Source organism: Lucilia cuprina, chromosome 2 (assembly GCF_022045245.1).
Source record: "Lucilia cuprina isolate Lc7/37 chromosome 2, ASM2204524v1, whole genome shotgun sequence".
NCBI lineage: Eukaryota > Metazoa > Arthropoda > Insecta > Diptera > Calliphoridae > Lucilia > Lucilia cuprina.
In genome coordinates this window covers 53118451-53178670 of record NC_060950.1, presented here as the reverse complement: position 1 = coordinate 53178670, position 60220 = coordinate 53118451, and the positions used below count along the sequence as shown (strand labels likewise).

Sequence of the window (60220 nt, the reverse complement as noted above, 5' to 3'; positions counted from 1 at the left end):
TCTGTTAATAACAAAAACAACGTACAAAAGTAAATAATTAATTAATGGCTTCCTGCATTAACGGCGAAATAACAAATTTACAAGATTGAAAAAAAATATATATATTTGGAAAACTTCATCTTCAAGACAAAACAAGTGAAATTTCTTTTATTGATTTTTTACAAACATTTCTTCAGATGTGTGAAAATTCGATTTCTCTGACTCTCGAGTGAAAAAAAAGAAATAACGAAAGAGAGAAATATACAAATAAAGAAGAATAGCCGAAAGTAAAAAACAAAAGAAAACAATAACAAAACAAATTGACGTTTACCATAGAAAAAATTGCAACACAACAAAAAAATATGTGGTTTATTTAGGAGTGATGAAAAATATAAATTAAATAATAGTGATTTTTGTTTTGTTAACTATAGAAGAAGTAAACAATAAAAGGAAAAAATGAAGTGCTTAAAATAGTAAAACATAATTCGAAAAATTTTAATAATAAAAATATTCCCAATTTATTTTATTTATTTAATTATTAAACATCATCATACGTCACTACAGGCTTTTGTCTGGTTTTTCTTCATTTGTTTTGCACTGAACTCTCTTTGATTTACAATATTATTCTCTTTGCGCGCCGTTAAATTAAAAGATTTACCTAGCTACGCTCTCTTTGTTGCATTTGATTTATTAAACATTTTGTTTTAAATCTAATTTTGCGTGTATTTTGGTCTACACATTTTTCTTGAAATACGTCGCAAATTTTTTACATAAAGAAAAAACTCTCCAGCAGAATATATCTCTCGACCAGCTCCAACATCAAACCAATTAACATTTGACACCACCCAAAAACGTATTTTTACTCTCATTGGGGATTGTTAAGGCAAAAAGGAGAAAGTATAACAAAGAACTTTAACAGTAATTCACATTGGGGTGGGTCTTACATTATCCACCGTTTTCTAATATCCTTTTAACGTGAGAGTGAACAAAAGAGAAAGTAAATTAAATTTTTGTTTTGTGACATTTAAAGTGCAACGGAATTAAAAAGAAAATAAAAAATCATCATTATAAACATCTGTGTGTAACGGTAATTCTCCGCAATAACCTTACGAACTGTTGCTGTCTACAACAAATTTATTATTCTCCTTTATTATCACCGTAACAACATTTTGTCATCATTGTAATACCAACAAACCGATATACATACATATACCTAACTACCAGCTGTTTGGCGGATATACTAAAACACCCTTAAAGGAAGAAAGCAAAAAGTGGAAAAAAGCAAATATAAAATAGTTGGCCTTCTCAAGGGCACATACTACCAATATACTAGATAGAAAATAGTAGTAGTTGTAAATAACTATAGCACTATTCCATCATTCCATAGCAATTTCCTCTCTGACCCCCCAAAAACTTAAATACTACTGCAACCAGTCAGGGTTTTATATATTATAGTTAATATTATACTTATTACGATGACAATGGCGGCGGAACTAGTTTCAAGGCCGTTACAAAAAACTCGTCGCAACTTCTACACAATGTCCGCCTCATCTTCTGCCTCATCCTTGTATGCTTCATCATCATCAGCAGCACACACATCATCATCATCGCCTTCAGCAACAAAGTCGCTGTTACATCTATTATGCTTTACTGTGATATTTTTTAATTTTATTGCTCCCAGTATTCAGGTAAGTGTTTGATAATGTTTTTAATAGATTTTTTATTGGTTTTTTGTTTGTTTTGTTTGTTTTTATACAACAATTACCAACACTGTTTTTAATTCTAATATAACGATAATTTTGTTTATTTGAAACAAATTCTTAAAATTTATGATTCATACAAATTTTTTAGTTTTTTTTTGTGACTTTTATATATCTTTAAACTATTTGTGATTTAAATTTATGCGGGTACAAATAATATAACATACATATGTATACATTTTGATTTATTATGTGGGCAATTTGTAGTCATTATTCTGTTCTTTTGCAAGAAAAGCGGTTCCTTGCTCTAATAAGGAGTGAGATCGAAAAATTCTTAACATACATATATGTTTATAAAAAAGAAACCACTAAACTTACAGCTTTATTTTTTTTTTATTTGATTCAAATTATTATTACAATTTACAAAAAAAAATATTTTTATAGTTTTAATCTCTAGTGATGAAATTTTGAACCCTTTTCGGAAACCCTTCCATTAACGTTTTTATAGTGCTTTCTGTCACTTTGCTCGAACATGGAGTCCATCTCCGTTTAAAATCTACCACACTTTTGGACACCTTTTTTGTACTCTTCAATTCTCTTTTAACAAGAGCCCAATATCTCTCCACTGGCCTTAGCTCCGGGCAGTTTGGAGGATTTGCCTCTCTTGGTACAAATACCACATTATTGTTCTTGTACCACTCAAGGGCTTGTTTACAATAGTGACAGGATGCCAAGTCAGGCCAAAAATAAGAGGACACATTATGAAGTCTTATGAATGGAAGCAGCCTTTTTTGTAAACATTCCTTGATGTTAATTTCGGTATTTATAGAGCCCGTTGTAACAAATGATTGGCTTCTTTTGCCGCAACTGCATATTGCTTGGCATACCAAGAACTTTCTGGGAAATTTTGTCTGCTTTTGGGTCCTAAACTTTTCTTCAACATTCCCTCGAGCATCAGCAACATAAAACTTTTGACCTGGAAGTTGCGAAAAATCTGCCAGAACATACGTTTCGTCATCCATTATGCAGCAAGAATATTTTTTTATAAAACTTGACTTCAATTTCCGTGCTCTGTTTTTGGCCTCTAAATTTTTAGCAGCGTTCCTGTCAGGAACTTTTTGAGCCTTGTATGTTTTTAAACCTGCATTAGCTTTAACTTTTCGTACCAAATAGTCCGAGCACTGAGCTAACCGAGCTGCTTTCCTACCGGATGTGTTGGGAGCTCTTTTGAAAATGCGTTCTATTTTTTGGCTTTAGAAACATCATGTGGACCATTCCTTCTACCTGAACCAGGTTTTCTATCAACTGACAAGTTCTCCCGGTACTGTTTAATAACATTGGAAACAGTTTGACGGCAGACCTTTGTATGCTTGGCCAACTTTTTGTAAGACCAAGTTGCGTTTAGTTGAAAATATTTAATAATTTCAGTACGCACTTTTTTCTGGTCTCTCATTTTAATCAGATTAACAAAAAAATTAATATAATTGACATTACACATAATAACTGACATGTTTTTCAAAGGTAACTTGATCAAAAAAAAAATCAAATAATACTTTGGTTGAAAAATGTAATGAAAAACGTGTGTTAAGAATTTTTCGATCTCACTCCTTACTCACCCTACCGGCTTAAATCAACTGCCTTAAAACAGAGGCTAATAGTTTCAACTTTTCGTTGACCCAAATTTTTTTATTGGAATTCAAAGTTGTATGAGATTTTTATGGAAGAATGGGAATGTATCGAGTTCTCATTCGGAGTCACAGTCCTTTGTTTGTAAACAATTACCAGCAATGACTGTTCTTAGTAAAGTGAACTATAATTTGAATTTTTTATTAAAATTTGTTATTATTTTATAAAGATTATTATATGATTCATAGCTATAAATTTATAGGTTTTTGGAGAGGAATATTGATTTGAATACCAATTAATAGGGACAATTTATAGACGTTTTTCTTTAAATTTATACAAGTAAACGTTTTGCTTGAATTGATGTGATTTTTAATATTTTTGAAGTCCCAATTTCTGTTGGAGATACTTAAGTCGTTGGGGTTGTAATGGTTTTGTCATCATATCTGCAAGTTGTTCTTGAGTAGCAATTCTTTTGACTTCTAGTTTTCTTTCGATTACTTTTTCACGTACGAAGAAATGTTTGAGAGCAATGTGTTTTGTTCTTCGATGTTATTCGGAATTTTGTGCTTATCTAACAGCGGCTGAATTGTCAACTTGCAAAATAGGAATTTTTATATCCAATAGTTCCAGCAAACAAACGACTTAACCAAATTATTTATTTTATTGCTTCAGTTGCTGCAACTACCTCAACTTCTGTTGTAGATGTAGCAACAATTGTTTGTCTTTGACTTAGCCATGATACTGCTCTTTCAGAAAATTTAATAACAACTCCGGATGTTGATCTTCCAATCTGCATCTTTTTTGGGATTTTCATTAATATATCTGAAAACTCTTTTAACACGTACTAAAAATGCATGTGATGAATTTTCTAAGATTCTGGATAAAAATCCAATGCAGTATGCTAAATCAGGTCTAGTTCCATGTTAAAAGAGAATTTACTTTCACCAGTTTCTTCTTTTTCTTCCCCTGATCCTGAACTTTCTGAACTTCTGAAGTTTGGTGTTGAAACATCAAAATTGTCGTTCCAGGTAAATTGGAAAAAATCTATACATATTTTAAAAACTTGATCTTTTAATGTTGTCTCAAATTGTACCTTCAATACATCCCATGTGTCAGCAGCATATTCTTGATCCATAATCTTCTCATAGATTTCATCACTTACTCCGCTTACTATCATAGATTTTGCATAGCTATATGCTTTTCTATACAATTCACTATTTAAACTATGTACTCTTCTGTCTTCAAAAGTTGCAGTTTCTCCCAATGGTAGTGGCTTCAATAAAACTCGATCTATCACTCCTATGGCTCTAAATTTTCAGTCTCGCAATATCGTCTAGTTCGTTATGGAACCTTTATTCCCAACTCTTTCATTCTCCGTTTTTGTATTCTAGAAAGTACTTTCTCTGTATCTTTGCATACTGAAACATAGTGCAATACAATGATCGTGCTATTCAGTTGCTATTTCTATTAATTCAACTATATTTTTTATCTGTTGGCAATTTTATTAGTAAATCTATGAAGTTGAGCCTTCAATCTTTTTATGTCCTTGTTTTGGTATTTTGTTTTTCTGATAATTCTTTTGTTTATTTTAAATTTTATAACAATAATAATTTGTATTATTTAATAAACTGATGTAATACTAGATACAAAAGTTTAGTTTTTAAAACAGTAAACAAATAAACAATATAATAGAGTGTTAAGTTTCTTTATTTGTGTTTATTTTTATTTTTTATTCATATGTTATCAATATAAAAGGCGAACTACTTACTAATGTTACAATATATTCAATATCAAAGTTTTATTTTCTTAATAATAAATATTTGCTTTGTTGCTTTATTAGATTAATTTCTTATTATTATTAATCAGAATTTGCAGAAATGCATTATCGTTTTCTCATATTATTCAGACAATAATTATTCAGCTTAAAATCGCCAATAGAAGTGAAAATTTTGTTCCTTTTAAATTTTCAATAGCCACGAAGGGAAAATTGCTAACGTGAACTTGTTGTGAACAATTCATTCACAATAGTTGATTTTGTATGGAACAGCTATTCAAGGTTTACAAAATTCCATCAATAAATTTCACAACAGGGGAATTTTTTTTTTCACGACAAAATAGTTAATGAACGAAAAAAGTGAAAAGGGAACATATTTCACGTGAAATGATGATTGGCGATAGGGGTAATTGTTATGAAACATTTGATATTTTTATAAATTATGATTTAAAGTTATCGTTACTTCCGTTAATGTATTCCCAAAACTGTGATAACAATAATATTAATTAGAATTTTTGACATTTATTTCTAAATCATACACAGCTGTGACCAATTCAATAATTTTTTTTTGGCTTTGAACACCTGTTACTCTAGCATTGAGTAATATTCTTTGGCATTTTAATTGTTATTAAAAAAAAATATGTTTCTTTTCGATATTAGCAATGGTGATTCTTCATTTTTTCTTATCTTTGTTAAATAGTTATTTCCCTCCAACAATTTGTTGTAGCTAAATTGTTTAGATAAAAAGTAATAATATAAATATTTTTAGTTGTTTTTTTTTCTATTTAATTTTGTTTAATCATTTTGTTTAAGTGACTCGATTTGCTTTTTATTATTTTTAAAACAAATCTAATAAATTATTTATCTTTATATTTATATTTTTGAATGAAAAATTTATTTCCTACTAAATTCAAAACTTAAACTTTCTAATTACATGTATAAACATTTTAACATTTAAATAAATAAAATTTTTATTGTATAACCATAACGATGTAATATTTTGATAGCAATTGCCGGTTTATTTTCTCTCTTAAAAACTATTCTCCATTAAAATAAAAACTAAATAACTATTAACTAGTTTTTGTAAAAGTACATTAAGAAAAAAACAACTTGTGAATCATTTAAATTTTCAATGTTCTTCAATTACACAGCATTTTACTTACCTATCGTCAGCTTAATTAAGAAAATGTTTAACTTATAATTTAAGAAATGTTCAAAAAGTGAAAAAAGTTTATTACAAACTGAAAACTTAAATTTAACGAAATTTTTATTTTCCTCAAACTTTATACAAATCGTAGATACACCCTTTCTAATTTAAGTTGACGATATGTTTTTAGTTGTTATATATAGACAGGTAAAGCTAAATATTATTAATAGTAACTATTAAATTGTTGTAAATTGATACAATCATGCGAGACACTATATCATAGAATATTGTGAATAATTCTTATTAGAATTACAAAAAAACTTTTTTATATATTTTACTTCAACATTACGTTACATTGATAATGCGACATTCCATTTCAATTGAAATAAATGAAAAGAATTCAAATTGCTATTTGAGTATAAAAAATAAGTATGTATAAGATTTTTGCGTTTTCTTTTAGTTAAAAAAAAATCTTGTTCTTAGTTAGATATTATATGAATAAGTTCAATTTAATTATTAGAATAATGTCAACCAACTATTTATAATATATAAGCAGAGGTTAAAAATGAAATATAAATCTTTTTATTGCTATTATTAGTTGTGACTTTTTACTTTCTATGCTCTTATTAGTCTATTAAAGATATACAGTAAGTACTGCATCGGTTATAGAATGGGTTATATCAAAGACCAATTGAAAACTCTTAACGGTACAATTCTACAATTTACTTGTATATTGAGCTGTTAAATGGTCTTGTATAATTGACTAGATAATGAACTTCTCTAATAGACTTTTCCAATAGAATCGTTCATTTAGTGTACTATATAGTTTATGAATTAGCAATTGGATTAGTCAACTGTCTCAGTATTAGTCTATGGACAAGCCTATGCAGTAATCTATTATCTATATTCAACCCTATCGCCAATAGAAAGGAAATTTTTGTTCCCTTCATTTTTTCATTTTCCTCAAAGGGAAAATTCTCTCTTCGATCAGGTCTGTGTACAAAGCAGCATATGCTTCAATGGTTTCCTGTGATCCCGTAGATCGATCTTTTGATCATGGGAATGGAACTGTCATCCCGTAGATCGATCTTTAGATCATGGGAATGAATCTGATTCTAAAATTGGTGAAAGATTGGGAAAGTCTCCATATATTGGATATTGGTACTGATTTAGTATGTCTTTTTACGCTTCGGAAAAGTTCTTCGGTGCTGTTGCCATCTCAACAGGATATATTGATACAAGCTGCGCGACTATTTGTCGGGGCAATTATTGGAATTAATCTCCATCATTAGATGATGGAGATTGCATTTTGAATAATGCAATGTTTCATGACATCATAAGGGTGGTAACCTTCCGCTTTGTCGGAAGATTGATTTCACCTGATGTTGGGACTTGTCACCCCCTTCTGTTGACATTAGATCAGTGATTGCTTTTTCCTTGTCGGGGTTCGCATTGGGGATTTGATCCTATGCATCCTGTCATTCCGTAACGGGGCTGCTATGGCAATAGATTAGATAGCTCGAGTACTTCAACAAAGTGCTTGTACATGGACCGGACCATCCATGTACAAAAATTGCTACCTGGAATTGAGGGACGCATGGTAGACCGCCTCTAGTCTACCTAGAGGATGAAAAAGACCACCGTGAGATAAGGCCGTCAAGACAGGTGCTCACGTTAAATCTTTTAATATTCATTGACCAGTGTATTGACTAGTCTTTAGGCTAGCCTAGTTTAAGGACTAGTCTTCTGAATGTTCCAGTATCGGGTTTAGTGATTAATCACTGGTCTAGTATATCAGGTAGATTGGTCTATTGGCTAAACAATGGACTAGTCGAACGATTATTAAGGTGACTAGTCTATAACAACTATTGTAACAAATTGCCTAGTTTTGTAATTAGTTTCCAAACTCTTGATCTATTGGCTAGCTTTAGTCAGGTCTTGAAAATAGTCAATGGACATGTTCATTAGGTAGTATGTGGATTGGTCTGTTGAACAAACTTTTGTCTAGTAGTCTAGGTACAAGTCTATTGACAAGTGACTGGAGGAGTCTAATGGAAATTCCATGGTCTAGTCTATGCACTATACTTTAGATTATTCTACTTTATATCAAGAAGTGAGTTTTTTATTCTAATAAAAGTATATGGACCGACCTATCCGATTGACTATTCTATGAATCAGTGTATTTACCAGTCTATGGACTAGCCTTATTTTTTGCCTATGTTCCAATGCCAGATGTAGTGACTAGTCAAAGGACTTTTCCTTTCCTTGTCTATTAGGTAGTATGTGGATTAGTCTTATGACTAAACTTTGGACTATTCGATGAATGGTATAATGTCTAGTCTATGCACTAAGCCATTGACTAGTGGATGAAATACTCTAATGAAAATTCCAAGGTCTAGTTTACTTACTAACTTAAGTAGTAGTCTATTGATTAGTTTATAGATTACTCTATCGAGCATTTTAATATATAGTATATAGACTGATCTAGTCTATTTACTATTCTATTGCTATTTCACCACCCCTTCCAAAGTTCTTAAATTTCATTTATCCAATTTAATTGGTGGTATTTATTTGCCTTGAACTCAAGCTTAGGCCAAATGAGGCTTTAAATTTAGTGTAATAAATTTAATTTGAAAAAGTTAGCAACTTGAATAATTGCGGTTTAGCAGATTAAAACAAATTTTGTTGCAGTAACAAGTTTTTATTTTACAAAATTTGCAACACAAATACTTGTGGTTTAGCTAAGGAGAAAAATAATGTTTAAATGTTTTATATTTTTTTCTATTTCTTAAATAAATACGTATTATATTTTGAACAACTGATAAGAATATCAAATAACTTATTAATTTTGAATTCGTCATTAATATTAAAAATACAATATTCTTAAGGTCTATTTTTTTAAACAAATAAAATTAACTAACGATGACGACAATAACGACAACAACAACCTTATTTACTTTTTTTTAACTTGTTTATAAAATCGAGTCAATTTTCATGTGACTCATCCCCTCTGCTATAGTAATCAGTAAAAAAACAAATTCAAACGAACAACCTACCAACTTAATCTACTTATGCTTTTGTTTAACAAGTACTAGTAATTCATAATTAAAATTAAATATAGATATTTAAATTATAAGAAAATACAAACAGAGAATATAAATTTTAAAAGATAATTTTCAACAAGATGGTTATGACTTGAAAATAAGAAATAATTTCTAGAAATTTTACAATTATTTTAAATTTAAGAAATTAAAAATATTTTGAACATAAGTTGAAAATTTCGAAAGTTAGAAACATCTAAATATAAATAAAATATCTACAGATAAATATTCATGTATTAAATATAAATAAAATAAAAACTAAATATAATCACAATATCCATACATATTCATAAGTCTAAATGTATGTTTGTTTGTAAATTGTATGATTTCTCACACTATAACAATATGAATTTGTTTAGACGAAAGAGTTGGTGGGAGAATACTTCGTTCATAGTACTTAAGTGAGAATTAGAGAAAAAATAAACTGCAATTAACACTTTTATCATTAGTATTATAAATGTATTATTTATCTGATTGGTTTAAAAATATTTTAAATACATTTTAAAATGTTCCATTTGTTTCCATTTTATTCTAAAAGTACATTTATTAGTAATACGTTAGTTCATGTGCAAAATAAATTATTAATATTAAATTTATTTCTACTATCAAAGTTCCACTTAACGTCCCCTTATTGACACGAACGTACTAGTGTAAAGACTATTCCATGATTTAGTCTGGTTGGTTTACGTCGAAGAAACTCCGTTTTGACCGGACTACTTCGCCTGTAGTTATTAGAAATCTAAGAATATCATTAAGCTTAGACCCAGATATTTCACTAAGGTTAGTAACTACAAAGGAAACGGCTTCTCTTTAAGGCCAGAGCTGGGCATTCTCTGTCTTTGCAACTGCGACAGTGATTGTTGAAGGGGAGCCCAAGTCGACTTACACGTCCTATTATTACTGATATCTGCCTTGATATATCTCGTCTACTTCGGTTCATAATGAGTCTCATCTATGTTATTCCACCTATTTCCAGCCTTTTATATAATCTGAGAATACTGCTCTTGATAAAACCTAACGGAGTTGCTACTAAAACGGCGTCGGAAATATCAAAAGCCGATCCCGCTCTGGCAAGTTCATCTGCCTGTTCATTACCAAAGTCGTCTCTAGGCGCAGGGACCCAAACAAGGGTAATGTCAGACAAGCGACCCAGCCTTGACAGCAAATTTTTGCGCTGTATAAGATGTTAGTGAGAGAAGTACCGCTTGACTATCGGCAAAGATTCCTATAATGCCGCGAATAACGGCATTATAGGAATCACATTATTGCAAATATTTTATCATGAAAGAAACTACAGTTGTTGGGAAGACGGTCAGATATACTTATATCAGCTTCTTCGCTGAGAAACCATAACCAACACCGCACTTCATTTTTGAACCAACTGTAAAGATTCTGGATGTACATTCGCTCAGTAGGTTGCCACTATACAACTTGTTCCTGGAAGGAACACCGACTTTGAAAACTCTATCAAAGTCCGTGTGTGGCTAATATATTCGGATGGTTAGTTCAAGTTTGGAGGTAATAGGCTTAAAATCTTAGCGTGTCCATACGTTCTTGATCTCCAACTTCGGGATGAGTTAAGCCTTGCTGCAGTCAGCAAGATTTAATATTTATTTTATATCTTCTAATGATGGATAATTGTGATATATATGATGATAGATAAATGTGACATCATTTGGATGCATACAAAGGCTTTCTTCTAGGTCTTTACAGTTATATGATCTTCTATCTGTTCTAAAAGATCACTGCATATTTAGAAACTATGCAACGCTCGAGGGACTTATAAAGACTAAATTCTCAACTTTTGCCTCTCAAATTTTTCATATCATTTCTTTACTATCACTGTTTTTCTCTTCATTGTAATCATCTTAGAAGCTTTTACAAAAGGTTATCTAGAACCCAAGTAAAGATGTACTCAAACGCAGTACAGCGTTACCTAAACTAGAACATTGTTGAATCGATTTTATTGCATGTTAAGAATCGTAATGGACTTAAGGGTCTCAGAATATTAGAAAACAGAAACATATAAACTTTATTAACTAAAATAGATCATAAATACCATCCGTACGGCTAGAAAATAAAAAATGTGTTTTTTTACTTAATCAAAGAGAGTCAAAATTTAAAATTCCTCTTTAAAGTTAAAATAAACTTTAAAACTATGTTTTATTTATTAACTTTTACTTTTATTTAAACATTTTACCGCTTATAATTTATTCCTATATTTTAGTCTAACATTATGCATAATAAAAACTCATCATTTCAATTTTACTTTTATATGAAATCAAATGATAACCTATTTAATATACATATGAATCGCATGTTTGCGGATTTGCGGTGTTTTTGTTAAATATTTGTTTATTTAATATGTTTTCGTTAACAAATCAATGACCGATAAGTGTTATTTTAAATTCATTATAAAAATGAATACAAAATTTAGAAAGATTTTTTTGTGTAATAAATTGTACGTATGATTAGATTGGTTAGTATATATGTATAAGGTATTCAGGCTGCAGGCCGCACACTTGGATCCTGTCGATTCCTTTGTAATACCAGTTAAGATAACGAAAAACATCAAGGGGAAAAAGAAGAAGGAATGTGTGAAAAAAGGCAAAAGCGAAGATGTATATTAAGTGTTAAAAGATATCATAAGAATAAGTACTGAGTGAAGAGAAGTAGTAATTAATATCACTGATCAAAACCAATCGCAGTGCCTGTTAGAGGCGTTAATATTTTCAATTTTAAACTGGATAATGGAAGTTTCGTCAAAGATTCGTCTTCTAAGAGTTTCGAAGAAAGTCTACCTTCATCCTCTTTATACTGGCAGCTTCAGCAAAAGTCGTATATGCAAAATCTTCTTGCATTGTTCCCAAATAAGCAGTGTGCCGTATAAAGATGTTAAAGTTTTTCAATCTTAAACTGGATAATTGGTCGTTGACGATTCGCTTTTCAAGAGTTTGAAGCGAGCAGGACAATGACAGAAAATTTTCCATGGATTCTTCTTCATTCTGCCAAGTCTTCTTACATGGTTCCTTAAGAAGCAGTGTCATGTGGTGACAGCAACTAGGTTGCTGAGATATGACGTGCGTTTACTATCTAAATTTGGGCACATCCTAAATTCAGGGATTCAAAATGCCACTTTTAAAACCGTCAGTGTACACTGAAAGAGTACTCGGGAAGTTATCTTCCTTTAGTATAGAGTTTTCGGAAATAGTATAGCTTCCTTGGAAGTAGTGTTTGGGAGGCATATTAATTGGGAGAGCAGAAATTTCCTCTGCTTTGATAATCTTTGACCGATTGAGAATCGGGTCATTCCGGAGCAGAGATCCAATTCTCTAGGGGAAGAGTTTGGGAATGCAGTACTTAATATTAATTGGGAGAGCAGAAATTTTCTTTGTAATACTTGCGTGGCAGTATGTTTGTGTGTCCAAACACCTATTGCATTGAGTCTCAAATCAGTGCCAAGTGCTAGACTACTGACCAGTAAATCGCTTGAACTTTAGTTTATCAGTGGTAATAAGGATTTGGTTGATGTTGATCTCAAAAATTCCTTTATGGTGATTGATATCCTCCTTAGAACTTTGCCAAAGAGTATACAATTAAAGCTTTTGTCCATTGCTTTCCATCGGACAATCAGTCCGTAGAATATAATTGGTGTAATAACCTCTTCCAGTTTTCATTTTAAGGATTTAACCCACATCTTGTGCCTATTGCCTTCCTGCAAATATACATTACTGTCATAGTCTTAGTTGGAACCGTTCCAGTTTCCCAGTTAGGTATTTTACCAACATCTTGTGCCTATAGCCTTCCTTCAAATATACATTACAGTCATAGCCTTATTTGGAACCGTCAGTTTATCGGTGTAAATATAGATTTGATTGTTGTTGTTTTTAATGATTCCGATATAAGGAATGCTAAGGATTTGGTTGATGTTGATCTCAAAGATTCCTTTATGGTGATTGATATCCTCCTTAAAACTTTACTAGGGAGTATACATACAGTTGAAGCTTTTGTCCAGTGCTTTCCATCATCCCTTAAAAAATTATTGGTTTAATAACCGCTTCCAGTTTATAATTTAAGGCCCATCATGCGTCTGTGGCCTATCTGCTGTGATGATATTGTGTTTTCATGATTACATTGGTTATATGATCAGTCTTGATATCAATTAAACATATGTTCAAAATAGTCATTAAACTCATTTAATTAAATATTTCATCAAAATAATTCATCTTAAAGTTAGACATTTTAATTTATTCTCAAATTTTTCTAATAAATAAAAAACTTTATACTTCATCAAATAATGAATTGCGGGTTTATTTTGATTGATGTCTTTTAAAGTGGTTCTATAAGTAGCAAGTTCATCTCTTCCAAATAAGCAAAAAAGCATCTTTTTTGAGATTAAATGTTTATGATAAAATTTTATTATGTTTTGAAACCAGTTGCTAAACTAATTTTATTTTAACCTATTTATTTCTTGGGTTAGAGAATAAAAATTTGAAATAATACTTATGAAGAGCATGTGAAAAATGTATAAGACCTTTAAAATTGTACATTTATTTGTTTGTAACGTGATTAGTATACATGTGTTATTAACTATGATGAGTCAAAAATGTTGTTTAGATAAGAGTGTGAAAATATGATACATTTACCTAAAATTTAAATATATTTATTTAAAACAATTGTCTTTGTTTAATACTTAAAGTTTAATGACTGTTAACATTTCTGTGTAAAATCCCATTTAAACGTATGTCACCTTTATGCTTTTAAAAGTGTATTGTTACTTTAGGTTCAACAATATATTCGCTTTTAATTATGTGAATTTAATTTTACTTTTACTTAAACTTACATAGAGTTTGTATATTAATTTTCAAATTTTATGTTACTGTTGCAATAATAAGAGTAAATTATTGCAAATGGAATACTGGACTTGCATGAAACTCGTATTAAAAAAATAAACAATAAAAAAAGCAAAATTGTTTATTAAATATACAAGATCCATTGTGTAATTTAGCTTTACTTACTAAAAAAATCAAAGTGCAGTAATGATGATCATTGAATAAAAAACCCCAGTTTTTTTTTCTAAATAATTTAAATATCGTTAAGAAAATGTCATAAACAGTAAATATTATAAAAATACCTTTTATAAGTATAATTTTTATAACAACATTTTGTATTTTATCTCTCTGAACCTGTAATTAAATCGAATGAGAAAGCAAAATTGTTTAAAATTTTAGTTCAATCTCTTTCATAAAATCTTCATTAAATGTGTTTTCTTTTCTAAATTGCTTCATTTTAAAACATTGAACTGTCTGAAATTGAAATAAGTATATACGTGTTTATTGTTTTTTTTAAGAATAAATTAATAAAGTGATATTAATTAAACTGGTTTTCTATAATATTTATTTAATAACTGCAGCTAACATACCTAGTATATAAAGATTTACAATTGATCCATATTATCCGCAATAGAACTGGTATCAAAAATAAGAGATAAAGTTAAATATTTCATTTAACAATATTTATGAATCAATTTTAGCTATAGATAGTAAGCCACTTTCATAAGATGTCTTAAATTTTATCAGGATTTTGAATCAATAACAAATATCTAAAACGTTCCTAATCGATGTAGCCAAATTTCCATTGATACTTTTGGGAGATCTGTTTTGAGTTAGTTAGAAAGGAGGATATACAAATCAAATCCGAAGAACTTAACCAGTGCCTCAAGTGGGAATCGAATCGATCACCTCCGGTCTACCAGACCAGAACACTAACCTACCGGAGGCCATTGGAGATCTTTTAAGTTACATCTAAACTTAGCATTAACCTGCAGTACTTGTCAAATATGAAGTTATATTTGTTTCATTTGTAATTTCTGGAAGAAGAGAATGGGACATTTAGATGAAATAAAAAGCTGCTAAGTAACGCCATAAGCAGCATCCCAAAAGGATCGTTTATCGATCAGAGAGCTCGTTTCGTATGCCAGGTCTCAGTTTACTGTACGTTTATGAAATATCGTTTACAGCAGTAAAAGATAACAGAAATTACCGGAAAATATGTTTAAGAATCCGATTCTATCAATACCGCCTTCGCTAATTTATCGGCAGTATAGTTAGCGAAAGAGTTTACGTGCCCTTTCAACCCTATGAGTGTAATTATAAAATTTCTTCCTATTTCACTGAGAAACGTCCAGTATTTCTGAACTAGTTTAGATATGATATAAACACCAATTTAACGCCTTTTACAGCCAATTTAATCGCTGATATTATTAGCTTGAAATGAAGAACTTATTGTTGCAAACTGTTAAACAATTGTCCCGACTTTTATTAAGATTACTTTTGCCAACCAACCGAGAACAGTTAAGAGTTATTTTAAGATGCCAAATGTTTCCTTAAGGACGAAAATTCTACTAAACTATAAATACACGTCATATTATAAACCACACTGCAATTATGCACAGTTTGCGCAAAGTAGAAACAAGTCCCTTAAAGCTGTAGACGGCAGTACCTGTCTAGTGCTTTAGGGAACTCGTTGGTTCCTGTGTTGTTTCGGTTGATATAGCTGTCCCCGAGTTGACAATCTTTGGCCGTGGGAACGAGAGTCTCCAGTGTTGTTTCCTTGGCTTTATTCCTAGAGACTTCATAAATAACGTTGTTTATGATTATTTTTAGGTTGTAAACAGCATGAAGCAGAAAACAAAATTTGCTCTTGCGGAACTGAGATCGGAACGGATCAGCAGGCTCAACTGCTGCTGGACTTGTATAGATTATGCCTTATAATCTCTCAGATTTCAATGACTTCATTTTGAATACCACATTAATAATATTTAATTTGATTTCGGTTGCGCAGCAAACAAAGAATAGTAGTCCAAAAAAAGCGCAGGAGCGTCGACTCGAAATGCTCAAAATAACCCATAGGTTATTTAAACATTCCATTCCTTTTATATATATTTTGTAATACAAGAACTATTTACACTTTACAATATTTGCAAGAATTCTTCTTTATTATTTTGTACATCTTAGAGAAATCACAAGATGTTAAAGAAAATCAAAAAAAATATATTAAAACACAAGCAAATTTGTATTTGCTTGATTTGACTTCTTAATTAAATAAAATTGAATTAAATGAAAGTTCAATTGTGCAAATACAAGCAGTAATAAAAAATAAACCATAAATGTTTATTTTTTTTTGCTCAGTGAAATGTGGTCGGTCGGTTGATGCTGATATTTTGCAGGGCCTATAGAGTAAAAACATCACAAACGCAAAAATGATGAATGTAATTCTCTCAGAATTTCTCTTGAAAAATAATTGTAATTGTAAGAAATTTTATGGGTTGTTGTTTCTTTTTTTTCCAATATAAAACTCTTACAGCAGAATATTTTCAAATTATGATTTCTCTTTTCATATGACCCGCCGCACAACACATCAGTTAGTAATTCAGAGTATATAAATCGTTTTAATGCGTGTTGAACTTTTTAAAAATGTAATCAAATTGATCAGTTTTTTTTAACAAACTTAATTTTATGTAAAAAATTTTCTATAAAAATAAAATATGAGGGCATGAAAATATATACTCTTACTCACTGACACAGGTCAATGTATCTTTGTCGATAAAAATGTTTTGAATGAATAGCAATTTTTTATAGACAAGAAATTATTCAAAATTTTCAATTAATACTTGTTTGCGCAAGGGTCAAGGAAAAAGTTAACAACTTATATGGTTGTTTTTATTTTTATTGATTTTTTATTTAAATAAAATTATTTGGAAAAATAGAATAATATTTAGTCTTTAAAAAAATTTCAATTACTGCAATAATAAATAAAAAATTTCATATATAAATTATCGCATGATTGCTTTAGAGTTCTACATTAAGATCAGTCACGTGGTAAATGATCCATTTTGTGATTATTTTTGAATTGCCGTTCTGAAATCTCCAATGGTAAAGTGATTACTTAAAGAGAGGCCACTTATCTGAGTGTCAGGCGAGCTCCTGTGACAATGTACAACTAAAAATTTAACCAGGGGGGTTTGATATGTAGTTAAATCCGGAGTTGGTAGACTGAGTCAGTCGACAAAGAGTGCGCTATCACCAGCTTAAAGTTACTCAAAGCACTCTTTTTCACGAACAGGTTGACCTAAAAATGACTCACCACCGTCCCTATGTGATTAGCTAAGAAGAGGCGATTGGCAATGTTCTTATAAGCGTTTACTCAAATATCCTAAAGCCTTCCTCGGCAACATGTACACAACCACACAGCTGGGATGGCCCCTGTTGATTCGATAACAGCACCTACACACGTACTTGTTACAATATGGCGAGGAAAAATTGCTTTCTTACACAAAGTATATTCTCTGTGGGAGGTCAGTTATGTACAGACTAAACACCGAAATATAGTCATATAAAGAAGGTAACTTCACGTATATCAATCGTCCGAATCATTCTCCTTTTGCGGAATTCTTGAGGCACATCAGTCTTTAAACAAACATTATTTTGCTGTTATTTAGATTTCAATCACAACTATTACCGATACCCGGAAGGGACATCTTCAATAATAAGACACTTAAGGCATTGTAAAGGAAATTTCTTCCTGGTAATCTACAATCCATTGAATATGGAAATCACCAGACCGGTTTTGGAGCCTTAAGACTTCTGTAAAGAAAGACTTATGGCGGACAGTAGAGAAAAATAATGAAGAAGATTTTCAAGCTACAAGCGGCATGTAAGGTTGTTGAACACGTGAGATCATTTCAAAAAATCAATGGTTATAGGTGCCGTATGGTACGTAGAGCCATGATACATATAATTTCAAACATTGATCAAACGATAACAATTGATATTCTTAATTGAGCAACTTATTTTTAGATAATCGCCCATATGGGCAATGGAAGTGAAAATTTTGTGCAATTGATATTTTCATTCCCATCGAAGGGATAATTGCTATTGTGAATTGCTTTTTTGTGAACAATTTATTCACAATAGTAAGCATCAAATATTTATTGTTTACACAATTCTCTTAAAAAAATTCACAACAGCGAAATTTTTTTTACGTCAAAAATATTAGTCAACAAAACGTGAAAGATTTATTGGCGAAATTGGTGAATGCAACGTTTGTGTAAACCTCAACAAGTGCACTTATAACGTTATAACGCGAATGATCGATTTTGCAAGAAAATTTGTATAATTTGGTAGCGCTAAACACATCAAGGCGTTAACTTGTTTTACTCTTTTCAAACGTATTGCCCTTTATAAGCTGCAAGTTACACTCTACGCGTCATTTAAATCTTTCTTCTAATGTTTATTAACACTATTACTGTTTAAAAAAACCAAAATTGCATATCTTGTTTAAATTTTTAATATTTTTTCTTTCATTGTTGGTGAAATTTATTTCATATTAGTATATTTTTATTCAACACAAAACAAAATACAACTCTAATCAGCTGACGACGCGTCAAAAGTTGAAAGTTGCTGAACTTTTCGAGGCGCGTTACAACTTGTTAAATAAAAATATACTATTTCAATATTTTTTGACAGAAGCCTATAATGCGATGCCGTGTACAACACGTGTTCGTTGGAAACGGTGTATTTTAAAAAAATAATATTTTGACTTCGTGATGTAATTCAAATCTTTGCAAAGATGCAAAGGAATATAAAAATTTTTTACATTTGTTTTTGGTCTTCCTTATTTTTAATAATTTAGACGTTTTATATTTAGCATTTTTTTTCAAAATGAATTCCGATAAAACAATATAAACATATTTAAGTTCGTATCATCGCAGCATGTACAGAAAATTTAAATTATGAAACTGATCTCAATTTGCATTACTATATAAATATAAATAAATCTTATTAAAAACCAACCAATACCCACTTAATGCGAAGAGCAAAATTTTGCCTCGAAAATTCCATTAAAAATATTTTCTTTTTTTATACAATTTCAATATTTACTTAAATATGTTTATATTAAAATGTATACATCTTCAATTTAATGATTATTTATTTAAAACCAAATATGCATTTTTCAAGTAATTAAACAATCTGTTTTTCTCAACAATTTGCCGGTGTATGTACTATATACAAAAATAAAATCTTTTTTGTAAAATAAAAAAAACTGATTTTTTATATACAATTTTTCATGGTCAATTCAACGATTTTTGTTTTCATTTGTACGTATCCGCATTTAATTAGTCATATATTTGTGTATTTATTGTAGACCGAACAGATTTATTGTACATACATACAAATATACATTACATACATACATATGGGTATATAATATAAAAAGTTGTAACTTTTACTTGTAATAAAAAAAAAGGAAAATTTTTATTGTTTTATTTTTTTTATTAAAAACTTGTTTAGTATTTCTGATTAATGATTAAATCTTATATACAATTTGTTTATTTATTTAAGATTCTTGTCTCGTATATTTTAACTAATTTTGATTTTAATTTATATTTTTGTTTTGTTTTTATTTTTTCGGTATAATGCGTTTATTGCAAGACCAGCAAACAATTTGTTTCACCTCTTTAAGTAATATACAAAATAATGCTAAATTATAATATTTCATATTTTCTAATTAAAGAATTATGCAAATTTTTTAAATTCAAATTTAAACAATTTGACACTTTTATACATATATCATGTTTGCTGGGTTATAACCATGTACATTCATATGGAGCAATGCAATGCGTTTGTTTTTTTTTTCTTTTTCATTGCTACCAACTTTAGGAAATTGCGATATTTGCAATAAAATGAAATAAACTGATTTTGTAAACATACAGTGCGATCTGAAATTTATCGTACAAATCCTAACCTTTTTTGTTTTGTTTAAATTATATTTCCAAAATATTATTAGCTTTATATTTTGTTATTTATAAATTTATTTATATTTTTGCTCATGTTGTGATTTAATGATTGGCTTATTTTAGGTCTAAAGGTTGCATAAATTAAAAACACATTTTGAATACGTATTTTTTTATTTGAAATCAATTAGAAATCTCTTTACCAAATTTTCTTTATTATTAATTTTGAAATCACATGATGTATATGATGCAGCCTATAATATATATTATTATATATTGATAAACCATTTTAAAATGTTTAGTTGAAATACTTTTTATAAATAAAAAAAAAAAAAAATATAATTACGACTATACAAGTAAATAGGAAATTTCCTAGAGTTTTCTCCTAAATCTGAAATTGTGTTTTCGTGGGAACCATTTAAATGTTTTTGAAGGCGTAGATTGATAGATAGAATAGATAAATAGATGATAGATAGATAGATAGATAGATAGATAGATAGATAGATAGATAGATAGATAGATAGATAGATAGATAAATAGATAGATAGATAGATAGATAGATAGATAGATAGATAAATAGATAAATAGATAAATAGATAAATAGATAAATAGATAAATAGATAAATAGATAAATAGATAAATAGATAAATAGATAAATAGATAGATAGATAGATAGATAGATAGATAGATAGATAGATAGATAGATAGATAGATGCAGATGCCTTAGTGCAATGATCTGTACAGCCATATTATAGGGACTGTACAGCATAAGTTGGTTATTCAAAGCTGAGACACTCATTCCAGTCGATAAACTACTCTCCCCCTGTCTGATAGTGTCTGTTTTCTTTGGGACGGCTATCACATGCTTGACCAGACTATTTTCCTCCCAAAGAGAGGGAAGCACACACTAAAATGCATTTCGTTCGTCTGAATCAACCCTGATAGTGGTTTGCATCTAATTTCCCCTTTGGGCATGACAGTTTAACTTATCTGGCAGTAGTTTAAAAATTCAAATGCCCACCCAGGATGGCTCTACAAGCGGTTATGTATCTCTGGACTTCTTTTCAATTATCTTCAAAGTAGCTACGGCCCAAACGTCAAGGCGGTTAACATCCCTGCTTCGGGTGGTGATGGCAAGGGCTCGGCTAAGTCATCTTCTCAAGGCTCATATTGCTTGTGATGACAATTCATATTCTCAAGTTATAGCGGTGAATAAACGGCAGCTTTCAGATGCAGCATTTTCGATCCAGCCTAACGAAACGTCCCAAACTGACACAAAATCCAATGACGTAGCGATGCTGACGGATCCATATCCCAGCCCAACTGGGATGTGGTGAAGCTGAAATTCATGGGAATGTTCTGGCAGATTCTCAAAGAGAAGCCAAGCAGGGTCTATCGTTTAAGCGCGATACCTTTCCGATGTGGATGTTGATAATGAGTAGACCGCGCTGTCGTTAGAAGACACGGTTAGCAATGTATTTATTCTCCTCCTGAGTAAGACGATGCTAAATCAGTCGAAGTTTGAGCACTTGGAGATGTTTAAGGCAAATCAGTCTTCACCACTCTAAAGCAGCATTTGCTGCATTGCTCCTCCGTATGATAAATAAAGGAGAGGAACTAATTATGGTCTAAGAACTATGGATCCATCAGGATCGGGTTTGCGGACTTCAACTCAAGGGCTGTAATTTGGCTAAAAGCTTTTTGTATATTTTGACCCTGATTTCAGTTATGAAGATAGGGTCGCAGCCAAATTATAGTATGAGGGTAGCACTACATGATCTAGCGATCCACTTTTTCAATACTATTCCAAAACTCTGCTTTAACTAGGTCTTTACGAAAATTATCTCTTTAATTGCGGTATTATATATAGAGGACTCCAAAACGGTATATAATTGAATCGGATGTTCTTCATTGAAGTGAAGGGAATCAACATTAGATTCTAATTCTATACGTTTGTTGGTTTTCTATACATTTAGTTGAATTTATATTAAGTTACTATTACTTAAGATGAAGTCCCTGCTATATGTTCCCTTTTTCTTTATTTACTTTGGACTACATATATCTTGTGTGAACCTAACCTAACGTTATGTTATGAATAATATTTTTATATATAATACTTCAAAAACGCCGACTCCTCGTTTAAAGGTTATTATAATTAATTGGTTATTCCTACCAGTATTATTGTGATTAAATTTTTATCTGATTTAAGTATTATGTGAATCCCGAATTAAATATGTATTAACTACTCAGTACGTGACTTTAAATCAATTTAAGTACACTTGAACGGAAATACAAAATCCACTCTATATATTAACTATTGCCATTTAAATTAACATAAACATTTGAATATATATATTTTTATATTGTTAATTCTAAATCACATTAATGATTTTGCAAAATCTCATATTTCATATAATGTACGGTTTAATGTTTTAAAGAGTTTAAATGTTTTATAATTAAGATATTTATACAAATTATGGTCACTAAATTGTTTTAATTCAACATTTTATTTTTAATATAATTTATTATTTATTAGTCTAACCAGCTGCTTTTTATAACATTCATTTCTTTTTTTTTTTTTTTGCATTAAACAATTTGTAATTTTTTTGGTTTTAATACGTAATAAATTTTGTTTATTTCTTTTGGGGGGAATTAAAAGTGTTATATGCCATACATGAATAATTCCAATTAAAATAATATTTTATACTTCATTTAACATAATAGAGTTAACAATATTGAAATTTAATAATTATATACTAATTATCGGAGTAATTACAGTTGTAATATTTAAATATATTGCAATTATAATTTATGTTTAAATATGGATTAATGATGATTATATTTATATTAAAATGACAATCTATAATTATGTTTTCGTCATTAGTAAATATCTTTAATTAGGTGTGATTTCTAAAATATAGGAAATTTTATTAGAATTTGTTTTGTATAAATTTAAGATTATTGCCATCGATAATAATGGTTCTAATTATTTTGGATATAAACATTAAGATACTACTAACCAAAAGGTAATTGCCTCAGAAATGGGAGCAGCAAATGTCAGGAAAGTGGTAAATCTCGTAATTAACACAAGGAACAGTTCTATCTACAATACTATAGAAACTTGCATTGATCTCAGTTCTATGGGTTTTAAGGACGATACCGACGTATTTTAAAGAATGCAACTTACTCACTTTGACTTTTCCTCACCTAAATGAGTTTAAGTTAGAATTAGCATTTAAGATTCAAAGCTATCATGTCATTCGAACACTCAATCTAGAGTTTGCAATAGTACCTGTTTCCATTTACTCATGCAGAAGAATACCAAATGACTTTTCGACATGACTGTAAAGTCCATAATGTTGTAGGGTGCTCTTGTCTGGTAGAAATCCTGAAGACAAGACATAGGCCGAAAGATTTTTGAAGGTATCCTTAGCTTATCAACGCTAATGATAACAGGGACCCTTGGTACCACTCCACCAAAGGCCCTTTTTGTCGTAATAAATTTGGTTACCTTTTGATATAATGGCTCAAGAAGTTATTCCCAACTCTATGATTGGACTCAGGACAATCGCAATGTGGCATATGACTCAGTCAAGTCATTACACCATTATAAAATGTTTATTCACTATCTCCCTTCCTCGTCCAAATGGTATTAAGTTAAGATGCAAATATCTAGGAGCCATCCTAGCTTCAAAGCTATGATGGGATTTGAACAACCAAACCTGAGTGAACAAAGTGGCTATATTCCTATTCCATGCAGAAGAGCAATGAAAATGGGTCCTCGACATGAAGTAAGCATATGCTGTTGTATGGAAGTCCTTAAGAATAGTACTTCTATTCCAGAAGAGATTTAAAGGAATACCCTTTTATTCAGGATGATTTGGTAACCTATCGATCGAATGGCTCAAGATATTGTTCCCAACTTTGCGATTGGACTCAGGACAATAGCCATGTGGCATATGACTCAGTTAGGCTAGTGAACCATAATCAAATGTTTGAGAGATATTCCATTCACTATACCTCCCCCTAACCATCTTTTAAAATAAGCTTTTTATTGTCGATATAACACGATTTAAATGTAATTGAATCAATTTTTGGCTATGAATCGCATAAGGTCTTCATCGATGGCTCCAAATTGAAAGATGACATAGATGGTGGTCTTTACGTAGCACATACTGGAACAGAAGTTTTCTTCAAACTTCCCTACCAATGTAATAAAACATAAAACGGAATGCAAACTGGCTTAGGTTTTATCGATAGTCAGGCCGCCCTAATATTTCGTTCCAGAATTTTGGACATCCCTAAATGAGATGGCAAAACATTCCACAGTGGTACTGTACTGGATTCTATGTCATCAACAGTTGTAATACCATTGCGGGCTGTTTTCCTAAAGTGAGCTTCTCCTTGTCCATACACACCCATAAACTCCACTTGCTTGCTAAACAATCCATCCACTAAACTCCTCTTGATTGCGCAACACATATGGTCAATTTAGGTTGCCTGTTGTCCTGCGAAGATCATGTGGCCTTCATACGACTAACGAAGATCACAAGCCCTACTTTAACTTCTGAGAGCAACTCGAAAGTTAACTGCAGTGGTAACTGGTCATGGCTTATGAAACTATCAAACTAGTTGTAAATAGATTAATTTAGATAGAAGCCAATTTTCTTTCTAACGGATTCATCTTAGGTTGACATATGAAAAATATATTTTTATATTTGTGCGTTTAATTGGTTTGGATATCAATCCAATCAATTGTTGTAATAACTTATAGCTAATAATTGACTATAAAACGTTTATCATAGTTGATTAAAGGTCAGAAAATAACTTGAAAAATATATATAAGAAATGCTGTATATTTTGATGTAAAAGTATTAGTAAGAAAGTAATACTAAACAAAGTTTTACTCAAACGATCGTTAAAGCCCTGAAAGAGAGCCGATTTGTAATGAAGCACCATAGATAAGCAATATGTTTACTTTTTATATTTTTTAAACAATTGCATTAAAAATAACAAACGATACTCTCTGGACTTTAAAGTGACTACTTGAACAACTAACACACATTTAAATCCCTTGACATTTTAATAATCAATTAATTATTATTTTTTTTAATAGTGCTAAACTTTTAATTATATATTATTCAACAAAAAAGAAATAAAATAGACTAATGTTGTTGTTTACATTTCATTTTTTTTCATGTAGGACTGCATCTGGTATGGAGTCTGTAATACAGATGATTTTCAACGTAACCAGTATTGTGCATACAATGGTACGGCGAAACCCATTTCGCCAGAGGGTAGAAAACTCTTACAAGAACGTTGTGGTTATCTTTTAGAGAATGATGCAACGGATTTTTGCTGTGATAGCCAACAGGTATAAAACTAATAAATAATTAAAGATTGTGTAAATTTATATAACTTATTATTTGTAATTCAAATTCTTATGTTAATTTGGTTATTTCTTTATCTTTTTTGAAAATTTCTTTTCAATGTTCTCGAAAAATAAAACAAGGTGGATATTCTGAATAAGAATATTAAATTAGCTGGTAATTTCCTAGATCGTTGTCCCTCATGTATGGCTAATTTAGTGCGACATTTATGCGAATTTACATGTTCACCCAGGCAATCGGAATTTATTCACGTTGTTTCAACCGAAAGCAACAAGGATGGTAAGTGTACTACACTCTCATAAACATTATCTAAATTTAAAGATGTGTTATATGGTACATTTGAAATAACATCGAATATATATATTGTCGTCATTTTGTCCGCATATAAATGTATATTTTTAAACTATTTTATATGTAGATTTTTATGTGACGACAACTATCATCAATTGTTATTTGTAAATGTACATATAACTTTTTCAAATTGTATAAATTATTAATTTTCTTTTTTTTTGAACATTTTATTTTTAAAGGAAAATTATACATCAACAATATTGATTTACATATAACAGCCAACTACACAAATAGTACCTACAAATCATGCTCTCAGGTAAGTTTTAGTTTCTTCTTGTTTTGTCATCGAACATTTTCGATAAAATACCAATTTTAAATTGCATATTAATAAATTGAATTAAAGTCTAGGAGATGATAATGAATTTTGATTATAATTTCTTTTAGACAAATTTTATATGATTAAGTAAGAAGTTTGTTTGAATAAACATATTTATAGCAGTGTGACATTGGATCGATATGAATTTTTGATTCTCTAATAAATGTGTATAATTGATTTGCTTTGACTTTTAGTAATAGCAGGAATGTTTGTTATATACCAGCCTTATGTACAGAAATAGTTTTTTAAATATTCGCATAGTGTTGGTTTCCAACAAGACTTCAAAAAAATCTAAAGCAGCCAAATCGCAACTTCGATGTCGTATTACCAAACTTATCTTGTGCGGCAGCATTTCTTCTTGGCAATGATTACAAGACATACACAGAGAAGGTTAAAATGCCATCTTAGCCATAACTTATTTGCATATCCGACAAGCAACCGCTGTCCAGTTTATACCTCAACATATTTGCGACAGAAACAGGGCTTGAGATATCCAATGCAGCATTCTTCGACAGCCGGTTCTACGTACCGGAATGACCCGAAATTTTTCGGCCAAGGGCTTTTAACCCCAGCAACAACTACACATTTTTACCAACGGAGCAACGTCTTCCGGCATTGCTGCTACGTATACTATTGGTCCGTGCCGGAATCGAACTAAATCCCGGACCATGGTTCTGTACAGTTTGCCAGAACCGGTTGCACCATGTGTCCACCCAATTACGGCGCAACGCTTATTTGGGCTGGTGTCACCTCAGAAACTGCTCTGGACTAAACCATTATCGGGAGTGGTCGGAGACTTTTGTCGACCCATGCTGCTAACAACAGCGACGAAATTCTTTGGTATCATCGACATCGTCGTCATCATACATCACACCTCTACCCTCCCCACCGCAATCACAACAACTGCAGCAAACACAACATCTTCAGCAGCAACAACAACCTCCTTCGTTCCCACGACAATTGGATCTTCGCTCCGCAACGGCCAAAGATTGTCAAAACAGCGACAGCTGTATGAACTGAAAGTATTTTCCCCAGCAAAGAACTATCGGCCACAGTCGAGCTGTTACAACAATAACAACCCTCGCCGCTGACTCCATCGATTGCGGTCCAGAGATCTGGGGTGATATCCTTACTGCAGTTTAACTGCAATGGCCTCCACAGTAACAACTACACATATCCCATGCAGATTCCGTTCTGCCTTCATTTCTATGCGCAATGACCCAATATATAAATGACTGACAGATAACCCGGCCTTGAAAGATCATTCATGCAATCGTCTAATTAACGGAGATTAGTTTATCTCGCAAAAAGGCCATAAAAATGGATCTTAAGTGATCGAATTTTTGACAAACATAGCGAGTCGATGTTCTAGTAGTAAGCAATTTTACAGCAGCAACTCGTCGATACACTTAGGAGGTTATGTTCCCTACATATATCGCCAGTATGTCGAACTTTTTGCAAAAAAACGTACATCACCCACAGCGAGAGTATCACGTTGACCAAAACTTCATTTTTATAAACGAAAACGGAGTTCGTGGTGTTAGTTGAAAGCGATTAATTTTTGTCCACGGAGGTGTAATACTGCTAACAACATCAAAAGAAAAGTGATTTAAAACAGACATTGGAACGCTGCTCTCTTTGAAAAAAAAAATAGGCGATCATCCGATCATGCAAAAAATAAATAACTACTTAGAATCTCAACTCAATATATCACACAGCTTCCTCTTTCTTGTGACAACTTCTATAGAAGTCGGCAATCTGACGTAAAGCCTGAATTAGCAGCAGCAAATAAATACTGATGTTTCTGTTGCTGACCTAGTATTTTTCTCTCTCTCGAGATACGCGATATTCAAGACCTGATCGAAGCTGATTTGAACATCAGTCGCGTATATTCGATAAATCCTTATTCGTATACCGCTCTCTCAGCATTTTACAATTTAGATCCATCGGATTCTCTTCCAAAACCAATAACTGAGACTGTGACAACTAATAACAAACAGCAGAGATCTCTTAAGATCAAAAGGTTATAGTTTATTATTGCTGTATCTCCATCTTCTGTTTATTGTATAAGTTTTGATTAAGCAGAAGTTTAAAAAAAGTCTGTCGGTATTCCGACTTGAACTGACAAATTGTAAAAGCTTATTTCAAAATCAATATCATCCAAAATTTCTGCTACCTATAGGTTCCGAAAAATTCCTTTATGCTCAATAAGTTGAGAGAAAAACAAACATATTTCTAGGCTTTCTTTGAAGAAATTATCATAAGAAAAAATTTAACAATATTTTGTAGAATGACTTAAAAATCTTTGTAGGATAACCTTTCTAAAATGGAGCCCCTAGCGAATTTAAAGAGTATTTATGAACTAGGACTTAAATATCAGGAGGCAAATTCTGTCATTTGATGTTGATCGAAACCTTTTTTAAAAATTTATAAAAATTTCGATCGCTTTCGAATGTCAGAATTTGGCCCCAGGATAATTTTGTTATCTAGACCTCATATTAGAACCATTAGATAAGATGTAGAGTAAAACTATTCGATCAGTTTTTGCACTATTTTGATAATAATAATAACATAATATAAAAAACTTTTTAACTACAGGTATCGGTACCTTCAACCGGTCAACTTGCTATGGATATAGTATGCGGTGATCATGGTGCATCACGCTGTAGTGCCACCAAATGGTTTAACTATATGGGTGATGCCAATAATATTTATGTACCTTTTCAAATAACCTATGTACAGCATGAAAATAACTCGTCCTCTAAAGACGGTTACCGTCCATTGGATCCTCCAACAGTTCCTTGCAGTAGTCCATTAAATGTAAGTTATACTAGTAACTTGGATGAAAAATTATTAAAATATATATTAATATTATTTTCATAACTTTTTTTTAAAAAGGATAAGACACCAGCTTGTTCCTGTACAGATTGTGAAGCATCATGTCCAATACCACCACCCGAACCGCCAGCACCACAACCTTTTACTATAGCTGGATTTGATGCTTTTACTGTTATTATGATAGCCGTCTTTATTGTTGGCAGTTTATTGTTCCTTATGGGCGTATGTTTATTCCCTTCCAAAAATATGGATGGTAAGTTTATTGTTTGTTTTCATTTTCAAACATTTTTCGTTTCGTTTTCTTTGTATTTTATTTTTTATTATTTAATTAATTTAATAAAAAAACAAAACTTTAGCACCATGAGTAAACCACCGCCACTTTAAGAACAATTTATATATTTTTTTGTTCGACTTTTTTATATATATTTTTCCAACAATTTATTCATATGTCAGCACATTTGGGTCTAGAAATATGAGTTTTTATTTCTCTATAGAGTGTTTCATATTGTTGTTTTTATATATATATCTATATAAAGAGGCCTGCATTACGTGATGAACATATATTACTCTTTGATAATTTTGCATGGTGAAGTAAATTTGAATAATCATTGAAATAACAAATTTTAATTTTAGAAATAGAAATACAATATAGTTTGGAAATTTTCTAGCAACAGCAAGAATTTATTTTAAAATACGTGCATGTTTAGGATATAAATAATATGAAGTAAAAGTATTCAGATGATGATAATGATGATATGACTAGATAAATAAACATTTTTAATATAACAATATGTGTATTCATTAGATAATAAATATCAAATTCGCTAGGAAATAAATAATGGTGAATCAGTTATTTGTTTAACATAAATATATATATAACAAACTAATTATGAATACGCTTTTATATTAAGAGCTATATATTGCACCCAAGGAATGTTTATACAAATATTATTGCCAGCTTATAAGCACTAGTGTTAATTCAACTGAAAATCTTAAGTTTCATTATTATAATTTATTTGAAGGTAATAGTTAAAACAAGAAGATAATGGAATTATAACTTCTAATGTTTATCTCACTCGAACATTAAAGTAAAATTATCAATACAAAACCTTCTTAATTGTGTAACTGTTGCAGGTTTTTCACAGTTTGAATATAAGGGCAAAAGGTCCAAAGATCAATATAGAATATGTTGATTTATATGACAGAAAAAAGCAAAAGATGTTTGATTAAATACGAGTTATTTTATTCAATACGCGATATAGACAATCTATGTTTTTAATATCTATCATTCCATCATTACATTTTAGATTTCTGTATAGTCGTTATTTTTATCTTTTTTTAAACAATAATACACAAAAAAACAATAACAATTTTTAACGTAAAACAAGATAAATATGGTGTTTGGCAATTTAACTAATAATAATTGGTTTTTGTTTGATATTATTTTATAATAAGAAGAGATTATTTGAAATTGTTAGAAGAAGCTTAAGGCTTATTAAAACCATAACTTTATTTGAATTAATAAAAAGTCATGTGTAATTCGTTGTGCGTAATCACCAAGTGTTACCAATGATACCACCTGGACGAAGTAAGTAAATTTATCTCTTGGTGTTGTGGTCGATGAAGCACCACCCATAAATCTTCGAGGTCATATTTGACAGCCTATTTACTTCTTCAGCTCATGTCACTGCAATCACAAATTGCGAAGTAGAAACAAGGTAATTTAGTGTCTAAAGTACTTAGGGTATGGATAACGAAAACTTGTTAACTACATGTTTGGGAAGAACCTTCATATATATAAGCAGAACATAAGTAGTTATGTTCAGGATCCATTAAATCCTATTCGTTTCCTTGAACGACATTCGCAGGATACCACAATAAGTTTGAACTTAGAGATCACCACTTGACTATTACTGACATAGAAGAAAACCTGACACGGAGAACAAGAGTACATAGTTATGGAACAACTAAGATCAAGATAGAGCAACAGGCTAAAACTCTATTGGTCTATAGGAAATGTACAGATTGTGGTCAAAGTTAACATGATACCCACTACATATTCAACTGCTAGCCAACACTACTAAACTATGTCCAATAGATTTATGAGCACATCCTATTGATGTAGTATAATTTTAAGTCTTGCACATAGTTGCTGAACTCGACATTACACAACTTTTCGAGTCTCTATAATTGATTTGCACAATTTCAGAGTATTACAAAGTAAGTCATAAGCTTCATATTGATCGATTTTGCTCTTATCTTCCACTATCTCATAGCAATAGAGCTTAAAAAGAAATCTCTCGTTTCTACGTCAATTGTATCATCGGAGAGTTTACTTTGTGTTCAGGAGTTGGCAAGTTGTGATCTACAGTTGGATTTTTCTCCAACCAAACGTAGTTGTATGACAAGATCTCGAAACCATCATTTCTGATTTTTAACAATTCTCTTGTGGATTCTGCCGGCTTTTAATTTTGGATTTAGAGAAGTAAGGCAACTTTATCACCCCTATCGCCAATCAACATTTCACGTGAAATACATATGTCTCCTTTTAACTTTTTCCGCTCACTAACTTTTTTGTCGTGAAAAAATTCTCCTGTTGTAAAATTTGCTGATGGAATTTTGTAAACATTGAACAGCTGTTCCATACAAAATTAACTATTGTGAATGAATTGTTTACAACAAGTTCACGATATCAATTTTCACTTCGAGGGAAATCAAAATTTCAAGGGATCAAAATTTTCACTTCTGTTGTTGTAACTTCACAACCTTCCAGTGTTAACATACCACAACCCTACACTCCTTCTGAAGCCCTAGATGTTAAAACATGACTCGACATCAATGATTTCCCACCTGATGTCAGAATAGTTGTAGTTTTGTGACAAGATCGCGATTAAGTTTGGAGATACCACAATTTCCGACCGTGCAAAATTCTCTGTTGTATTCTGCCCGCTTTTAATTGAGCAACCTGAGCTATAAAGCAAAACGAAGTGTTGTTCTGAATCTTTACAACCTGGAACCACCAATGCAACCAAACCATTCAAGCTTATCGCCAACGATCGTTGAAAAACCTTGCGACCGATTTTTTAATTAGCCTATAAAGTCATCTTTCGTTATTAATTTTGGAGATACATACCACCATTTGCTATACTACACAATTGGTGTAAAGGATGTGGAAAAGGAACTTTACAACTTTTCGACGCCATCAACACAAATGAACCATTTAAGAAGATTACCACCGACTATATATTCATGTTGATGTTGTTACACTTAGACGACCAGAGAGTCGAGGACCTTGTAAGGGTTTTCAATTAGCCTATAAAGTCATTCTAAGCAAAATGCAACAGAGGAGTACTCTTACAGTCCTATATCCCTCATTCTCCTATATTTTGCTTTAGTTCGATCATTTGTTCGTCTGTATAGTTACTCATCAATTTACTGTTTTGCAAAATTCTCTTTCTATTCGATCATACACTTACGCAGATCACTTATGCGTCCCAGATGAAATGCATTAAGTGACAAACATATAGATCTAATGTATCATGAGCAACAAGTACACGTGACATCAATCTTAATGCTTAATAGGCGGAAGTAATTTCCCCATTACTGTTTTGCTAGATAATGATCATTAGCAACAATAAATATAAACAGAAAGCTTCTTTGAATTTCAAGTAATTTCTTTTTATTATTTCTCAAAAGAAACAAAATTACATGGTCTCATATTGTTTTTAGTGTATTTTTTTCAACATTTTCATCATTTGAAGAGAAGGGAAGAAAAGGTTTTTTTTTTTTTTTTAAAGAAAATAAACAAAAGTTTACAAATTATTTAAAAACATTAAATATATAATTTTATATTTTGTATTTATTTATTAATATTTTTTTCTTTTTAATTAACTAAACAATATTATTATTTTTTTTTAATTGTTGTTTTATAATATTGATTGGCAAACAAAAAAACAAATTTATTTAAGTTTTGTTAGGTGATGGTTTGGTGGATAATCGTTATAGTTCGTCCATTGGCAGACGTTTCACTGGTGATCACAGTGTCAGCAATGAGTTGGCACCCGAGGAGGATTCACCCCTGCAATCAAAAATATCCAGTATGTTTTGGTTTGATATTTACAAATGAAGTTTTTAAGAAGAAAAAACAAAAAACGAAACACTTTGTTAATTGTATATTTGGTGGCACTTATATTTATATATTTCGTTTAATACAAAATTTAGTAATGCAATTGCTTTTTAATATTCATAACAACTCATTCAATTGTTCATTTACTATTCATCTTTTTTGTAAATATTTCATAATTAATTATGTATTTACAGAAATTACTTTAATTACAAATCATTCATAAGTCATTTACATAATTATAAATATATATATTTTTTTTAATTTTACACGAACAGTGGAAGTATTAAAGTCTGCCTTAAAGTCCGCTGGTTGCTTGTCTGTTTCTATCTGTTCTTTATTTAAAATAATAACTAAATATTATTTACATTGTAATTCATTGCTGTTTCTCGTTATTATGCTGAATTTGTTGTTTATAGCTTTATTTTGTGTATTTTTATTTAATTTTGTTTTATTTTTTTTTAAGAATTCTAAATGTTTTTCTATTATAAAACTGTTTTATGTTTTAATCATTTTTATTTAAAATTGTTTTACCCTTTTTCAAATTAAATTGTTTTAAAATTTCCAATTAGTTAAGTGACCTTTAATAATTGGATGAAATTAGAATTTATTGTTATCTCATAGAGATTTTAATAAATGAAAAATTTTAATTATTTTACTAAACTACATTTTAAAGGTTTAAATAATAACTGATATTTAAATTATACAGGTAAATTTAAAACAAAAGTTATAAACAAGTGTTAAATTTCACTTTCATTCATAGAAATATTAAATTATATTCAATTTTGTACGGCAATTCATTATATCAAGTTGGTAATGGACTTTTGCTTTTCCATATTATGTTTATGAATATTATTAGAATCTTTATAAAATCGATGATCGATCTGGGAAGTTGACCCTCTAAATCGAAAAAAGCTTTTGAAATACTATTGTAAAATTCACAATTGGTGTTGTAAGGTTGTATCATAGTAGGTCGTAAGTTTTTTATTATTTGTTTTATTAATTTATTTTTGTTTCCCAAAAAAAATTTACGACATACAACGCTACAACAATACAACAGTGATTGTGAATTGAATAAATGTATTTATTTATTTATTTATTTTCCGAGCAGGATGACAATAACCAGATGCACGTTTTAGTGTAGCATACCAGAGTCTCTGGTGGGAATTGAAGCCACAACCCCCAGACTGGGGCACAGTTGGACAAATGTATTTAATATACAAATTCAAAAATATTTGCTTTCATATCCGTCTCAGCTCAACATGTTCTGAAGAGTAACATTGTCTAACAAAAAGTATTTTTATTAGATCTGATCTAGAACTCTTTTATAAATCGAATATTGACATTGTAACGCCCCTACTGAACCAACTTCAAAAACTATTCTTTAAACTGAACATCAACTTTGTTACGCTCTTTTCTAAATCCTTCAGTAGGGGAAATTTCGATTCTATAACTCTTCAACTGAGCATGTTTAGAAGAGTAAGAATTTCCAACCCAAAGCATTAATGTAAAAACTGATCTAGAACTGATCCAGAAATCTTCTTCTAGCCGAATATCGACATTGTAACGCCTGTTCGAACTCTTATGTAGGAGGAATTTCGACTCTAATTTGCCTCAACTAAATACGTTCTGAAAATTTCGAAACAAATATTGATAAAATAACTGATCTAAAACGTTTCTATAAATATTGAATATTGACATTGTAACACCCCTACCAAATTAGATCTAAAAGGTACGAATTTCTGTTAGAACTTACAAATAAAATAACTCTTTGCAGAATATTTTTTAGAACAAATGTCCCTGAGTAACAACGCCACAGAATTATGTATATTTTTCAATTAAATCCCTTCTTACAGAACGAATGTAGACACTGGTGAATCAATTCGGATTTCCGGTTTGCATTTGTTGCCCCTTCCTCTTTCGTTCGACCTTTGTTAGTATCTCGTGGAGGAGCTCTATGAGCAACCTTCTACCGATGGATGCTTTTGTCGCCTCATCAATGAGGGAATTCATCTGTCAACAAACTGATATCGTGTTATTCGTAGGAGTATAGTGTTATTCGTATAGATTGCCCAAAGGAGTCTCTATGGACAATCCTAGAAGGTCGTCCTTTTAGTCAGTAAAATTAATAGGCCCATCATAAGTACTTCCCCATTTTATTTGGGTCTTACAATTCAGATTCAATTTTGATCCAACGAATATGTAAGTAAATAATGGACCACCTCACGCAATGACGGCGTAAGGGTTCAGTCAAGGTAATACCTCCATCTAAAGTACTGCTAGATTCCCCGTCGCAGTTTATATGTCCGTTCAGTCAAGGTAATACCTCCATCTAAAGTACTGCTAGATTCCCCGTCGCAGTTTATATGTCCGTCCTGTTCGTTTCTTCTCCATCCTGCACGATTAGGTTAGTAAGGGTTATGTACCATAAGGTGCAACTTCATTTGTAGATCGTTGAGGTCTCTTTTGATTCCACAAATGAGCTTAAATGAAAAAAACATTAAATATTAAAAGATTAAGGACTAGAACATCACAGAAGTCCAATTGACTCTGAATTAGTCCCAGAATTATAAATACCTCGAATTGACTTAACAGCCAGTTTCTCTGAAAAACCCAAGTAGGTTTTATAAAACAATACTTGTGAGCTCGTCATCGAACATATTTCCTATATATTTTGTCTCAGTCTCCGTATTAAAGGGCAGTCATAAATAATATGCTCAGCCCTTTTCTAACTCCTTAACATTCTCGCATTATCCGTCCCCTCCCATAGCCCTTATGCTACATCCATGCAGTAAATTGAGTATCTTTGTTGCATAAAGTCTTGACCATAAGTGTTCCTCAATTGGTTAAAAAATGTTCAAAATTTTTTTAAGATCTTATCTTATAGGTTTTACGCTACTATTGCTTTCATTTAGGTCAATATTTAAGACCTGTAAGCTCTTTCGCTATTATATTTCACTATGTCCCGGTACCCAAGATACAAGTACGAGCTTGCATTGTAGAACTAGTTGTAGAACTGATACAATTTATCAGGGTTCTCTTTTAATTTGTAAAAAAATTTTGTAGAAAAACTTTAAACTTTTGCTTCTAATGTAATGGTTGAGTTGGATTTCAAATATTTTCTCAATAAATCTAACACAAACTGCACAATTCCTTTCTTTATATATAATAATCATAGTTAGTTGCAAAATAAAAGAATAAAAATAATCTTTATTAATATTAGTTGTGAAATCTATTCAAAATTGTAAATAACATGCGGGATTTCGAAAGGTTTATTATTAATCTTTCAATGGTTGCAATTTAACTTCATAATTGGTTTATACCTCTGTATAAGATAATATTTTCCCGGCCTTTGCGAACTAACATGAACAATTCGTTAATAAAACATAATTACAATTGTACATTCTGATTTCAAAATTTTGTTTTGCTCTTAAATATATAATTAATAACAATTAAAATGTACAAAATAATAATTTCCAAATTGTGTAGATTTGGTTTGTTAAGAAGCACTTGTTTTTTAAAAAAATAATTACCTAAAAACAAAATTTTATAACATTTCCATTCTGTCCTAAGAAAACGATGATTGTGCAAGTCCTATAAACATCATTTCAAAATGTATTTTGTAAAAAGGAATTTATTAAAAAACTTTTTCTAAATTTATTTTAAAAATTTTAAATTATTTTTTTTTGCTTATTAAAAACTAATTAACAATTTGCTTAAATGTTGTTGTTGATTTTTTATTTCGGTATTTTTTTCATTTTACTTCTTAACTAATATTGCAAAATTCATTTCAAAATGGTGTTTAAACCATATAATGTGATTTGTACATATAAAACTATCTGTTCTTTTTTTCAAAATTTTAAATGAAATTCATTTTTTATGTCTAAAAACTGTCCTTTGACTTTTAAAACATGTTTTGTGCATTTGTCGTTCTTTTAGAAAACCTTAACAGACCAAAAAAAAAACAACTCACTTTCCCAAAGATTTATTTTGACAGTCCTGTATTCATTGGCTTAAAACAATGGAAGTGGAAAGTCTTAAATAAGATCTTGTTTATTATGATTACAAACTAAATTATATTTCATGTGTTTTTCTTTAATTTCTATTTAATTTTCCAAACAGGTGATGGCAATGAAGTGGATGGCGTCAACAATGATGGTATTGATATTGTCATTGAATCAGATTCTGGTTACTTTGAACACTTGGGTGCTAAAACGGAAAAATGTTTGGAAACCATGTTTACCGCTTGGGGTAAATTTTTCGCCACCTATCCTTGGCTAACATTATTGGGTGGTTTGGTATTTGTGGCTGCTCTTGGTTTTGGCATAAAATTCCTACACATCACTACCGATCCGGTACAATTATGGGCTTCGCCTCAATCACGTTCTCGTGTAGAACGTGAATTCTTTGACTCTACCTTCCAGCCTTTCTATCGCATCGAACAAATCATTATAAAGGCTGTTGACTTAGATAATATTGTGCACAACACCTCAAATGGTCCCTTAGAGTTTGGTCCAGTCTTTGATAAACAATTTCTAACGGATGTTTACAATTTACAAGAGGATATTAAGAATTTGGGACGAGATATTGAGGGTGCCACCATGCTTAAGGATATATGTTATGCTCCTTTGGTTTCTGGAGGCCAGGATAAAGTGAAAACTTCCGATTGTGTGGTTCAATCAATATGGGGTTATTTTAGAGATGATTTAGAACGTCTAGATGATGAGGATGATGATAATGGTTTCGAGGTAAGTTTTAGCAAGCTTTTAATTGAGACATCTGTATAGGAATTTGTTTCTATTTTGCAGGTTAATTACTTGGATGAACTATATCAATGTATTCGCAATCCCTATTTATGTTTGGCTCCTTATGGCGGACCAGTTGATCCTGCCATTGGTTTGGGCGGTTTCCTAAAACCCGGCGAACAATTGGGTTCAAATACAAAATATGAACGTGCTACTGCTATAATTTTAACCTTTTTAGTACGCAATCATCATGATAAAGAAAAGCTGGGCCCAGCCTTGGAATGGGAACAACGTTATGTTGATTATATGGTCAACTATACAAAATACAATATGAGCAAACACATGGATATTGCTTTCACCTCGGAACGCTCAATTGAAGATGAATTGAATCGTGAATCTCAATCGGATGTTTTAACCATACTGGTGTCTTACTTGATAATGTTTGCCTACATTGCCATCTCTCTGGGTCATGTGCAAGAGTTGGGTCGTGCTTTCATTGATAGTAAAATAACTTTGGGCGTTGGAGGTGTAATAATAGTTTTGGCTTCAGTGGTATCATCAGTTGGTGTCTTTGGTTATATTGGAGTTCCTGCTACCTTGATTATTGTAGAGGTTATACCCTTTTTGGTGTTGGCCGTTGGTGTGGACAATATATTCATTCTGGTGCAAACCTATCAGCGAGACAACCGCCGAACTGATGAAACCCATGAAGAACATATTGGCAGAATATTGGGTCGTGTGGGTCCTTCCATGTTGCTGACTTCGATTAGTGAAAGCTGTTGCTTCTTTTTGGGCGGCCTATCTGATATGCCAGCCGTTAAAGCTTTTGCTTTATATGCCGGTATGGCTCTACTCTTTGATTTCCTGCTACAAATCACCTGTTTCGTTAGTTTGTTGACATTGGATACTAAACGGCAAGCTGAAAATCGTTTGGATGTCTGTTGCTTTATACGTGGCAAGAAAACTGATGCTGCTCCCATTACTGAAGGTCTGCTGTATAAATTCTTCAAGAGTGTCTATGTTCCATTCCTAATGAAGAAAACTGTTCGTGTTGTGGTTATGATTATATTCTTTGGTTGGCTGTGCTCTAGTATAGCCATAGCACCGCGCATTGAAATTGGCTTGAATCAGGAACTTTCTATGCCCGAAGATAGTTTTGTGTTGCATTACTTCCAATCGTTAAATAAATACTTAAGTATTGGTCCACCAGTTTATTTTGTTTTGAAATCTGGCTTAAACTTTTCCACAACATTCGATCAGAATCTAGTGTGTTCGGGACAGTTTTGTAATGACGACAGTGTGGGCACACAAATTTATTTGGCTAGCAAACGTTCCAATGCCACGTATATAGCACGACCAGCTTCTAATTGGATTGATGACTACTTCAGTTGGAGTCAGGCCTCAAGCTGTTGCAAATATGACCCAAAAACTGGAGATTTTTGTCCGCATCAAGGTTAGTATAGAAAACCTGTTTTAAGATCTTTGATTTTTAAAATTTTAATTGTTTAAAATGTTTTACTTAATGTCTATTACTTTTTTACACTTTTTCAGATACATCTTGTGAACCCTGTGTCATTAATCGCGACAGTTTGAGACGTCCTGATGAAGTTGACTTTGGCAAATATTTACCTTTCTTCCTGCAAGATAATCCCGATGATTCATGTGCTAAAGCTGGTCATGCTGCCTATGGCGATGGCGTACGCTATAGATATTTACCAAACTCCAATGAAACCTCTGTTGAATCCTCCTACTTTATGGCCTATCACTCGATATTGAAAACATCCGAAGATTACTATTTCGCTTTGCGTTCGGCACGTAAAATAGCAGCAAATATAACACACATGATACAGGGACGTCTTATGTCACAAGGTCTACCCTTCGAGGAAGCCATACAAGTTGAAGTTTTCCCCTATTCCGTATTCTACGTATTCTATGAACAGTATCTAACCATGTGGCCAGACACCCTACAAAGTATGGGTATATCGGTTTTGGCAATTTTCATTGTAACATTCCTATTGATGGGTTTCGATATACACTCATCTCTGGTTGTGGTCATTACAATTACTATGATTGTTATAAATCTCGGCGGCAATATGTACTATTGGAATATATCTTTAAATGCTGTCTCATTGGTTAATCTTGTTATGGCTGTTGGCATTTCGGTGGAATTCTGTTCACATTTGGTTCATAGTTTTTCGATATCAACTGAAGGTACACGCGAACGACGTGCTGCTGATTGTCTTACCAAAATGGGCAGTTCGATATTTTCGGGCATAACACTGACGAAATTTGGCGGCATCTTAGTATTGGCTTTTGCTAAAAGTCAAATCTTCCAAGTTTTCTATTTTCGAATGTATTTGGGTATTGTTTTGATTGGTGCTGCACATGGTTTAATATTTTTACCAGTTTTACTAAGTTATATTGGTAAGTAAGATGAAAATGTTTATGTTATTGTTATTCAAAAGGAATTTTAATACTCTTGTAAATGTAGCAAGTTTAGTAAAAATGCTATAGTTTCCAGACATATTAAAACTATGTGAAATCAATCATATTTTCAAGTTTTGTGTTCATGAAATTTAGCATATTTACTAACCTTGCTTATGTCTTACAAAGTGTGAATTCCTTTAGTATTTTTTTTGATTTTTTTTTTTAATTAATTTCTTTTTTATCATTTTATTTCCCTTAAAAGAATGCTTTTTATAACAAAAATTTACCTAATGCCTTGTATATCAATCTAACTCAACTAAATATGTAAAGTGTAACATGTTTTCAAATCATTTTGTTAATTCCTTTCAATCATCTCCATCATCAATGGAAATAATATTTGAAAATAACGTCGTATCCTTTCAACGTATTCCTTTATTACAATGTGTGCTTTGTTTTGTTGTTGATACCCACCGTTTTTGTTTTTATCACAAGCGAATGTTTTGACATATCCATCATCAAAATAATCATTAAACATTAGTTTTATTTTTAAGAAACGTCGACGAAAAAAATATTCTTCCAGCAAATCATTATTACTAAGTAAAGTTTAAAGAAAACTTTAGTTATGTCTAACTATCGTGGCGCTAGAAAATTCTTAAGTTTAAATTTTCAACTTCACTCTCAAATATTAGAAAATATTGAAATTCTACCTAACACAAACACATTTTGATTATTTTTAAACTTATAAAAGTAATTTGTCTAAAAAATATTTAAAATTTTGTTGAAAATGTTTATAATTTCAAGACAAAATGTTTAGTGTTTTTTTATGGAATATGCGTTGAGTATATATTTTGTACTTTTCAAGGCTTTTTCTTTAATTTCAATTTCAAAAATAAATTATTGTTTTGTTGTAAATTTGGAAAACTATTTTCAAGCATTTCTTTTAATATTAAACAAACTTTTGTTTATACAACTTTACATAGAATTTGTACTTTTCTTATTTGCTTTTAAAGAATCCAAACATTTTTTATTCCAAAATGTGTATATTTGTTGTTTTCTACTGTTGTTTTTTCTCTCTTTTTTTCCCTTCTCTGTACATTTTACTTTACAGGTGCACCCATGAATAAAGTTAAACTGGAAAATTTTCGTCGTGAAGCATTTAAAGTGCAAGAAACATCGCTATCGACTGTAAGATTTTAACGCAAACTAAATTACAAAACAAACAAACAAAAAAATAAACTATCAAGTCTCTTTTCAAAAAAACAAATACTTGAGAAAATACGTTAAAAACTAAAAAAAACGAAGAAAGAAAAAAAAAACGAAAATATAAATAAACTAAAACTATACAACTGCTTAAAATAGTAAAAGAAAATAAACTATTTATACTTAAAATAATTTTTTTATATACAAACATAAAAATAAATAAGTTTTAAACAAATTAAAAAAAATATATCAAAAAAAAACAAAGAAAAGAAAACAAAAGAAACTTGAAACCGTACGCTAACAGACATCTCTTTCTCAATTCATCCATCCTATTTTGTGTGTGGAATATGAATGAAACTAAACAGAACAGAAAAAAACTAAATAACAAAAAAATAATACTAGAAATGAAATGAGTGCCTACTTAAAATGCCTGCCTGCCTTAATTGATATTGGTTTGCTACTTTTTTGATGTTTTTTAAATCTATTTCCTTTTCCACTTGAAATACTCGTAACACTCACTTAAACATCCCAACACCCACCATACACTTTTCACACACACACACACACACACACGAACATACATACATATCCTGTATAGCCTTTTTTATACAAACACATACTTAAATCTTAAATTCGATTCATGAGTTGACAACAACATTTACAAAACATTACTCTCACTTGCACACTCACACAAAAGCACACATAGTACACAAATTTACATATTAGAGATTTCTTTCTATCTCTCTTGTTGTTTCCTGTAGTTTAGTGTTTGTTTATTTTATAATTTGTATTTATTTTATGATTTTGTAGATATTTATGTAAATTGTTTGCACTTGCATTGAGTTGTATATGTTATATTTAATAATGAAATGATGAAACTGTTCGTAATAGGTCTAAAATTTACCTATCGAAACTCTACACTCAAAAATGATATTAAACATGCGTATGTCAAGTTCAGAGGATAAACATTAGCAAGAGTACTTAATTTATATTTTGGCACGTTTCCCGAAACGCCGAACATTATCAGCTGAAAACTTCTAGCCATAATCACCAATAGTGGCTACCAAGACGAACTTTTTTCAAAACAAAAGTTAATGTTAACTTCGAAATTCTATGAGACCATTTTCATTTCCTTATTGCACTAAGAACTGTGCTAGACACATCAATAGAAAAACGAATAATTCCATGATCCAAACATTTTAGGAATAGACTTCGACCGTTCAACTCTCAACATATATACATATATCAACGAAGAGGTTAGAAACAGAAAAAAGCCCAATCCGATACCTTAAGGGTTATTGTAATGATATGGTTGTTGTGACAATCGAAACAATTGGGTTCACTTTTCTTAATTATGCAACCTTGATGTAAACCTTACCATCCAAAGCCAAGTTTTACAAAATAGTGTACTACGAATTTCAATCTGTGTTGTCACAATGACAAATGTTATTATCGGCCAGATCTGAGATCAGAGAGAAAAGATTCCCAAGTCTTCGAATTTGAGCCTACGTGATAAAGCCCCACTGAGATAGCTCCTTTTCCCTTTAGGTTATTAAGGGTTATACACCCTATAAGGTGTTAAGGAAAAGATGCCCAACCAGGACTAAAAATTGAGCCTCCTGTGATAAAAACCGTCTGAGATTAATCAATTCTTTTAAAACTAATTATTAAAAGTTGTACAAAAAAAAGTTAGGTTAAGAAGCGTTGTACACCATAAGGTATATTTTGATTTCCTACAAAGTGAAGATTCAAAAACAAAGATGCAAAATACTATAACAAGACAAGAAAGAAAAATATAGTTAAAAATCATAGATAAGTGGAAAGAGGTTCATTTCCCCAGGCGAATATAATCCATATGATTTACTAAGTCATTTCCCTAAAGAATAAAAAAACAGAAGATCTATGTCCAATAAAAAGTCCAGTCGAAGAAGTGACTAATTCCCCTAACAAAACCTAAAAGAAAGAAGAAAATAGTTAAAAGGATAGATGAGTGGAAACAGGTCCATTCCTCTAGGGGAATACAACCAAAAAGATTTACTCTGTTTTTGTTCGCTCGACAATTGGGTCTTCGCTGCCGTATGACTCGACTTATACTCGGCCAAATATTGTCAACACAGCGACAGTTGTATCAACCGAAAGTTTTTCCCCAAGAATAACTATCGACCACAGTCGAACTGTTACAACTACAGCAACTTTGTCATTGCCCTAAAGAATAAAAGAAAAAGAAGATCCTATGTTTCCTATAAAGCCCAGTCAAAGAAGCAACTAATTCCCCTGACAAAACCTAGTAGTCCCGCAATTTCCCCTAGTTCGCCATGGATTCTATTTCCTAGCCATTTCAGTTTAGGATTCTGTAATCTTGGAGATTACTAACTAAGCAATGTCACGTTATGATCCCAATCAGAATCTTTAGACTGCGTCTATCCAGTCCCATAAGTATTTTGGTAGCCCTCATATTATGTTTTAGCCATAGGCATGGTTAAAAATGTAACAGATTTATTCAAATATAAACCTATAATAGTGACAATCATTTACCTGTCAGTTTAGCCAGTTTGTTCGCAACCTCATTATCAAGCACATCCCGGCATCCAACACAATCTAATGTCAAACAGTCTCATAATTCCCTTAAGGGGTCAATCTACAACCAGATGCGAATGTATCGGTTAATTTAGGAAATATTAGTTTTCAGACCCGATAGAGGCCTAGGCGTATTTCTTCTGATTTTATGTATATATGTATATCCTCCTTTCGAACTAACTAACTAATGCAACACTTCATATCATGCAGACATCTCTATTTGTACAACTTTAGAATGATATAAAAGATTTTATCTTCTTGTGTTGAAACTGAAATGGTAATGAACCACAACCGTTTAGAATCGAATATTATTTTATCATCCAAATTATGTATTTCGATTATGCTCCCGTATTCCCTTACGCAAAAGATTTTTTAACAAAAAGCGGAATCGGACATGATGCCACTTAATTAACAAAAATTGTAAAACATTGAGAAAGGAAACGAAATACAAAATAACAAAAGTTGTCAAATGAAGAAACATAGAATCGAAAAACAAAATTGTTCAATTCACAATCGGTGTTGTACGGTTGTATCGTAGTATGTCGTAATTTTTTTATTATTGATTTGTTTTTGTTTCGAAAAATTTTATTTGAAAAAATTATGACATACAACGCTACAACGATACGACATCGATTGTGAATTGGGCAAATGTTTTCTACAAATTATTGTTTAATCTATACAATTTCTATGCAAGTGTAAACGGATTTCTTTGTATTAATTGTACATTATTAGTGCTAAATCATTAATTTAGTATTTTATGTTTTATTATTAAATATGTATTATATTTTTTTCTGTTTTTTATTGTAGATCTTTAGAAATTTAATATGTGTTTTGCTTTAGAATATTTGTTTTCAAATCGGATACACAATTAAAATAAAACTCAATTTTTATTGATTCTTGTAATCAATGCATAATCTCACAAATAACATAAATGCCGATAACTTTTAACTATTATTGATATTTATATGCCATTATGGGCGGGTTTTACTGATAGAGATAATCTTCATTCTTTGGTTCAACCGGGCTTTATATAGGTTTCGTGTTTTTCAGTTATCAGTAAAGTTACTTATTATCTTAGTTTAAATGAGTGTAATTGGCCAATTAAACTCAAGTTATAAGTGAGAAAACACAATTAACAAAAACAATTAAACAATGATTTCGGAAGATCAAAAATGTAATATTTTAAGTAAATTGCAATTTTCTGATTTGTTTTGTTTTATTATGTTGTTTTAAATGTTTATTTAACATTTTTCCAAAATTTTCCATTTTACAAAAGTATTGTTTGCAAAAAACAGCTGCTCATTGTTTAAGTTTTTGAGTGAAAATTTGGCAATACTAACAAAGTTAACTGAACTTAAATCTAAAACTGAAAAACACAATCATCGGTTAAAGTCCGCATAAATTTGTTCCGAGTTTAATCTAACAGCAAGTTAAGCCTAGTTTAACTGAGGACTAAGAAACCCGCCCTAAGAAATGTTGACAAAACGCGTAGAAGATTGACCGATAAGTAGGAAGAAACAACTCTGTATGGTGTTTCATTTTCGTCTTTTCATACCGTGCTTATGAAAGTACCAATTTTGGCAACTTTGTTTATGTAAAGATTCTCAAGTTATTGAAATGTTCTAAACTCCTTCAATTCGAAGTGTACACTTTCTGTTACTATACGACATTGTTTTGATATTTGGAAGTCAGTTCCATTTTTTCTATAATCTGGTCTGTGCCACCATGATATAAGCATTCTACCTTGTCCTTATCTGTGCTTCTATATTCCGCGATGCTGTTAGTAAATCATTGGTAAATTTTATTAAGTAATGTCGAAGTGCTTTACGTGAAGTGCTTTATAAACGTTTGAGTATTCTATGGTCTCCACCAATAAAACATAACCTCACTTGAGGTGATACAAAAGCACGAGGTTAATGTATACAACATATAACTTTGAACAGTTATATGAAGTAATACACTACACCAGTGCGAGCGAGACGCAAAACTGTCGAAAGCCAGGCAACAAATACAAGCCTGAAAGCGTTTAAGAAATAATCGCGATGACGCGACAGTTGTTCCCCAACTCAGACCTGAATTACGACTGTAAAAGTAATATTTGCATAAAACAGCTGTTTATTATTTACGTATTTGACTAAACAGTTGGCAATACTAACAAAGTTAACAACGCTATAGATTTAATTACATACTTGTTAAACAAAGCAAAGAAATTTTCTTTTTATTACCTTCTTTGAAAGAAATATGTATATAAAATATTTTAAAGTCATCAATCAATCTTTTCATGGATCAAAAATCAGCATATAATTTAGAAAAGTTTATCTCACTTCATAAGTTTTCAATCGACCTCTTTAACATTGGAAAATCTTATTGATAAAATGTTTATATGTATGTACTTATTAACGTTTAAAACTTTTAAATTTTATCGTGTATATGTTGCATCACATACCAATTACTAACGGAAATAGATTTATTTAATATTTATAATATTGGAAATGGTTAAGAAAATGTTTTGTTTAATTTTAACTTAGATCTCTTTTCTAATAAAAAAAATTTTATAAATTTGGTTTCTGAAGTTAAATATGTATAATTAATACTTATTTTTATTTAAAAAGACTAAGCAAAAAGTTGAGTTTGCATGTTAATATTTGTGTTATATTTTGCTTTAATGGTTTAACGTTTCAGTGTTTTTTTTAAATGAATTGTTTCTGGTTTAAATAGATACAAAAACAACACAACACATTAAATGTGACACAAATTAAGGCGAATTTGTTAAAGGTGTGCTCACTTCATAAATAATTTATAAATCCGTTAGTGAGTTCACTTTATTTAGATTCGCCTTGATACAAACAATTTTAACATCTTCACTCCACTAAGTAAAATTGTCTCTGTCTCCTGTCTAAAACTCAACTTTTTTTAAACTCTGCTTTATTGCGCTTTTATCCACACACACACTCAAAACAAACCCAACCCTACCACATAAACAAAACACCTACAAAAACATTAATAAAATTAAAAAAAATGGAAACTACTACTAACACCTAAACATTGGCCTGGTTTTCACAAACTTTAAGTAAAATTGATGTAAAACTTTTTTTAAAATTGTTGAAGAAAACTGTTTAAAGTTTGTGAAACTTGGTTTAAAATTTAATTTTCTTTTTCTAATTAATCTTGAAAAAAAGTTTAATATAAATTTCAATTTTCTCTCTTTAACTATAATTAGGCGTGATGCAAGGTCCCCGTGGAAGATCAATCAACAGTAACATTAGAACCAAAACAACACCCACCAATACTAAAAATACAACATCCCCAGCAAGAACAACAGCAGCAACTAGCTTTCATCCAGACGAAGCAATCATCGAAACTACTAACAGCTTTTCTCCAATGTATACATCAGCCTCCCAATCATCCTTCGGAAGTATAAATTCAGCAACAAATCTACAACCCACTGGTGGTTATAGACGTATACCAGAACATTAAAAATTTAAGTTTTAATATAATTTTCCATTTTTTTTGTTTTGTTTTCTTTCAAATATTATTAATATTTAAATATAATATATAACATAAGCCTGGCTGAGCCACCATCATAAATCATTTAATGGGAATTTAGAAACTTAAATCAATGAACTTCTTCTTATTTTCCATTTACATTTAAATTTCCATTTTAGCTAAATTTGGAGTTCAAAAGTGTTAGAAATATAGTTTCCAACTACAGTCTTATACAATGAAAGCATATCTTAAGAAATCTAAAGATTATTTTTTTTTTTTGTCTTAAACAACGTAACAATTATTTGGTTTATTACGAAAAAAAGACAATATTATGATCACAAATTTTCTTCATTCTCATTTCAAATTATTATTTTATATTAATATTTATCAATAATTATTAATATTATTAACTAGATGTTATTGTAGGGTATGCCTTTATTATTTAGTTTTATATTCGTATATTTTTGCACTGATTTTGAAGGTTTTTTTTAAGTTATTGAATTTAATTTTGAACTGAAATTGTGTATTTTATAATTTACTTTCCTTTTTCTCAAATAATTTATTTGTATATTTTGTAATTAAATTGGTGTAAAACCTTTTTGTTTGTAATATAATCTTGTATTATTTTCATTATTTTCGAAATATTTTTTTATTAAAAAAAAACTAAAAGAATAAATTCCATATTTTTTTCTTGTAATCATCTTTAAATTAAAAACAAATTGCCCTAATTTTGGTTTTAAAATTAAAAAGTTTATAAAATAGATTTAAATAAGGAATTGTTTAATAACATTTGGTTAAATAAATATGTTTAAATGGTTAAAGTTTTTAAAAGGAGTTTTGATGAATAAACTTTAACTGATTTACTTTAGGCTTTCACGACAAAATTGACAAGCAATTGTCTCTTAGGGCGGGTTTTTCTTATAAATATAATCTTAATTCTTTAATTAAACCTGGTTTAATCCATGTATTGTGTTTTTCAGTAATAACCCCCAATAACACAATGTCTAGTTATTCTTTATCTTAAGGTTAAATTGAGTAGTTTTCATACAAAAAATATTTTAATCGGCAGAATAACTTTCGATTAAACGATAACCAGAGGTGGAGTTAACGGGGCTAAGTAAGGTTACTTTTTATCTTAGTTTAACTGAATGTTATTGGCCAAATAAACCTAAGTTAAAATGAGAAAACACAATCAACAAAAACAATAAAATAATGAATTTGGAAGAAGAAAAGCTTATAATTTTAAGTAAATAGAAATTTTCTGATTTGCTTTAACAATATTATTATTGTTTTAAATGTTTATTTTAATTTTTATAAAAATTTTCATTTTACAAAATTAATATTTGCAAAAACCAGCTGTTAATTGTTTATGTTTTCGACTAAAAAGTTGGCAATACTAACAAAGTGAAATGGTCTTAAATCCATCACTGAAAAACATAATCATCGGTTAAAGTCCGCCTAAATTTGTTCCGAGTTTAATCTAACTGTTTATCCTTTTTTAACTGAGTAGTAAGAAACCCGCTCTGAGTACTTAAAAACAACTTTGGAAGATTAATTTTAATTTAATCCCTAATCCTCTAGGGGCTCTAATATTTGTAATAATTACAAGTTCAAGTGGAAAACATATTCATGATTTGAAATCTGGAATTAAAAAACACTATATTTATAGATTTCTTCACACAATGATTTAAACGCCAATATCTTAGTCCCTGGCTATCGTTTATACCCAAAATATTTTGCCAGTTAAAACTGCCAGTTATATGGAAAAAATATCGTTTTAATAGTTTATCTGTAATTGACTAAAATGTAAACAAGTATTTTACAGAAGCTCTGTTCACTTTCCGTAGAACGTTCCTACTACAATTAGATCTTTGCCACCGGACAACCATAGTCTTATTTAGTTATTTAGTAGAAAGAACCATCGGCTGCATTACAACTTATATAAATATTTTATGTTCAATTTGAAGCATTAGTTCCTGATTTTATCAATTACAAACAAACAATGCTAAATATATGTTTAGTTCATAGTACTCCATGCGGAGTTGTTTTAACAGTTTTGCTTTTCTTAAAAGCTCTTTAAACTTTCAGTTGATACAGCTTTTTTGGCTGATAATTTTAAACGTCCCTTCGTATCGTATAATTTACTTAACATTTTCCCGTCCTTTTCTAATTTTAAGTAAGCATTTCTGCTAATAATTGGATATAAGACTTTCACCCCTACTATGCATTTCAATTCGAAACACCGTCACTAAAAAAACAACTTCCAAAAACGTAGTAACGATCGTAATGAGTAAAACACACAATCATAATACATTGTAATAAAATGGAATTGATTCATATTTTTCTTACTATTCCATTTTTTTGTTGGTTATTCCAATTTTCAATTGTTGCGTAACTGAATGCGAAAACGTAATCGAAATGCATAATAGTGGTGTTCATTTGAATGGAATTATTCTTATCAAGTGAATGACAGGTGAAAGCAATCGAAATGTCAATAGAATAGGGTTCTAACTTTGGTAGATGATGGTTTGGGTGGCCGCTACGATGACATCCCAGTAGGAACATTTCAACATTTTCGTCTCATCATGTTGGTGTTCATCTGACGTCATTTGAATACAACCTGTCACTGTTCTAATGTTTGTATTTTGCCAGTTTTGAAGCTTCTTTCATTATGTGTAGCTAACTCTGAGAGTCAGCATTGACGCTGTATGGTAAGCCACTCACTGTATAAATAGCCAGGTAGTTAAACAGGTTTCTTTATCTATTCTCCGAAGTGCTGCCGTCTGGAAACTTTAGTACCTTGTTTCTATTCGTAGAGGTATGCGCGGAGAACATAATTAGACTAACGAATTTTGGGTTGGTTTTTCGTCATCGTCTGTCCCATCCACTTCTATCCCTACTCCATTTGTCCAAGTAGTGAAAAAAGTTGCAAAGATTTGTCAGTGATATTCTGGAAAGATCACATACGTACTTGTTTATCAAACCGCAAAGTTCATTATTACTATTGCCTGCCCCTGACCCATATCAAGCAGTCATCGGCATAGGGTATTATTAGGATAACGTCCTTCGTTGTTGGGAGTAAGGACATATAGAAATTAAACAGGTTTGGCGAAATGTGTCCACTTTGGGAAATTCCCTGTTTAATTCTTTCTGGTCCTTTAGATCAGCTTCGACTGATTTACGAGAAGAATCTGTGTTGAGGTTTTTTATATAAATAATATTGCCGTTAATCATTTAGAATCCTCAAAGTACGGATTACTCCGTATTACGATTCGAAAGAAATAGTTTTCGAAAAAATTTGATTCGAGTTAATTTCAAACCTTCAGATTGTGAATCACTCTAATTTGTATCTTCTTCGACCAGTAATTACTCTCGATTGTGAAACGAACCGCCTTCCTTGCACTGAGAGGGGTTGATCGGAATTCTGTTTAAGAGCTTCCAAGAATACTCCCATTGTAGTATCATTGTAGTTTAGTTGGTAGTTAGAACGGAGGTCGTGAGTTCCATTCCCAACAGATACTCAGGTTGTGATTCGTTTTTGAATACATTTAATCGAAAATTTTCTTTCTTCGACCAGTAAATCTATTCGATCAAGTATTTAACGATTCGGCCCCAGTTTTATGTAATACAAAACCTGATTTTAGTTTATTGGTAGTTTGTCAGTAGGGAGGTCGTGAGTTCGATTCCCAACAGATATTCAAATAAAGGAGCGCACAACAATCCTTATAAGAACTAATGTAACTTGGAAAAGGCATTCTCAAAAAACAGAACTTTTCATCGATATATGATTGCATATCTTGCAACGTGCTCGTAATATCATAAAAAAATAACACTTAAACGTTTAAAAGTAAACGGTTTTCACAAAACTTCCCAAAAACTTTAACAATTAAACGAAATTTTAATTTCCACATTGTCCACAAAAATATATTAAGTCGAGTTTTATAGTTCTACCTAAAGGAAGGATTATACTTAAGTTATTTTAAACTTAAATACAATTTCTTTTCTTAGTTGGAATTTAAAAACCGACTCTTAAAATTTTTGTTGTTAATTATTATTATTAAATTCCTAAAATTATAATTTTATTATGTTTATTAACACAAACAAATAAAATTTCATAAAATTTAAATAAAATGTTTTTCTCCCCAACTAAACTGAGGCGATTTGTTAAGGAATCTTAGAAATATTGAAAAAATAATCGGAAATATATAAATAACTAAATCTTTATATTTATTAATATTTAAACAAAATTATTATATATATATTTAACAAATAAATAAAAGAAAAGGAAAATATATAAATATATTTAAGAATAACACCAACAACAACAAAGAAAACAAATAAATCACTTCATATTTGTGTCCTTTTTTTTATACACCTACAAAGTGAAACAGAAATTTCCTAAATGTCTATATAAAAGAACAAAAACAAAACCTATAATTAGTTTGTAAATGCAAAAAAAAAAGAAATTAAAAATAAAATTATATATAAATAAAAGAATTATATAAAAAAAATTACAACAAAACGAAACTACAATAACTTATGTATAATATGTAAAACAGCAACAACAAAACCGACACTGAAAGAATGTATGAAATTTTATAAGAAACTGCAGAAAAAAAACCAACAAAAAATAACAATGAATTATTTTTTTGTGTGTAAATGATTGTTAAAATATCTTGTGTATTTGTGTAATCTCGATGTGGCCTTCAGTAAAAAAAATCGTTTGTTTTATTAAATAATTGTTTTCTGTTTAGTTTAATTATTTTGTTTAATTTTTCATATGCAAATATAAATAACTATTAATAATAATAATAAAAAATAAAAAAAAAACTATGTATATTTAGAAACTTTTTATTTCTAGTTTAATATTTACTAAAAAACAAAAAGAAATAATTTAAAAACAAAAATCGATAATCAAGTAGTTCCAAACAGAAAGTAATGGAAACATATTGTTGTAATAACAAAAGTTTTTAAATCAAAATCTTTTGTAATATTTATGTGTAAACTTTTATAAAATTGAATTCGTTAAAATAAATGGAAAGAGGAATAAACAATAAATTTAACTTACCGCTAGACCATTTAAACACCGGATGTCAACAGATTATTTTGTTCTCTTTTATATTAATATAATGAATGAATTTTAGTTTTAAGGTACCTGGCTGAAAAGGAAGAAAATAAAAAGAATGAAATAATTAATAAATAATGAATTATAAAATTGTAATGTTAATTGTTTTTTTTATATTTTAAAAGTGGTTATATAATTACCATATAATTATGTAAGTATTTCATTTATTATGAAACATTCTTTAATTTTTGAAATATTCCCAATAGTTTTATATTCGGCTGTGTCGAATCTTATATACCCTTCACCACGGTGTGTTAAAAAAAAACAGTCAGTACCAAAAAGTCATTATTTACTTAATTTACTTTGGACTCAACATGTTTAATTTCATGTTTCTATATTCAATATTATGGAAAATTCAAATGAGTACCTTTTGAAAAACGAAGAAGTACCTAAAAGTTCCCATTTACGGGTTCTCACTTAATTCAAAATTATAGAAAATTCAAAAAGTACCCTTTAGAAAACAAAAAAAGGACCAAAAAGTACATTTTGTAGAACGAAAAGGTAAAAAAATCCCCTTTGATGTGTTCCTGTGACCTGGTCCACACTAGGAAACTTTTGTTGAGAAACTTTTTCTTAATTCTCTTTTGAAGTTTCCTTAATGTCCGCACATAAAAACTTTTGTTTCAGAAACTATGTATTAATTGCATTGATTTGTTGTTATACGAATGATAAGAATAACAAAACAAGTTTCCGAGTACGAGAAACTCCGTACCGCGAGAGAGATGAATGATATTCTCTCTCTCTCACGCAAAATCAAAAGTTTCCCAAAAAAAGTTTCCTAGTAAGGGCCGGCAGTGTCTAATCTGAAGACTTCGTTAAAAACGAAGAGTACCCAAAAGTTCCCTTTTAGGGGTTCTCACTTAATTCAGACTCTACATACTTAGGGCGGGTTTCTTAGTCCTCAGTTAAACTAGGCTTAACTTGCTGTTAGATTACACTCGGAACAAATTTAGGCGGACTTTAACCGATAATTGTGTTTTTCAATTTTAGATTTAAGCTCAGTTAACTTTGTTAGTATTGCCGACTTTTCACTCAAAAACATAAACAATGAACAGCTGATTTTGCAAACAATGCTTTTGTAAAATAGAAAATTTTGAAAAAATGTTAAATAAACATTTAAAACAATAATTAATAAAACAAAACAAATCAGAAAATTGCAATTTACTTAAAATATTAAGTTTTTGTTCTTCCGAAATCATTGTTTTGTTGTTTTTGTCAATTGTGTTTTCTCACTTATAGCTTGAGTTTAATTGGCCAATTACACTCAGTTAAACTAAGATAGTGAGTAACTTTACTGATAACTGAAAAACACAAAACATATATTAACCCAGGTTTAACCAAAGAATGAAGATTATCTTTATCGGTAAAATTCGCCCTTAATTTCATATTTCTAGGTTCAATATTATAGAAAATTCAAAAAGTACCTTTTGAAAAACGAAAATGTACTAAAAAGTTCCCTTTTATGGCTTCTAACTCAAGCCAGGGTTCCTATACTTAATTTCATGTTTCTAGCCAATAGCGAGCGCAGCACTAGCTCTGCTGCTCTAGATCTGCCTTGTTTTTATAAACAAGAGTACAATAACAAAAGTTACCGTACGATTATGTATTTGGTTTTTGTTTTTTGCAATTTCTGTTTTAGCATGAAAGAAAAAAAGAATTTCCAAAGAAGCGAAAAAGAAGTAGAATTTACTCCATGGAAGTACTGAAAAAGACCTGAAGAAGTAATGATTTTGACACAGCCTTGTCATAGAATCGGTGTTCTTTTAATTTGATTCAAAATTTACTACATCTAAAGTCACTCTCAGGAAGTAACTTTTATATGAGATTTTTTATATTATCATGAGATTTTGGCTTGTAAGAAACTAACTTCTGTCCCAGCAAAAAAGAACAAAAGAAAGGGAAGTAGAAATTACTTCATGGAAGAACTGAAAAAGACCTGAAGAAGAGACTAGTTTAACACAGACTTGTCATAAGAGGGATGTTCTTTTTATACGATTCCAAATTCAGTACATCTGAAGTGATTCTCAGGAAGTAATTTATGGGAAAGTATTTATATTCTTTTTTTAGGTAGTGAAATTGTAGTAAATGATATAGAATATAACTAATCTGTCTTAAGTAATATTAACATAAATAAATAAATTACACGCATTTATCAATCAACTTTAAAATAAAATGGGTTTATCAAAAAGTTTCAGTAAAAAAATATGCCTTCAATTTTAAACTAAATTGGATTATTTTCACTTTCTAGAAAGACAATAAACATCACTTCCACAGGAAGTAAACAAATTCACTAAGTGCTACTTTTGAAGTATTGATAAATGTTATTCTTTAGGAAGTACTTCGTTTTAGTTTTGTAGAGTACCATCTTTGCTACTACGCATCAGGTTACAAGCGCATTCAACTACCCTAAAAAAGGTAGTAGAATTTACTCCATGGAAGTTCTAAAAAAGTTATAATTTTAAATTTTGTGTGGGGGCAATATGAAAACATGGACCGATATTGACCATTTTCAATACCAAACAAACCTTACCTATATGGAATATTTGTGTAAAATTTTAACCCTTAAAAAACGTAACTTCCACAGAAGATAAAAAAATTCACTTAGTGCTACTTTTGAAGTGGTGATAAATGTTATTCTTTTGGAAGTACTTCGTTTTATTTTTGCTGAGCATATTGCAATTTCTTCTTTCTAACCGACGCTTAGAATGCGAGAAAGTGTAGAACGCGTGGTGTGGACCCCCCGCATTAAAGTAAACTGTAAAGGCAGCTCTTCAAAACGATACAAAACTAAACACAACACATCTCTGGAAATTGCAGAAATAATTCAGAAACTCAAAATCCAGATGTAATTTCGATGCTAAAGAACATCGGTAGAGTAATCCCACTGATAGAAGCAGGAAAAAATGTGAGCGAGGAAGAATCATATAGATCAAATTTATTCAGCCAACAATGGTACATTATCTTACAGTGCACTATAGACGGAATAACCAGTTTTTGAGGCAATGAAACACAGAAGGCACGTAGGGCTCTGAAAAATTGTATGAGTCACTCGAAATGCTTCATAATTATTAAAACAAAGTTTAAAATGTATCGCACCACATTTGACCTTAGCCCCCATATAAGGTCAACCTAAGAAAACTAGTTAAACGCTCATAACTGACTTTAAAATACCAGTTTAGTTATAAAATTCCACATAATAAAGTTTTTTAGGAACCAAAATATTTCTACCAAATTTTATGAGAATCAATTCAAAATAGACCTTATCTTCCATAAAGTCCTCTTTGGTTATCAAAAAATGCAATGAAAATTCAAGAAGTACCTTTTGAAAAACAAAAAAGTACCAAAAAGTTCCTATTTATGGGTTCTAACTTAAGCCAAGCTCCACATACTAAATTTAATGTTTCTAGCCAATAACTACACGTTAGTGCATTTTCTCATTATGTTTTCCTTCTATAAACAAGCGCACAAGTGATTCTTTAAGAACATGTCATAAGATGATGACACTTTACTTTGGATGACTTTATGATATTTCAGCATTTTCTGCAGCTGACTGCAATCATAAACGTTTCCAAAATTGAGAACGGAAGATTTAAAATATAATTCCGGCAGCGGAAGGTTCTACTTGATATTCTTATTACTATTAAATAGTCTATAACCAACATGGAAAAGCAAGCAATAAATGGTATTGTTGACGTATGTAAATCTTTAAAACGACTATACCGGTATACAGGAGAAAAAAACTCAATTCCACGGCTTTCCATCTAGGAAGTCCATGTATTGATCTAGGCTTTCTATTGAATTCCTTAGGCACATATTTCTGAAGTTGCATTATATCATTTGATAATTCTGTTTTGACATCTCCCGTAATTTTCCCAATAATGAGCAAAATATTTTATTTGCAATGACCAAATCCATTAAATGTATAGGTTCAATAGGAACCTGAGTTATTATATTAATTACAAGAGTTTCTAATTCAGTTTGTGTATTTTAAAAAAAGATACCTTGATGAAATGTTGTTCTTATATCTCTCACGTCCACAATTTACTTAAAAACATTTCTAAACGATAATATTGGGAAAAAATATAATATGTACAAAAATACATTCACTCACCAAATTTTTTTAGAATTGATTGATTATCAGGAAATTAAATATATACTATTCAAAGTTGTCTCTTAGTCTTTATATTTGTCATTATCGAGGTCTGGTTTCGTTAAAGTGGTATTATAGTACATAAAGCTGTCCTTAAAACCTGTAATATTTGTTGTCAAAAACTTAAGATCTGAATATTTATTAATATGTACTAACACAAGAAAGTAGTTTTTGGTGCATATTTTTCACATTTTTAGTGGATATTTTCCCATTTTATAGTGCATATTATAAGCGCATATTTTGAAAATTTTAGTGCATGAAAATTCTTGCCTTGATGATGACTCAAATCTTTGTCAAAATTAGAACTTAAAACTGTTCTGTTTTCGATACGAGTACTGATTAGACTACTTAAAAACATGTCAGCACTAATGTCCTGTTGACGATTATAAAATACATACATATAGACATTTTTGTCATATTTCATACACTTGTCATCACTGTTGACAATACATCGATTTGTCTTTTGACATTTTGACAAAATATATGAAAATGTCGGGGGGTGTCATGAGGTTTTTTGTATGAGAACACATGACGAATTCAGCACCGACTCTGATAAGACATGTGGTATTTCCATAAGACGTCATAATGAAATTTCCAACTGGGTACCGTATGATTATGTGTTTTGTTGTTGTTTGTTAATAAAATTTTTAACTGATTATGAATAAAAAACCTCAATTTTTGATAAAATTTTCAGAAGTTGTCTCGGATTTTTGCTATTATCTCCATTATTTATGGACCGATTTTGCTGATGTTAAATAGCGATCTTCCTGTAAGCATGTCTAACAGAATTATTAATGATTTGGATCTCGTTGATATTTAGGGGGCTCTAAAAACTGATTTCAACAAACATACAGGCGGTTTAATCGACTCCGCTATATATAAGGATCTAGAATATATATACTTTATAGGGTGGGAAAATTATATTGAAGAAATTACAAATGGAATGATAAACTTTACGAATGTGAAGTGTATAATTACTATAACGCTTTTCTACTACTTGTGCCAGAGTAGAAAAAGTTAAACTTTGGCGTACAAAAAAAAAGAAAAAAGGTTACAAAAACAAATTGTCAAAATAATTGTTTTTCTTTTTTGTATTATTTGTGATTATACCCTACACCACTATAGTGGGGAGGGTATTATACGTTTGTGCTGATGTTTGTAACATACAAAAATATTGGTCCAATACCCACCTTAAAGTATACCGATCGATTCAGAATCATTTTTTGAGTCGATTAAGACATGTCCGTCCGTCCATCCGTCCGTCCGGCTGGCTGGCTGTCCATGTAAACTTTGTGCGCAAGGTACAGGCCGCAATTTTCAAGATAATTTGATGAAATTTGGACCAAGCATGTTTTTTGGCACAAGGACGAAGCCTATTGAAAATGGTTGAAATCGGTCCATTATTTCACCTAGCCCCCATACAACCGTACCTCCCGATTTGAACTTTTTATGCTATAATTACGTCAAATATTCTGCTATCTCTTTAAAAATTCGCACAAATAAGTTTTATATAAGTATAAATGATACTGCAGATTTTCGTAAGGATCGGCCTATATTTGACCCTAGCCCCCATACAAACCCCCTTCAAAAATGACTTAAACGTCTAAAATTGACTTGTAACCATTTGTATCGCAATGAAACTCAACAAAACTAACTGTTATTTAGAAATATATCCTTTTCCCAAATTTACCGAGGATCGGCCCATATTTGACCTATATAAAGCCTCATTTAGAAATTTTAGTTTTTTATCAATAAATGGCTTAAATATTTTGGAATTATGGTAATATTCAACATAAAAGTTTCTTTACAAAAAATAAAAATTTTATAAAAGTAAAAATTGTAAAAATATACTCATGGTGTAGGGTATCATATGGTCGGCCATGCAAGACTATACTTTCCTACTTGTTTTTTATTATAAATTAAACAAAAATCATATGTTTCTCATACTTCGACAACGCATACAATGGGTATAGCTTTTTTTACATTGCGTAGCAATCATTCGCAGTTCGTCGCAAAGTATTATATGTATTTGGACCATGAGAAAACAGTTACAACAACATCAGCTTGCCATCATTGCTTTGGAATATTGTTCACTTCAAGAATGGACTTATTGCTCCAAAGACTGGTCATTACGCCTATATTGTAGTGGTTTAGCATCAGCACGGTTTCCTAAAAGGTATGGCACCACAACTGTAGCACCAAACAAATCAAATGATTTTGATACTGTTAAACAGACAACTCTTGCATGGACATACAGCTGGCTTAGATTTTGAGCGAAAGAAGTCGGCGGCCTAAAGACTTATGGACTTAACAAGTTGATGTTGAACACCTTGATTTCAACGACATTTTTGAAAGATGTTTCTGCAAAAAAATGAAAAAATTCTCAAAATTTACGATTATATAATTCTAAAAGCCGAAGCATCTGCAAACATTTTTAAAAAGTGTTTCTGCAGGAAATATTTTTCAATGATAAACTCGAAAAATTGGGGATTTCATAAAATTTACGATTTTATATCTAATTGCCAAAAACTAATACTGTACAATCGGAATCATTATGCAACAAGTCAAATTAAATGAACCACTTTATTTTAATAACAAAGTGGTTCGGTTTTGGGGGGTTCAACCCTTAAAAGACGTAAAATATTGATGGACCATTACATTACACATAATCAATTTAAAGGGAAACAAAAAAGAATCATTTAATAAATATAATAGGAACTAATATCTATGAAAATTATGATTTAATCTTAATTAAAACTATAAGTTAAGTTTCCCACTGAAAATTAAAAACTATAATTATGTTAATTATAGGAATTTTATAGAAAATTGGAAAATTGACATCATACCTCAAAATATAAAAGAAAAATTTTGTGTACCATTGCAGATATCTGGAAATCATAAAAATTTTGTTGGTTACACGAGTCATTGTGTAACAGATAAATTGGAATCTAAATCTACAGTTTCGGTCGGTTCTGTCGAACACACTCGTCTGAAAGTACATATGTCAAATGATAACTGAAATAAACATAAGTTTTAGATTTAATTATTTTAATATAGTTACGACGATAACGAAAAATGGTTCTAATTTTGTAGACACATTTCGAGATTATGGTGTAGGAAATAATATTTTCAAAGACCAAAATAATGAAGAAATACCACACTTTGAAAATGAGAGATGGTTGCCTATTTATTATAGTATTCAAACGATTAATCGTCGTTCGGTTAATCGATTTATTTTTAACGATTAATCGTTCGAATAAATGAAAATTCTCAAATTTCAAATAAAGAATAATCCGAAAAATTTCTATCAATTAACCGATTAAGAAAAACTCACTATTTAGTAGTAAAATTACTATGTATTTTCTACAAA

The 60220-nt window shown here is 30.6% G+C and overlaps 1 protein-coding gene across 5 annotated transcripts; it reads left to right on the top strand.

The window, feature by feature from the left end:
* The first annotated feature begins 398 nt into the window (after positions 1-398).
* On the top strand, positions 399-47889 carry LOC111684329 (NPC intracellular cholesterol transporter 1). Of its 5 annotated transcripts, none has more exons than XM_023446477.2 (12): positions 399-1667; positions 25326-25496; positions 25635-25791; positions 26043-26119; positions 28778-28999; positions 29078-29270; positions 32995-33114; positions 37263-37888; positions 37949-39338; positions 39437-40309; positions 41421-41497; positions 47310-47453. In XM_023446477.2, exons 1-12 carry the CDS (start codon positions 1455-1457, stop codon positions 47313-47315), a joined length of 4125 nt encoding a protein of 1374 aa, XP_023302245.2. In that variant the 5' UTR covers positions 399-1454; the 3' UTR covers positions 47316-47453. The 5 variants fall into 5 exon arrangements, with proteins under 5 accessions (XP_023302245.2, XP_023302244.2, XP_023302242.2 ...); XM_023446476.2 differs by having other exon boundaries at positions 32986-33114; XM_023446474.2 differs by lacking the exon at positions 41421-41497 and having other exon boundaries at positions 47310-47889.
* The last annotated feature ends 12331 nt before the right edge of the window (positions 47890-60220 follow it).

Excerpts from the sequence above, each read along its gene's own strand:
- LOC111684329 (XM_023446473.2), top strand. The coding sequence starts at position 1,455 with ATGACAATGGCGGCGGAACTAGTTTCAAGGCCGTTACAAAAAACTCGT. Across the intron at positions 25,497-25,634 it reads TTTGCTGTGATAGCCAACAG|GTGGATATTCTGAATAAGAA; the intron begins GTATAAAACTAA and ends AAATAAAACAAG. Across the intron at positions 29,271-32,985 it reads CCCTTCCAAAAATATGGATG|TTTTGTTAGGTGATGGTTTG; the intron begins GTAAGTTTATTG and ends AATTTATTTAAG.